We start from the raw sequence: 72,089 nt of genomic DNA on the forward strand, positions 1-72,089 counted from the left end.
TGTTTGCCTTGTGTTTACCTGTTTTAGCTGACGTGGCAGGCATGAGATTACAGCCATACTGGTTTGCAATCATATCACTAAAATGGTTATCTAATACTGCCTACATTTCGCATTAATGCTTTGGGTGTGGAGTTTGATTACTTCACCTGGTAATTTAATTAGGCTGCTGGTGCTGGAGGTCACCCAGAGGAACTGGTTAAAATCATAAGCAGGTTGAGGTAAGTTCACATAATGTGCAGTTTTCTTATTCAAAGTGCATTTAAATAAAGCCATGAAATGAAAGTGATTTGACCTACAATCACGATCGAGTTGTTGTTTTTTCATGAAGATTTTAAATCATTTGGCTGTATTCACACGTTGAATTTTTACTGCATTCTGACGGGAAAAAAATAGTATTATTTGTGCAGTGATTTCGGAAAAACCATGACAAAAACAGAAAAAACAGCCTTAGGAGAGGTGTATAACTAATATACTGTATATTCTGATCCCATAGAGATAGCAGCAGTATACAGATAGAGTTGAAATGGAGGGGTATAATTACTATATATCCTAATCTTAGAGAGATAGCAGCAGTATACAGATAGAGCTGGAGATGAGGTGTATAACTACTATATATTCTGATCCCATAGAGATAGCAGCAGCAGTATACAGATAGAGCTGGGGAAGTGTATAACTACTATATATCCTGATCCCATGGAGATAGTAGCAGTATGCAGATAGAGCTGAAGGGGAGGAGTATAATTACTATGTATCCTGATCACATAGAGATAGCAGCAGCAGTATACAGTGGGGATCAAAAGTTTGGGCACCCCAGGTAAAAATTTGTATTAATGTGCATAAAGAACCCAAGGAAAGATGGAAAGATCTCCAAAAATCACCAAGGCATTAAATTACAGATTAGACCTTCTTATAAAATGTCAACAAAAGTTAGATTTTATTTCCATCATTTACACTTTCAAAATAACAGAAAACCAAAAAATGGCGTCTGCAAAAGTTTGTGCACCCTGCAGAATTTATAGCATGCACTGCCCCCTTTGCAAAGCTGAGACCTGCCAGTGTCTTGGTTTGTTCTCAGTCATCATCTGGGAAGACCAGGTGATGTCAATCTCAAAGGTTTTAAATACCCAGACTCATCTGACCTTGCCCCAACAATCAGCACCATGGGTTCTTCTAAGCAGTTGTCTAGAAATCTGAAACTGAAAATAGTTGACGCTCACAAAGCTGGAGAAGGCTATAAGAAGATAGCAAAACGTTTTCAGATGTCAATGTCCTCTGTTCAGAATGTAATTAAGAAATGTCAGTCATCAGGAACAGTGGAAGTTAAAGCAAGATCTGGAAGACCAAGAAAAATATCAGACAGAACAGCTAGCAGGATTGTGAGAAAAACCCACGTTTGACTGCACAATCCCTCCAGAAAGATCGGGCAGACACTGGAGTTGTGGTTCACTATTCCACTATAAAGAGATACTTGTAAAAATATGGTCTTCATGGAAGAGTTATCAGAAGAAAACCTCTTCTACTTCCTCACCACAAAAATCTGCGTTTGAACTTTGCAAATGAACATATAGACAAGCTTGATGCATTTTGGAAACAATTTCTGTGGAACGATGAGGTTAAAATTGAACTTTTTGGCTGGAATGAGCAAAGGTACATTTGGAGAAGAAGGGGAACAGAATTTAATGAAAAGAACCTCTGTCCAACTGTTAAGCATGGGGGTGGGTCAATCATGCTTTGGGGTTGTATTGCAGCCAGTGGCACAGGGAACATCTCACGAGAAGGAAAAATTAATTCAATAAAATTTCAGTAAATTTTGGATGCTAACTTGATGCCATCTGTGAAAAAGCTGAAGTTAAAAAGAGGATGGCTTCTACAAATGGATAATGATCCTAAACACACCTCGAAATCCACGGGGGATTACATCAAGAGGCGTAAACTGAAGGTTTTTCCATGGCCTTCACAATCTCCTGACCTCAACATAATTGAAAATCTATGGATAGACCTTAAAAGAGCAGTGTGTGACAGACAGCCCAGAAATCTCAAAGAACTGGAAGACTTTTGTAAGGAAGAATGGGCAAAGATACCTCAAACAAGAATTAAAAGACTCTTGGCAGGCTACAAAAAGCGTTTACAAGCTGTGATACTTGCCAAAGGGGGCAGTACAAGATATTAACTCTGCAGGGTACCCAAACTTTTGAAGATGCCATTTTTTTGTTTTCTGTTATTTTGAAAGTGTAAATGATGGAAATAAAATCTAACTTTTGTTGACATATTATAAGAATGTCTAATCTATAATTTGATGCCTTTTGGAGATTTTTCCATCTTTCCTTGGCTTCTTTATGTACATTAATAAAAATTTTTACCTGGGGTGCCCAAACTTTTGATCCCCACTGGACAGATAGAGCTGGAGGGGACATGTATAACTACTATATATCCTGATCCAATAGAGATAGCACCAGCAGTATATAGATAGAGCTCCAGGAGAGGTGTAAAACTATAATATATCCTGATTCCATAGAGATAGAGGCAGTATATAGATAGAGCTCGAGGAGAGGTGTAAAACTGTCAAATATCCTGATCCCATAGAGATAGCAACAGCAGCAGTATACAGATAGAGCTGAGGGAGGTGTATAACTACTTTATATCCTGATGCCAAAGAGATAGCAGCAGTATACAGATAGAGCTGGAGGGGAGGTGTATAACTACTATATGTCTTGATCCCATAGAGATAGCAGCAATATACAGATAGAGCTGATGGGTGGTATATAACTACTATATCCTGATCCCATGGAAATAGCAGCAGTATACTGTCCAGATAGATCTGGGAGGGGCCTGCAAGCTAGCAGAAGTGATCTGATAGGTGATGTCATCCTGTAGTTCACAGGAAGTCAGCTGACCCAGAACAGACAACTTCCTCTGACACATTAAGCACTGGGATTTTCTGTGGGGCAGACTGGCGATCACATGACCCAGGTCAGACTGGCGATCAGTGATAGTAATGAAATACATGAATACAGCTGTGGTAGGACAAAAACAAACACATTTATAGTGCTTCTATAAAGGAGAACCCCTGAACAGTGCAGTGGTCTTACAGGCACAATACCATTCCATTCACACAGAGGACTCAGGCACTCAAGTTCTCCTGATCAGTGGGGGCCTGGTGGTCAGACACCCAGCCATCACACATATATCACCTATCCAGGGCCGGATTAACGTAGGGGCGGATGGAGCGGCAGCTCCAGGCCACATGCGTTAAAATAGGCCCTGTGGCCCGCATAAACGGCCCGCACAGACCGACCGACGCCTGCGACAATCAAGCCTCAAATTTCCCGCCAGCGGAACGAATGTTTGCGGTATGTGAAATTTGTATTGCCCGACGCCCGGGACAAGCAGTTCCGTGTGCTGGGCAGGTAACTTCTTCAGGCATTTAACCCTGCTTCAGGCGTTAAATGCCGGAAGACTTCACTTCCCTCCCCTTACCCCGCTCTCCTCCCCCAGTCTCCGGTTGGCCGGCCCGAGTCTGATGAGGAATGTCGCGCATGTGACGTCCCTCCGCAGACCCGCGCAGGACGTCAGTGACGTGACTCGTCAGGCCGTCGGCGGAGAGGAGAAGCGCAGCGCAGGACAGATAAGTGTGTCTATGTGTGTGTCTTTCTGTGTGTCTGTCTGTGTGTGTATGTAAGGGTGTCTGTATGTCTGTCTGTCTGTGTGTGTATGTGTGTGTGTCTGTCTGTGTGTGCGTTTGTGTGTCTGTGTGTGTGTATTTATGTGGGGGGGGGGGGGGGACAACAATGCTACCTAATGTGGGGAACCTGCTACTACCTAATGTGGGGAACCTGCTACTACCTAATGTGGGGAACCTGCTTCTACCTAATGTGGGGAACCTGCTTCTACCTAATGTGGGGAGCCTGCTACTACCTAATGTGGGGAACCTGATACTACCTAATGTGGGGAGCCTGGTTCTACCTAATGTGGGGAACATGCTACCTACCTAATGTGGGGAACCTGCTACTACCTAATGTGGGGAACCTGCTACTACCTAATGTGGGGAACCTGCTACTACCTAATGTGGGGAACCTGCTTCTACCTAATGTGGGGAACCTGCTACTACCTAATGTGTGGAGCCTGCTACTACCTAATGTGGGGAGCCTGGTTCTACCTAATGTGGGGAACATGCTACCTACCTAATGTGAGGAACCTGCTACTACCTGATGTGGGGAACCTGCTACTACCTGATGTGGGGAACATGCTACTAACTAATGTGTGGAGCCTGCTACTACCTGATGTGGGGAACCTGCTACTACCTGATGTGGGGAACATGCTACTAACTAATGTGAGGAACCTGCTACTACCTGATGTGGGGAACCTGTTACTACCTGATGTGGGGAACATGCTACTAACTAATGTGGGGAACCTGCTACCTACCTAATGTGGGGAAACAGCTACCTTCCTAATGTGGGGAACATGCTACTACCTAATGTGGGGAAACTGCTGCCTACCTAATGTGGGGAACATGCTACCTACCTAATGTGGGTAAACTGCTACCTACCTAATGTGGGGAAACTGCTGCCTGCCTAATGCTCCCCCCCAGAAGTAGCACCCCCATCATCCATAAGCTCATGCTATTACCACACAGGGGTATGGGGGGGGGGGGTGCTGGTAGATGATGGTGGTGCTACTTCTGGTGGGGGGTGTTGCTGGTGGATGATGAGGGGCGCATGATGGGGGCATTATATGTAAGGGGCACTATATGTAAGGGGCACATGACGGGGGCATTATATGTAATGGGGCACATATGACCCAGCCTCACTCAGCTGCTAACTCCAGTGGCCCCCAGATCATTTGAGTTTGAGACCCCTTCTCTATCACCTCCGTGCTGCCAGTGGCAGATCCGGGGGGGGGGGTTGGGGCAGTGGGGCAATTGCCCCCTGAGATTGTTGCTCCTCCTGTACTATAGCATGGTGGAGCGGGAGCTGTCAGCTGTCCCGCTCCACCATTCCCTCACATTTCTCACACGCTGCTGCATTCTTGCAGTGTGAGCCGCGGGGACGCCATCCACGGCAGGCCGGCGCAATGACGTCACATCATCGCACTGGCGCCCGGAGATCACATCCCCGCAGCTCTCACACTGCAAGAGTGGAGCAGCGTGTGAGAAATGTGACAGCTGGAGAGAGGTGCTTGGGCTCCGTATGGCACAGGGGAATTATTAAAACTTGGGGGGGAGGTGTGCATGGACGGAAAAGGGCAAATTATGAGTGAGGGGCACATAACAGGAGGGCATTATATGTGAGGGGCACATGACAGGGGGCATTATATGTGAGGGACACAGGACAGGGGGTTTTATATATTAGGGGCACAGGACATGGGGCATTACATGTGAGGGTCACAGAACAGGGGATATTATATATGAGGGGTACATGACAGGGGGGTATTATATGTGATGGGCACATGTCAGGGGGCATTATATGTGAGGGGCACATGACAAGGCCCCCCTGTCATGTGCCCATATAATGAACCAATAATGCCCCCCTGACATTTGCCCCTTACTTATAATGCCCCCCTGTCCTGTGACCCTCACATATAATGCTCCATGTCCTGTGACCCTCACATATAATGCCCCCTGAGGGGACAGGACATGGGGCATTATATGTGAGAGGAACGGCTGTCTGGGCATGCTGGGAGATGTAGTTTTGCAACATCTGGAGGGCCGCAGTTTGAAGACCGCTGCTGTAAATAAAGACTACATATGGCACTCTGGATATGCAGCAGTTCAGCACCGACTATGTGCAAAACCATAGAGGCTTTTTGAAGCATGAGCAAAGTCCTCTGATAACTTTATGGATGTTTTACGCTCCTTATAATAATGTCTTATCTAAACAAATACCAAACCTGAGTTTACAACATGAGTCACATGTAGACAATGCGCAGAGTTCACATCATTGATCAATTGTTTACATTGTTTTACAAATGTCCTAATGTTTATTGTGCAGCAAAATGGGATTGTGACATATTGTGGATTCCCAATATATATATATATATATATATATATATATATATATATACACACTGCTCAGAAAACTAAAGGGAACATAACACAATGTAACTCCAAGTCACTGACACTAATGTGAGATCCCACTGTCCACTCAGGAAGAACACTGATTGACAATCAATTTCACATGATGTTGTGCAAATGGAACAGACAACAGGTGGAAATGATAGGCAATTAGCCAAGACACCACCAATAAAGGAGTAGTTCTGTAGGTGGTGACCACAGACCGCTTCTCAGTTCCTAGGCTTCCTGGCTGATGTTTTGGTGACTTTTGAATGCTGGCGGTGCCTTCACTCTAGTGGTAGCAGGAGACGGAGTCTACAACCCACACAAGTGGCTCAGGTAGTGCAGCTCATCCAGGATGGCACATCAATGCGAGCTGTGGCAAGAAGGTTTGCTGTGTCTGTCAGCGTAGTGTCCAGAGCATGGAGGCGCTACCAGGAGACAGGCCAGTACATCAGGAGACGTGGAGGAGTCCGTAGGAGGGCAACAACCAAGCAGCAGGACCGCTACCTCCGCCTTTGTGCAAGGAAGAGCAGGAGGAGCACTGCCAGAGCCCTGCAAAATGACTTCCAGCAGGCCACAAATGTGCATGTGTCCACTCAAACGGTCAGAAACAGACTCCATGAGGGTGGTATGAGGGCCCGACATCCACAGGTGGGGGTTGTGCTTACAGCCCAACACCGTGCAGGACGTTTGGCATTTGCCAGAGAACACCAAGATTGGCAAATTCACCACTGGCGCCCTGTGCTCTTCACAGATGAAAGCAGGTTCACAATGAGCACATGTGACAGACGTGACAGAGTCTGGAGACGGCGGTGGGTCAGTAATGGTGTGGGGTGGCATTTCTTTGGGGGGCCGCACAGCCCTCCATTTGCTTGCCAGAGGTAGCCTGACTGCCATTAGGTACTGAGATGAGATCCTCAGACCCCTTGTGAGACCATATGCTGGTGCGGTTGACCCTGGGTTCCTCCTAATACAAGACAATGCTAGACCTCATGTGGCTGGAGTGTGTCAGCAGTTCCTGCAAGAGGAAGGCATTGATGCTATGGACTGGCCGCCCGTTCCCCAGACCTGAATCCGATTGAGCACATCTGGAACATCATGTCTCGCTCCATCCACCACAGACTGTCCAGGAGTTGGCGGATGCTTTAGTCCAGGTCTGGGAGGACATCCCTCAGGAGACCATCCTCCACCTCATCAGGATCATGCCCAGGCATTGTAGGGAGGTCATACGGGCACGTGGAGGCCACACACACTACTGAGCCTCATTGGGACTTGTTATAAGGACATTACATAAAGTTGGATCAGTCTGTAGTGCGGTTTTCCACTTTGATTTAGTATTGTACATTCCATTCAAAAGTAAGACTCAGCAGACCCCATGTTACATCCATTTGCAAATAATAGCAGTCAGAGATGGGGTGGGTGGGCTTATAAAAACCTGTCTAGAAGAAAAGTTGCCGAGTTGCCCATAGCAACCAATCAGAGCTCTTTCATTTTTCAGAGGCCTTTTCAAAAATGAAAGAAGCGATCTGATTGGTTGCTATGGGCAACTGAGCAACTTTCCTCTGGACGGGTTTTGATAAATCTCCCCCAGGGACCCAAAAGTAAAGCTTAAACATGGCTTTAAACGTTTACATTTTTTTGCAAACAAAACACACAGCCTTCATGTTCTGGACACACAAAATACAAAATATATTCCTGCTAAATACATATTAATCTACTCTATATATACAGGTGGCTTACCAGCAGTTAACCAGCTGTCTTCAGCACCTGAGCTGATTTGGCCACAATAAAAACCTGAACTGGTCACAAAAGAAATGAAAGTCCCCACTACCAACCTGCCTTTGATTGCATAAGATCCAGGCCTAAATACAGACTTTACCTAAAGTCCTCTGCCGCTATAATATGCTAAGGATTCATCTATCCTGTATTCCCATATCTCACCCAGCTTTCCCTAAAACCTGTTAGCTACATATGACAGGTATCTTGGGGAAATGTAGTGATTCCTATCACTGCCTCCCGTCTACTATCATGCTGTACCTCTGTGGCCTGTCTAGATATCTAGAGATTGGGGGGGTCTCCGAACTGAGTCTCCAGACGATCATTACTTTTGACATGTCATAGTTTTTTATTAAATGACAGGGACACTTTAAAGTGGGGAAAAAAACAGTAAATCAACATCCAAGCTTGCAACACCATGTCTGTAATCTTAGGCGTGACCAAGCAATAGATCTTGTATGCATAAAAAAGCTTTTTAGGTTTAACTCTTTATGGTGCATCAGGGCCCTTGTCAGAATCTAAGAATTACCATTGGCCTTAAATGACAATATGGTAGAATTCACATTGGTCTGAAGGATACATTAGGTGAATGTAAGGATTAAAGGGGTACTCCTGTGCCCCACCCCTGGTGTCTAAGGGGGCCCCAAAGCACATCTGCGCCATAAGAGACCAGCATTATAATTGGCATATGGGGCCTTGTGCAGATTTTGCATCTGGGCCCAGAAGCTACAAGCTACTCCTCTGTTTAGAAGAGGTCTTCTATACTTTTTGATTGGCCTCTGTTTAGAAGACTTGTGTTACTAACAGTTTTGTGTGCAACAATACCCTATAGCAGGGTGTAAGGTGGTAAGGTTCAAGGTGTGGAAGTTATACAGCACTGGCTGTGGCCGAAGGCCCACTAGGAGTCCAGTAGTCATGAAAGGGCACTTGTTCCTTCATCTCTCTTCTGACTGTAGTTCTCTCCCTCTTGAAGGTGGACAGTGGATTTTAGATGATATCCCTTAAAGGGGTACTCCGGTGCTTAGACATCTTATCCCCTATCCAAAGGATAGGGGATAAGATGCCTGATCGTGGGAGTCCCGCCGCTGGGGACCCCCGTGATCTTGCACGTGGCACCCCGTTTGTAATCAGTTCCCGCAGCGTGTTCGCTCCGGGTCTGATTACCGGCGACTACGGGCGGGCGGCGTGTGACGTCACGCCTCCGCCCCCGTGTAATGTCATGCTCCGCCCCTCAATGCAAGTCTATGGGAGGGGGCGTGTCAGCTATCACGCCCCCTCCCGTAGGCTTGCATTGAGGGGCGGAGCGTGACATCACACGCCGCCCGCCCTGTAGTCGCCGGTAATCAGACCCGGAGCGAACACACTGCGGGGACTGATTACTAACGGGGTGCCACATGCAAGATCACGGGGGTCCCCAGCGGCGGGACTCCCGCGATCAGGCATCTTATCCCCTATCCTTTGGATAGGGGATAAGATGTCTAAGCACCGGAGTACCCCTTTAATACTGATAGCAGCTTGTGGGTGCATACATACTTCACACAATGCCATGAGATTCACAGCAAAACCTAGGCTGACTAGACTTGAAGCTTGGCTTGGATTGTTTCAAGAGCTCCTTTCTGGCCAAGGTCATACTTCGCACTGTTCTCTTCAAGCCCCCTGGGGTGAGAGGGTAGATCTGGGGACTCCTCCCACAGAAATATCCAGTGGCTCCTATGAGAAACCCATGTGGGAAGTATCATGTGACCTGCCTTTTTATGCACTTACATATGTTCTACCAGAGGTGGCAGCACAGAGAATGTAAACCATTCCCTTTATGACAGTGTATGTCAGCAGGGCAGCATGGTGGCTCAATGGTTAGCACTGTTGCCTTACAGTGTCAAGGTCCTAGGTTCATATTCCCCCTAAGGACAACACCTGCATGGAGTTTGTATGTTCTCTCTGTGTTTGTGAGGATTTCCTTTGGGTACTCTGGTTTCCTCCCACACTCCAGAACATATTGATGAGTGAATTTAGATTGTAAGCCCCAATGTGGACTGGAACCAATTTGAACGAACAGTGTACAGTGCTACAGAATCTGTGTACGCTATATAAGGAATTAAGATATGTTATGGCTCAAAGTACCCAAACTGGATTATATAGACTGAGACAAATCTAATGCCAAGTGACAACCTACTATTTCAGTAGCAATTAGATAGGGTACCAGGAAAAAAAAGGAGCAGACTGGATTTACTCACTGGTCCCCACTGATGTCCACCGCCTGGTCCCTGTCTCAACATACAGAAAATGCCTGTTCAACCAGTGACTACGGTAAGTGGCCACTGCAGCCATTGATTGGAGCATTGGGCATTTCTTGTGTGATGGCCGGGACAGGAACCAGGAAAAGGAGATAAAGGAGTAGTCCAGTGGTGAACAACTTATTCCCTATCCTAAGGATAGGGGATAAGTTGCAGATCGTGGGGGGTCCGACCGCTGGGGCGCCCCCGCGATCTCCTGTACGGAGCCCCGACAGCCCGCGGAAAGGGGGCGTGTCGACCTCCGCACGAAGCGGCGGCCGACACGCCCCCTCAATACAACTCTATGGGAGAGCCGAAGCGCTGCCTTCGGCAATCTCCGGCTCTGCCATAGAGATGTATTGAGGGGACGTGTCGGCCGCCGCTTCGTGCGGTGGTCGACACCCGCTATCTGCCCGGAGAGCCGGGGCCTCGTACAGAGAGATCGCAGGGGGCCCCAGCGGTCGGACCCCCCGCGATCTCAAACTTATCCCCTATCCTTAGGATAGGGGATACGTTTTTCACCACTGGACTACCCCTTTAACCAACATTTTGATTATTATTGAGTTGGTTTAAAGTAAAGAGACAGAATATTGGCCATTTGCCAGCTGTGATATTACGAGATGACAACACACTTTGCATTTGGAATATTTCTAACAGATCTATTAAGATGTCTTAGCTGCAATGTATGAGGAAATGCTGGGCAATGGGGAAAACTCTTACTGAGCTGTAAAATCATCCATGAATGAAGAGGTTGTGAAATTATGTTTATTGCCGCAGTGATCGAAACACATGGGGGTTGAGCAAATATTTCCATTTTATAGTGCTTTTAAAATATATTGTATATACTAAGAGTCACAATGTTCTCTTCTTCCGGCAAGACCTCTGCTTCCCCGGGATCCTCGCTCTCCGTCGCGGCCATCACGTCGCTACGCACGCCGCTCCTATTGGATGACGGGACGGCGTGCGCAGCGACGTGATGACGACGATGGAGAGCGCCGACGATGCAGGGGATCCCGAAGAGGACGCGCCGGAGCCCCGAGGACAGGTAAGTGATCGTCAGCGGACCACACGGGGCACCGAAAACGGCTATCCGGTGGCAGCTGAAGCAGTCTGCGCTGCCGGATAGCCATTTATGCGATGGCCCCGGCATACAAAAGCATCGTATGTTGATGCTGCCCTCAACATGCGATGGCCTCTGAGAGGCCATCATATGTTGAAATGATCGTATGTCGGGGCCATCTTAGGTCGGGGGGGTCACTGTACAAGCATTCAGTTCAGAAACTGTAACCAAGGTAAATGGCAGACATGAATAAATTAACAAGATGAGGTATGGAATAAGAATACAGCAGAAACCAGAATATGCAGGGAATGAACATGATCAAGTACTGAATGCTCTAAACAGATCAGGAAAATAGAACACTGTTCACACTGGACACAGACCACTAACATAAACAAATTCTAGTACAGAGGACACAGATCAGTGGTGGTGGGGGGGGGGGGGGGGGTTGAAACTATGCTCATAATGTGGGGAAACTATGCTATCTATTGCGGGGAAACTATGCTACCTAATGCGGGGAAACTATGCTACCTAATGTGGGGAAACTCTGCTACCTAAACCACTCCCAGCATGCACTGACAGCCGATGGGCATGCTGAGAGTTGTAGTTATGCAACAGCTGGAAAGGCTCATTTTGGATACCACACTCTAATGGTGTCCAAACTGTGCCCCTTCAGATCTTGCAAAACTGCAATTCCCAGCATGCCCAGACTATCCAGGCACGCTGGGAGTTGTAGTTCGGCAACATGTGAAGGGCCAGATGTTGCCGAACTACAACTCCCAGCATGCCTGGACTGTCTGAGCATGCTGGGAATTGTAGTTTTGCAACATCTGGAGGAGTGCATTTTGTAGACCACTGCACAGTGGTCTCCCAACTGTTGCAAAACTAAAACTCCCAGCATGCACTGACAGCTGAAGTATATGCTAAGAGTTTTATTTATGCAACAGGTGGAAGTGCACTGTGTAGTGGTCCCCAAACTTTTGCTACTTTGTTTTTAATAGAACAATTTAATTATTCAGGGAAAATCCAACCTGTCCAATCTTGTGTACCCCATTGTCAGACCTCCAGTAAAGGTGGGCTGGCCCCTACAGAAATTAGATATTGTAACCAATTGTTGTTTTGCTCCAGAACAATGAAAAATAAAATAAAAGTAAGCCATTTTACTTATGTTTTTGATTTCCCCTATAATTTTGTGCATATGCAGTGACCCCCAAATTCCAGACAATATATGTTATTACCACTCTATGTCCTACATTCTATAGTTAATGTTTGTGGATCAGTCTACTTTATGTTTTAATTCACACTATGAAGGAAATGTAACCGTCCCACATTCTATACCATTATAAACTAAAGCTCGGGTGTGAATTCATGTGGCCCCAAAGGAACAATGTTTCTTTGATTTCGCAAGTAAGTAAATTATTATTTTTAGCTTTTTTTTTGTCTAGGTACAAATAAGTCTATATGTAAAATAATATTCTTATACACCTTTTCCAGCCCACCGGAGCACCTAAAAGCTGAACTAATTTATGCAGGAAAAGTCATCAACTGCCGAGCCGAGAAGTTCGTGACGAATCGAATTTACTGTAAGTTCGCTCATCTCTATTGAAGACCATGGGCTGCTGCCCTTATAGCCTCCTGTAAAATGTTTTGATACATCTCAATAAACACAAGACGTAAAGGCCCAAAGTTAGCAAAGCAGCTGTAAATTATGGGGGACATTTATCAAAACCTGTGCAGAGGAAGAGTGGTGCAGTTGCCCATAGCAACCAATCAGATTGCTTCTTTCATTTTCCACAGGCCTCTATAGAGGCCTGTGGAAAATGAAAGAAGCAATCTGATTGGTTGCTATGGGCAACTGCACCACTCTTCCTCTGCACAGGTTTTGATAAATCTCCCCCTATGTTCTTCGCTCCCCCCATGTTGCACAGTTTGAATGTGTTCTTTCTTCTAACACAGGCCCTCATTTACTATTGCAAACCCGACATGTTTTGTCGGGTTGTGCGCCAGATTCTGTTGCATCGCACCAGAAATTCTGTCTGCGCCAGATTTTGCGCCAGAATTGAGAAAACCCCGACTAACTCTCCATTTTGCTAAGAAAACCCAAAAAAGGAGCGTGGTCGTCTGTAAATGGGGCGTGGTCTCCAAAAAGGGACGTGTCCCCGACTTTTTCACAAAAACCCAACATATTAATGGCCCAGATTTATCAAACTGTGTGAGAGAAAAAATGGAGTGATTTTCCCACAGCAACCAATCACAGCTCAGCTTTCACTTTACCTCAGCTAGTTACCTGAGCTGTGATTGGTCGCTGTGGGAAAATCACGGAATTTTTTCTCTCACACAGCTTGATAAATCTGGGCCATTTACTAAGGTTTCCACATAAAATGTGGTGGATTTGAGCTGAGGAAAAACCCGACAGATCAGAGCGGGTGTAAAAAAAAGCAAAATGTAGGGAAAGTGGAAAATGTAGGGAAATCTTAGTAAATAGATAGTAAATCCAGATTCTTCATTTGTAAACAGTTTGCTGTGCACCAAGATCTTAAATAGGCACCGTCAGAATCAAAAACATTTCAAGGATACTCCGCCCCTAGACATCTTATCCAAAGGATAGGGGATAAAATGTCTGACCGCGGGGGTCCTATTGTTGGGACCCCCGCGATCTCTGTGCAGCACCTGGCATTCGCTTAGACACAGCCGCGTCCCTTGTGATGTCATGTCACGCCCCCTCAATGCCAGTCTATGGGAGGGGGTGTGGCAGCCGTCACGCCCCCTCCCATTGGCTTGCATTGAGGGGGCATGGTGTTCCGTCATGGGGGGCGTGGCCATGGCATCACGACCCTCCCAGCGCTCCCCCCCCCCCCTTCAAACTTTTGAAACAAAATGTTCCAAATGCTAGGGCAATAGAGTACCCCTTTAACTTTTCTAATATATTTCATTAAAAATTGTAATCTCCTTTTTATAGAAGCCATGGCTTATAAAAAAAAAAAGACCACTAGGGGTCCCCATACCATCCAGAATATTATTCTGTCCGGCTGCAGCAGCATCGTTGTCCTAGCTGAAGCACAGGCGGGGACAAAGTCCAGGAAGTGAGGGCAGGACTATCAGACTGCAGCATGAAAACAGACATGAGGGGGTTACAGAGCAGCCTGCAGTGATTGGATGAAGACACAGCCCAGCAGACTCAGGGAGGAAGTGAATGCATGGTGAGAGAGGGCAGGCTCAGTGCTTGCCAAGGACATGCCCCTTTCCGAGCAGTGGATGTCAGAATAAGTGAGCAGCCGGATGAAGGGATTTGTGAGCAAATACAGAAACTAGACACAAAAAAGACATGTAAAGCATTTGCATGACCTAGTCAAGATCATATAGAAACATAATTTTTTTTCTGTGATATTACAGGTACGCTTTAAAGGGGTTATCCAGGAAAAAACTTTTTTTTTATATATCAACTGGCTCCAGAAAGTTAAACAGATTTGTAAAGTACTTCTATTAAAAAATCTTAATCCTTTCAGTACTTATGAGCTTCTGAAGTTAAGGTTGATCTTTTCTGTCTAAGTGCTCTCTGATGACACGTGTCTCAGGAAACGCCCAGTTTTGAAGCAAATCCCCATAGCAAACCTCTTCTAAACTGGGCGGTTCCCGAGACAGGTGTCATCAGAGAGCACTTAGACAGAAAAGAACAACCTTAACTTCAGAAGCTCATAAGTACTGAAAGGATTACATTTTTTTAATAGAAGTAATTTACAAATCTGTTTAACTTTCTGGAGCCAGTTGATATATCAAAAAAAAAAGTTTTTTCCTGGAATGCCCCTTTAAGCAGTGCTTTTGTAGCCCTTTCCAGCTTTGCACATCTCTAATGACACGTCTTCGGGGGTCTTCTGAAGTTGTTTGCCTAGTCTATAATTGGGCTGTAGATAAGAGAGATCACTGCAAAAATCCAGGTCAGTCCAAGGGGTTCACTTACTTTTGAAAGACTATGGGGGAGATTCATCAAGACCTGTGCAAAGGAAAAGTTGACCAGTTGCCTATAACAACCAATCAGATTGCTGCTTTTTATTTTCCAGAGGCCTTTTCAAAAATGAAAGAAGCAATCTGATTGGTTGCTATAGGCAACTGGTCAACTTTTGCTCTGCACAGGTCTTGAGGAATCTCCCCCTATGAGAGTACCTTTGATGTTTTTGTGGATTCGTCCATTTTTTGTTTACACTGTTAGGAGAATGTAACTTCCCTTCATTCCACTCCCTTACACAACATTGCATCTTACCCACTATATGAGAGTGATTTTATATGGCCCCAGGACACAACGTCACTTCAATGTTGTAACTATGCAAAATATTTTTTCTTATCTTTTCCCTATCGATCGGGTTCACATCTGCATTGGCTTTTCCAGTTTGTGTCTGTTTTGTCAATTTTCCATTTTTTGTGAATGGACAAAAATGTAACATGCACTATTTTTTTTTTGTAAAATAAAAAAAATTAAAAGAATGAAACATCCATTTTAATTTTTACATTAAAGTCTATGGTGACAGACATTAACGAAAGAGTGTCTGGCAGCAGCTTGCATACCTATTTCCATTCCGAACACGTGTGCTCATCCGAGGTGTTTGGGAGATTGGGTAAGATAGCTGTCAGTTCTCTTATGGACATAGTTACCTTTTGTTGTTGCTTCCCCTGTTGTGGCACACCAGTGCAGTGTCCCAGGGTAGATATCTTATGGTTTGATGGTGCATCACATGGGAAATGGCTGTACTGTATGCGCTTTTGTATGCTACTATTCTAGTAGCCTGAGGAAGCAGATTTTCTGCAAAACACGTTTGTCAGGCCCAAGGCCTGATTATTAAAATCCTATATGTGTATTATAAATTATATCTGTGTATAAACTAAGACATGGGTGAGGGGTCATTCAGACTGTGTTTTGTGTATTGCATTTTATTGGAGGTCTGGCTGTCTTGATATCTCCTTTGAAGTCATGCACTCTGGTCCCATCATATAAGCAAACAGATAAGGGGCCAGGAAGAGAGAAGACCCCATGGTGGGACCAGAGGGGAGGGGGGAAAGCAGATATGTTATTTAAAACAATGCTAGACTCAAAGTTGGTTGTTAAAAGCTGGGCCACAAGCTGACAAGACCATCCTAAGAACAGCTGGAACTCACTCGCTTGGAACTGCTATACCATCATGCTGTAAGAACTTCATCTTTTGTTTTCTGAACTTGCCTTGCTAAACTCTTTTATATATTTTTATACCTGTATGTCATTTGTTTCTGTATTTTTATATAGTCAACACTGTGATACCTTTTATCAGATTAAATGTTTCATAAATCAGCTCTGGTCTTTGATCTCTAAATAGATGAGCTCACCTTTCTGAAGGAGGCTCTGGTAAAACACGTTTATCTAAGGGTTAATTTGGTGACTTGCTGGGACTTGTAGTGGATACCCAGAGGTCTGGCGGCTTTAACCCTTGCACCATCACACTCTCTCTAGCGTCGTGGCTGGACCGATAGGGTGTGATCGTGACAACGTTGCATTGTGGGTAATAAAATTCCCTTACCTTATCCTGGTCTCAGTGCCCTTTCATCCCGCCGTGTCTTTGGAGGAGGAAGCTTTGTTCATGTTGTCTGCTGGCGTGGAGTGGCTGCAGAGACCCTTGATTTCTTGACACGCTATCCCTTTGTTGTATTTGGTATCCAGTACAACCATCTATGGTAAGCGCAGTTCCCACTTAGCGTTACTATTTGACCTCGAGGTAATACACTACGGAGCGCATCCTGTTGTTCTAGTTTAACCTTCTAGAATTTGTATAATCAGGTCCTTATATAAACCCAACTTATCCTGACCACATGGTCTCAAGAGGTTATAAAACTACAACTTTGACCCAACTGTAGGCCGACAAAAAATATTTGTGCAATTTAGAGATGTCCTTGTTCAGCATCCTCCTCTTTTGCGAAGACAAAGAGACAGTAATTTTGTTGAATAATATCTGCACAGCATGGTTAGGTATACTTGTTGTAGACCTAGGCATAAGACATGTGGTCTAGTTGTAGGTATGCTTAGCAATACCAGGGGCTAGGAAATGTACCCTTTTCTAGCTGACTGCAACTCTTAGGAAATGCAGAGCCAGGAGATGTTAACATGGCTCTGGCTTGAGCCAGACTAACTTATTGGTTCTCACAGGTTTAAGCCCACCCCTTCTCCCAGGAGGGAAAGATTGAACTAGGGACTTCCCTGCAATGATTGGCTAGGCTAGAAGTAGCATGTGACCAAAGCACTATTTAACTGTGTACATTATATGTAAACATGTTAACCCATTATATGTAAAAATGTTAACACTATGGATGACTTCAAAGTATACAATAATTTCAGTGCAATGCAAAAAATACATTTGCAAAACTCTCCATTCATGATATAAATTCAATGCATTAAAGCCAACCGTTAGACTCTCAGCCACCTGACAGTAGCTTGCACAGATGTTTTATGACTGTCAAGTCAGGCAGGGAATATTGCCCTGAGCTCACCCAGAACCACTTTCCCTGCCCACGTCAATATCCTCTTTAGACAGCAGATCCACAACTGGATGGCGGTCCCTGCACTATATGAGGTACAGGGGCATCACAAGTCAAAGAACAAACAAACGGAACCAAGGTCATATATAATGGCAGTATGTAAAGTAGTAACAAACAGGTATCAGGAAGATATAATGGCAGGTATAAAGAGTACTGAATAACAAATTCAGGACCAAAGTAATATGGCAGATATCCTGGAAGATATATCGGCAAGTTTACCAAAAATGAAGGTGACTGAGCATGTAACTGAAGTCAGGGCACTATACAGATGAGAAATAACAGGTACAGGATCACACAAGACTTAACAGAAGTACAACACACTAGACTAGGTGCAAAGCAAGAAAAGCAATGGATCAGGACCTATCCCGAGGTGAAGTACAAAAAACACAAACAGGTCACAATACAAGTCAGGATACAGGTTCAAGTAATAGACAAGACTTAACAGAAATACAACACACAAGGCAAGGGGCAAAGCAAGAGAAGCAATGGATCAGGACATATGCCGAGGTTGAACACACAACACAAACAGGTCAGAATACAAGTCAGGATACAGGTTCAGTTAACAGATACAAACTAGACAAGACAAAACTACACAAGACAGACAGGACAAGGCTAAAAACTAAGGCTAAAAACTAAATAAACGGATCAGAACTACAAGGCCATGGCAAACTGAAACAGGCAAGACTAAAAAAAATCAAGCAAAGCTAAAATCAAGAGCCAGATGGCTGGAGAGGAATCTAAATACCCCTTCTCATCGGCTGATTTGCTTGGGCCTGTAACTCCTCACTGACCAGAGCACAACATGCAAAGCCTGACCAGGTGTGATAGTTACAAGGAGACTACAATTATGTTTAGTCATTTTTGTGACTTAATATGAAGGTTGTATTTTAATTTTTGCTCTGCAAATGAAGAAATGGAAATCCTGTCTTAGACTTTACTTTTATGTCACTTTCTTTCTGCGATTTTACATTATTTGCCAAGTGTTCCAGATCCAATCTCCCACAGCGTTCATTGTATCACCAATAAGGCAATGACATTAATTATTGACATGAGGTGCAGCATCATGGCACCATTGTCTACCTAAATGTTTTGTTATGCTTCACTACCTCTAGTATCTTAGTTCTGGGGATGTCTTGTTCACCTCAGTGGGATATTCCCAGCTCAAGGTTTTATATTTTTTACTTTGTTTCCTGTTTAAATATTTATTTTACTGATTTGTTTAGCTTTGTGATTCATTCAAGTATACAATAGAGTCAGAATGTTCAGATCCTTATCAGTTCTTACTCTCCATTATATCACTATATAGTGTGATGTCCCAGTACGGGATATAGTCACGTACAGTACTTGGGCCCTGTCAGGTTAAGTCCCTCTGTGCCCTAGGGGCTCTCCTGCAGCATCTCCCCCATAGTGTTATATGTATTATGTATAAAGGACCTTTGAGTTAGTCACATGATACTGTTTTGTCACATGTTCAAGTCACGTTTGTTACCCAGAGAGCACCAGCTAACCAAGGGACCTGCAGCTTGACCTATGGGCTACTTGCTCAGCCCACTTTATAAGAGGGGGAGGTACTACAATCTCTCTCTCTTAGATCCTGAGGTCAAGTTCAGTCCAGATGTCTCAGAGCCAGTGTCCAGCACATCTGGAGGCCTCAAGCCTAACCTACAGCCACATGTCAGTAAGTCAAGGCATCTCTGTCTGCTGTCACTACCTACAGTAAGGTCAAGTCTATCATAGTCAGCGTGGCCTGCACCTATAGTCTGTCAAGTCACTGCAAGTCCCAGCAAGCTGCAAGGTCCCCTGTGTTACTGGTCACCTCTCTGGGATCCTGGCCCAGCTGTAATGACTGTACCATCTGTCTACCTCAGTAAAGCTACCGTTAACCCTAACCTGGTCTTGGACTATTATTACCCTGCCTAACTTAGGGATATCGGAGCTATCTTCGGGTGGTTACTTAGGGAAACCACGCACTGGCGTCACAAACATTTTGGGGTTAATACCATCTGCCCCATACACCTCCCCTTCACACCCTGTGGCTCACCACAATAGTTTATGGCCTCTGGCCTTGTTACCCTAAGAAACCAGAGAGCTTTCCTTTTCACAGTAACGTTAAAAAAAAAAAAAAAGAAAGTTGACAGGTTGCCCAGAGCAACAATATTGCAGTTGCCATTTTGCCATTTAGAAGGCAGCAAAGCAAAAGTGGTACCAGTAAGGTGGAGCAGTCGAAGTCAGCTGAGGGTAGTAGTTCCTTTAGAACAACTGTAGGATAGTGTCACATAAAGCATTATGCTCTAAATACACTGCTCAAAAAAATAAAGGGAACACTAAGATAACACATCCTAGATCTGAATGAATGAACTAATCGTATGAAATACTTTCATCTTCACATAGTTAAATGCGCTGACAACAAAATCACACAAAAATTATCAATGGAAATCAAATGTATCAACCCATGGAGGTCTGGATATGGAGTCACACTCAAAATCACAGTGGAAAACCCCACTACAGGCTGATCCAACTTTATGTAATGTCCTTAATACAAGTCACAATGAGGCTCAGTAGTGTGTGTGGCCTCCACGTGCCCGTATGACCTCCCTACAACGCCTGGGCATGATCCTGATGAGGTGGAGGATGGTCTCCTGAGGGATGTCCTCCCAGACCTGGACTAAAGCATCCGCCAACTCCTGGACAGTCTGTGGTGGATGGAGCGAGATGTCCCAGATGTGCTCAATCGGATTCAGGTCTGGGGAACGGGCGGCCAGTCCATAGTCTCTTGCAGGAACTGCTGACACACACTCCAGCCACATGAGGTCTAGCATTGTCTTGCATTGGGAGGAACCCACGGCCAACCGCACCAGCAAATGGTCTCACATGGGGTCTGAGGATCTCATCTTGGTACCTAATGGCAGTTAGGCTACCTCTGGCAAGCACATGGAGGGCTGTGCGGCCCCCAAAGAAATGCCACCCCATACCATTACTGACCCACCGCCAAACCAGTCATGCTGGAGGATGTTGCAGGCAGCAGAACGTTCTCCACGGCGTCTCCAGACTCTGTCACGTCTGTCACATGTGCTCAGTGTGAACCTGCTTTCATCAGTGAAGAGCACAGGGCGCCAGTGGCGAATTTGCCAATCTTGGTGTTCTCTGGCAAATGCCAAACGTTGTTGGCCTGTAAGCACAACCCCCACCTGTGGATGTCGGGCCCTCATACCACCCTCATGGAGTCTGTTTCTGACCGTTTGAGTGGACACATGCAGATTTTTGGCCTGCTGGAGGTGATTTTGCAGGGCTCTGGCAGTGCTCCTCCTGCTCCTCCTTGCACAAAGGCAGAGGTAGCGGTCCTGCTGCTGGGTTGTTGCCCTCCCACAGCCTTGATGTGCCATCCTGGATGAGCTGCACTACCTGAGCCACTTGTGTGGGTTGTAGACTCCGTCTCATGCTATCACTAGAGTGAAAGCACCGCCAGCTTTCAAAAGTGACCAAAACATCAGCCAGGAAGCATAGGAACTGAGACGTGGTCTGTGGTCAGCACCTGCAGAACCACTCCTTTATTGGGGGTGTCTTGCTAATTGCCTATAATTTCCACCTGTTGTCCGTTCCATGTGAAATTGATTGTCAATCAGTGTTGCTTCCGGAGTGGACAGTGTGATTTCACAGAAGTGTCATTGACTTGCACATAACAAAAAGGTGCAGATTCCAGCTCCCAAAAATATAAAAGTCCAAAATTTATTTTGCATGGTTAAAATAATGAAACCCAAAATAAGATGATTTTAAAAGCATAGCAGAAACGCCTTTTAAAATCACCTTATTTTGGGTTTCATTATTTTAACCATGTGAAATAAATTTTGGACATTTGGATATTTTTGTGAGCTGGAATCTGCACGTTTTTGTTATGGACTTGTTCACACCAAGTATGCGGCTTGGATACCTGTTTCATGCTTCCTAACCCTTAGAAATTCCTCTGATCGAGAGTGTCCACAAGGCGGTGATCTGGTCTATTTAATATTTACTCGTAATTGACTTGGAGTTACATTGTGTTGTTTATGTGTTCCCTTTATTTTTTTGAGCAGTGTAGTAAAAAATCTCACCCTTGGTGTCCTAAACAATAATAGTGATTTACTCATAGACCAACTGAAAGGTGGTCCAACAAAACCCTACTTTCCCATACCACTTAAAATATTTGTACTTTATTTATAGTTTATTAACTCTTAAAAACCAAATAGTTCAGGTCCCCCTCGACAGTTTCGCCACATCTGTGGCTTTATCAAGAGGTCCGGACCTCTTGATAAAGCCACGGACGTGGCGAAACTGTCGAGGGGGACCTGAACTATTTGTTTTTTAATGAGCAGGATAGCCTTTATGCATTAATGTGCACCTCGGGTTTTACCTGGGGATCCACCTCGGGTTTTACCCTTGCTACATCAAAAGAGCATGTTCACGCGTCAGAAAATTTCCAGCAGACATTTGTCACACAGCGGGCGCGAGGACCGGTCAGAAATACGCCATCTCTAGACGGCAATGCATTTCCAACCGGATTTCACAGAAAGAGTTGACCTGCATTGAGGCTGCAATCAGAATTTAGGTGGCAGAAAAAGTTCACATTGCAGGCCAATTTTGGTGTCGAAAAATACATTTCAACAAAAAGTGTTATAGATTGTAAATCTCATTATAATACAGTGGTCCCTTAAGTTACAATATTAATCGGTTCTGGGACGACCATTGTATGTTGAAGCCATTGTATGTTGAGACCATAACTCTATGGAAAACTGGTAATTGGTTCTGAAGCCCCAAAAATGTCATCCAAAAATAGGAAAAAGTGAGGATTAAAGAAAAATAAGTAGATAACTAATACAGATAAAACAAATCCTTACATATAAAAGTATTAAAGATCTGCTGGAGCTGTAATCACTGTCTATGTCAGTGTTTCCCAACCAGGGTGTTTCCAGCTGTTGCAACACTACAACTCCCAGCATGCCCGGACAGCCAAAGGCTGTCCGGGCATGCTGGGAGTTGTAGTTTTGCAACAGCTGGGGGCACCCTTCTTGGGAAACACTGGGACAGGAGCTTCTTCAGGGTCCTATACAGTAAAATGTCCTAAAAAGGTAACATGGAGCCGCCCTCACCTGGTGTCCAAAGGAGCAGATAACCCTGGTACAGGTAAAGTGTACAGAACATGTAATACCTCCCTGTACTGTAGGGTGCGCTACCAGACACCAGTCAGTGCATACACTTCAGTAATACAGGTAAAGAGTACAGAACATGTATTACCTCCCTGTACTGTAGGGGGCGCTACCAGACACCAGTCAGTGCATACACTTCAGTAATACAGGTAAAGAGTACAGAACATGTAATACCTCCCTGTACTGTAGGGGGCACTACCAGACACCAGTCAGTGCATACACTTCAGTAATACAGGGAAAGAGTAGTACAGAACATGTAATACCTCCCTGTACTGTAGGGGGCGCTACCAGACACCAGTCAGTGCATACTCTTCAGTAATACAGGTAAAGAGTACAGAACATGTAATACCTCCCTGTACTGTAGGGGGCGCTACCAGACACAGTCAGTGCATACACTTCAGTAGTACAGGTAAAGAGCACTGAACATGTAATACCTCCCTGTACTGTAGGGGGAGCTACCAGACACCAGTCAGTGCATACTCTTCAGTAATACAGGTAAAGAGTACAGAACATGTAATACCACCCTGTACTGTAGGGGGCGCTACCAGACACCAGTCAGTGCATACACTTCAATAATTCAGGTAAAGAGTAGTACAGAACATGTAATTCCTCCCTGTACTGTAGGGGGCGCTACCAGACACCAGTCAGTGCATACACTTCAGTAATACAGGTAAAGAGTACAGAACATGTAATACCTCCCTGTACTGTAGGGGGCGCTACCAGACACCAGTCAGTGCATACGCTTCAGTAATACAGGTGTTTTTCCAGTGAATGCCCATTCTGATTGGTCGGTTCTTCCGGCCATTAACACGTTTCACAGATCTGGACTGTCTGTACATTGTATGTTGAGTCTGGTTTCAACTTACAATGGTCCAGAAAAGACCATTGTATGTTGAAACTATTGCATGTTGAGGCCATTGTGAGTTGAGGGATCATTGTACACAGATAAAAATCATCAGCAGACTTTTGCCCAAACCATGTAACTAGGTCATTACACTTCGCTGGCGCGCTCTGCTATGCCAAGAATGTCTCCCGGCTCTGCGCTCACCTCACCATAGACACCTGTGCAGACAGGAAGGACAGAGTCTAAATTGTTTTTATTATATATTTTTTTCTTTCTAGAGAAGACAAGAAAGGATTTTATGAGTCACCAATAAAACTCAGCAGACGATTGGTCTGAAGGAGTCGAGAACACCCCCCCCACCCCACCCCCCCCCCTCCTCCGGACGGGTATACAAGTCCCAGGCTCCATCTGTGACCAGACCGTAGTGCAGCATCCTGGCAAAGATGAAGGGGCAAAGCATCCGGCATCCGGTGAGCGTAGAAGCCATTGGAATAATGCAGCATGGCGACAAAAAGGTCAGAACCTGAGAATCATCTGGCAAAGATGTATACAGCAGACCCTAATCCTTGATATTAAAAAAAAAAAAATAATAATAATAATTTATTTATTAATAATAATAATAATAATTATTATTATTATAAAAATATAATTTTTTTAGGGTTTTACTTTATTCATTTGTTTTAATACATTTTTATATTACCGTATTTTTCGCCCTATAGGACGCACCGGCGTATAAGACGCACCCAATTTTAAAGGTGCAAAATCTAGAAAAAAAAGATTCTGCACCCAACAGTGATCTTCAACCTGCGGACCTCCAGATGTTGCAAAACTACAACTCCCAGCATGCCCTGTCCGCTGTCCGGGCATGCTGGGAGTTGTAGTTTTGCAACATCTGGAGGTCCGCAGGTTGAAGACCACTGGTATAGGAGGTAATACTCACGTGTCCCCGCCGCTCCGGACCCGTCACCGCTCGTCACTGCTGCCCTGGATGTCACTCCATCGCTGTCGCCGCGTCCCCGGGGCGTCCCCCGACACTCCGGATGTCTTCTTCCCCGGGATCCACGCTCTCCGTCGCCGTCATCACGTCGCTATGCACGCCGCTCCTATTGGATGACGGGACGGCGTGCGTGATGACGACGAAGGAGAGCGCCGCCATGCAGGGGATCCCGGCACGGAGCAGACACCGAGGAGGCAGGTAAGGTCCCTCCCGGTGTCCTGTAAGCTGTTCGGGACGGCGCGATTTCTCCGCGGCGGTCCCGAACAGCCCGACTGAGCAGCCGGTTTAGTGTCACTTTCCCTTCAGACGCGGCGGTCAGCTTTGATCGCCGCGTCTGAAGGGTTAATACAGGGCATTACTGCGATCGGGGATGCCCTGTATTAGCCGCGGGTCCCGGCCGTTGATGGCCGCAGGGACCGACCCGATAGGGGTGTATTCGCCGTATAAGACGCAAAAGTGCGTCTTATACGGCGAAAAATACGGTATTTATATATTTAATATCATATCGTTATATAGCGCAGTTGATATATATTTTTTTACATGTTAAATATTATTATAATGATAAGAAAACTATTTCGTTTTTAGGTATTTGTTTTATTTATTTGTATTAAATGTTTTATATTACATTGTTATATAGCGCAGTCCTTTGTGATATGTACAGCAGACCCTGATATTTGATATTTTCTAAATTAAAAATATTATAATTATTAGAAAATATTTGGTTTTTAGTTTTTTTTTATTTGTATTTATGTATTTTTGTATTTTATATGATATTGTTACATAGCGCAATCCTTTGTGATACGTACAGCAGACCCTGATATTTAATATTTTCTAAATTTAAATATTCTAATCTAAATATAAAATATTTGGCATTTGTTTTACTTCTGTGTCTTATTTTTATATTATATGTTGTATATGCTAGGAGTGGTAGTTTTGCAACAGCTGGAGGCACCCTGGTTGGGAAACACTGCACTAAGCTTTAGCACTAGCAGTCTGTTTAAAAATAGGAAGGGGGACGATGCTGCAGCATCAACATGAGTTCTACTATACCAGTGGTCTCCAAACTTTGGACCTCCAGATGTTGCAAAACTACAACTCCCACAATGCTGGAAGTTGTAGTTTTGCAACAGCTGGAAGCCAAAGTTTGGAGACCACTGCTGTATAGGCAAATTGCGGAAGACGTTATTTGAAGGTGGAGCTGTGCTGTGCACAATTTTCCCACGTGTTATATTATATGAATCATTGCCTGTTTTCCGCAATAAAATATTGGCTCCTTTAAATGAAATCTGTAAAAAAAATAAAATAAATTTAAGTTTTGGTTTTTGTTTCAAACTCACTTCGTGTTTCCCTTCAATGGCGTCTCTGGCAGATTTTCAGCAGTGGAGATTCTGCTGCCGAAAATCTACTGCTGACAGCCCACGGACAGCCCTCCCCTTTCAAAATCGCAACGGGAAACACGCTGTTAGTTTGAAACAAAATCCGCTCATGTGAACGCACCCTTAAGGTGGAACTCTAGTTATCGAAAAACTCATCCCTTGGCCCCTCCATTTCCCACTGCTTCAAATACTAGATTTAAAGGGGTACTCAGGTGACAACATTTTTTTTTTTAATCAACTGGTGCCAGAAAGTTGTAAATTACTTCTATATAAGAATCTTAATCCTTCCAGTACTTATCAGCTGATGTATACTACAGAGAAAGTTGTGTAGTTCTTTGCTGTCTGACCACAGTGCTCTCTGCTGACACCTCTGTCTGTGTCAGCAACTGTCAAGAGAAAGAGCAAATCCCCATAGCAAACCTCTCCTGCTCTGGACAGTTCCTGGCATGGACAGAGGTGTCAGCAGAGAGCACTGTGGTCAGACTGGAAAGAACTACATAACTTTCTGTGGAGCATACAGCAGCTGATGAGTACTGGAAGGGTTAAGATTTTTAAATAGAAGTAATTTAAAATTTTGTTTAACTTTCTGGCCCCAGTTGATTTAAAAAAAGAATCGTTTTTTTCACCGGAGTACCCCTTTAAGTACCTAGAACTGGTTCTGTAAAGCCGGGTTTACACTAGGGAATTTCCAAGCGGAATTCTGCTTTGAGATTCTACAGAGTTTCTGCGGCAGAACTGTCTGCTGCAGAAATTCCTCCCCCGTAAGAATGATTTCGGTCAATCTTTGGGAAAAATATGCAGAATACATTGCTGTCTATGGGGACGGTAATGTCCGTACGGTCCTAGCAATGACCCCCCAGATTCTCTCGCCTGAATATTTCTAGACGGAGCTTCCATAGTCTGATCTCAGCATTACACTTCTCTCTCTTTTCTTTTTGCTCTTCTAGACCTACATGTTTTTGGTTTTATGGTCCGATCACAACAAGGTCCTGATATTTCGAACATTTGGAGACTTTAAGAAGTTCCAGGTAAGCAGAACATGATAAAGTAATAGTTCTATCACCTTAAAGGGGTACTCCAGGCAAAAACTTTTTATATATATATATATATATATATATATATATATATATATATATATATATATATCAACTGGCTCCGGAAAGTTAAACAGATTTGTAAATAACTTCTATTAAAAAATCTTAATCCTTCCAATAGTTATTAGCTTCTGAAGTTTTCTGTCTAACTGCTCAATGATGATGTCATGTCCCGGGAGCTGTGCATGATGGGAGAATATCTCCATAGGAACTGCACAGCTCCTGGGACATGAGTCATCAGAAAGCAGTTAGACAGAAAACAACAACTCAACTTCAGAAGCTAATAACTATTGGAAGAATTAAGATTTTTTAATAGAAGTAATTTACAAATCTGTTTAACTTTCCGGAGCCAGTTGATATGTAAAAAAAAGTTTTTGCCTGGAATACCCCTTTAAAGGGGTACTCCGGTGCAAAACTTTTTTTTTAAATCAACTGGTGCCAGAAAGTTAAACAGATTTGTAAATTACTTCTATTAAAAAATCTTAATCCTTCCTATACTTATTAGCTGCTGAATACTACAGCGGAAATTCTTTTCTTTTTGAAACACAGAGCTCTCTGCTGACATCATGACCACAGTGCTCTATGCTGACATCTCTGTCCATTTTAGGAACTGTCCAGAGCAGCATATGTTTGCTATGGGGATTTCCTTTTACTCTGGACAGTTCCTAAAATTAACAGAGATGCCAGCAGAGAGCCCTGTGGTCATGATGTCAGCAGAGAGCTCTGTGTTCCAAAAAGAAAAGAATTTCCTCTGTAGTATTCAGCAGCTAATAAGTACAGGAAGTATTAACATTTTTTAATAGAAGTAATTTATAAATCTGTTTAACTTTCTGGCACAAGTTGATTTAAAAAAAATTGTTTTTCACCGGAGTACTCCTTTAAATCTACTTTTTTTTTTTTTTTTATATATCATGGACCTCCAATGATCACCTGTGATCTACAGGGGAACCTTTCAGTTTCCCTGCAGCGCCATCACAGGGGAAACGAAGCATTACACTGTTCAAATTGAAATCAATGGGTTGTCTGAATAATACACAGACATGCAGGGTCCTCCAGAGAGAGAGAGAGAGGTGGGCTCTTTGTAGCCCCTTGCACAATAGTTGAGGGTTCTGAAGTGACCCCAATGAACTCAGAAGCTGCCCATTGCCTTAAAGGGGTACTCCACTGGAAAACTTTTTTTTTTTTTAAATCATCTGGTGCCAGAAAGTTAAACAGATTTTTAAATGACTTCTATATAAAAATCTTAACCCTTCCAGTACTTATCAGCTGCTGTATACTACAGAGGTAGTTGATTTGTTCTTTTCTGTCTAACCACATGGCTCTCTGCTGACACCTCTGTCCATGTCAGGAACTGTCCAGAGTAGGAGCAAATCCCCATAGCAAACCTCTCCTGCTCTGGACAGTTCCTCACATGGACAGAGGTGTCAGCAGAGAGCGCTGTGGTCAGACAGAAAGGAAATTAAAAAAGAAAAGAACTTCCTCTGTAGTATACAGAAGCTAATAAGTACTGGAAGGATTAAGATTTTTAAATAGAAGTAATTTACAAATCTGTTTAACTTTCTGGCACTAGTTGATTTAAAAAAAAAATACTCTTTCTGTATTTGGCTGATATGGTAATTTTCCATAGCAACTAAATGACAGACCCATAGGGTGGCTGCTTTTATAGGATGCTTTGTTCTGGTCTGGCCTACTGATTGCCTAATTCAGTGTTTCCCAATCAGGGTGCCTTCAGCTGTTGCAAAACTACAACTCCCGGCAAGCTGGGAGTTGTAGTTTTGCAACAGCTGGAGGCATCTTGGTTGGGTAACATTGAATTGAACACCATATCTAGGGATTGTCATATTGTCATAATATTAAACTGGCTAAAGACGTAATATAGCTAAATCTCCCTATTCCCCTATACGCATGCATGCTCTGCTCGACTGAGCATGCATCTATTCTCAATTGAGAGAGGAGAGAAAGTGCATGTAGCATGCCCGATCCTGGACAGATGGAAGGCCCCCCATATAAAGCAGATCAGTGTTTCCCAACCAGTGGGCCTCCAGCTGTTGCAAAACTACAACTCCCAGCATTCCCTGCTGGGAGTTGTAGTTTTGCAACAGCTGGAGGCCCACTGGTTGGGAAACACTAGCATAAATGCAAGCTCAATGATAAAATGGTGTCTGAGTGCAGTTTTCACTAGAGGGAGTGTAGAAGATTGCGGCCTACGGTGTTATTATTGAGATCAATGTATCATAGTATACAGTATAAGTCCCCCTAGTGGTAGCCAAAGGCTGGTGGAATATTATAATTTGATTAACTAAGCTGCGCGAGTGGTGTATTTTTTGGGAAAATGTTTAGATTTTGCACAAAAATATCGTACCAAGGGTGAAAAAAAAGGAGTCACATGTGACATTAGGCCGATTTGCAACACCAAATGTTACAGAAAATCTAAGCCACCTTTGGCCTTTGAGATTTTTGTGCTGGTGGCACAAGCAGCCGACGATTCCCCTGAATTTACTGAGAGGCACAACTCTTAGTAAATTCAGCGCAGTGAACATGGGCGGAACTTTGTGCACGCAACTCTTACATTTAAAGGGGTACTCCACTGGAAAACAATTTTTTTTTCAATCAAATGGTGCCAGAAAGTTAAACAGATTTGTAAATTATTTCTATTTTAAATTTTTTTTATTTCTTTAGAAATTCTAAAAGAAAAGAACTTCCTGTGGAGCATACAGCAGCTGATAAGTACTGGAAGGATTAAGATTTTCTAATAGAAGTAATTAACAAATCTGTTTAACTTTCTGGCACCAGTTGATTAAAAAAAATTAAAATGTTTTCCACTGGAGAACCCCTTTAAATCTGGCGCCTCAAAGCCTATGCACGCACCGAGATTTTACATCTACTCTAAATATGAGCCGGTGTAGATATCTGCTGCAATTGACGCCAGCTCCTAGCATAAATCATAGTTAAAGGGGTATTCCAGGAAAAACTTTTTTTTATATATCAACTGGCTCCAGAAAGTTAAACAGATTTGTAAATTACTTCTATTAAAAAATCTTAATCCTTTCAGTACTTATGAGTTTCTGAAGTTAAGGTTGTTCTTTTCTGTCTAAGTCCTCTCTGATGACACGTGTCTTGGGAACCGCCCAGTTTAGAAGCAAATTCCCATAGCAAACCTCTTCTAAACCGGGCGGTTCCCGAGACACGTGTCATCAGAGAGGACTTAGACAGAAAAGAACAACCTTAACTTCAAAAGCTCATAAGTACTGAAAGGATTAAGAATTTTTTAATAGAAGTAATTTACAAATCTGTTTAACTTTCTGGAGCCAGTTGATATATAAAAAAAAGTTTTTTCCTGGATAACCCTTTTAATCTGTTGGGCCCCTAGGACACACCCACTCCTCTTTAAAGATGGCAGAAAAATGTGAAAAAGTTGCAAATTGCGGTGCAAACATAATGTAGCAGGAATTCTGGTGAGTTTCAAAAATGTGCACAAAAAAAAAATTACAACATTATTGAATTCTCCCCGATTGTCTTCTGTGCTTAGAGAGATCTTAAGAAGAATTTCCCATTGGAAGCTGGAATCTTAAATAAGACGGAAAGAACTCTGCCCAAACTGAAAGGTAAGGAGAACAATCGCATGCCGAAATCATCAGATCAGGTCACGTGCGTACATAGCTGCAAACCTTCACTATAGATATTCAATGATAAAAATCTGTCTTCCTGCAGCCACCACTAGAGGGAGCTCAGCTTCTTCTTATTCTTTATGAAAATTAGCTCCTGGGCTCCCTCTAGCTGTGGTTGCTGGCAGCCATAAATGTCCTGGGCTCCCTCTAGCTGTGGTTGCTGGCAGCCATAAATGTCCTGGGCTCCCTCTAGCTGTGGTTGCTGGCAGCCATAAATGTCATATTTTAACACTAGCTCAGTAAAAAAAAAAGGGGGGGGGGAGAGAGAGATTTATTATCCCCAATACATAATACATCCCCTGTTGTTCTTACACTATATGACCTAAAGGCCCAGGCCATCATGTGACACCCCACAAGCCTGCAGCGTGTATCAGAAGCCAGGTGGAAGTTTGTCTCATCCTTATCATGTAGACTTAGCAGGAAATTACAGGTAATAAATATTTCCCTGAAAGTGACACTTACCTACAGGCAAAGGTCCAGATCAGATAATTATAAGTGCTTGAGTGTAATATGCTCCACGTCTTCTGTATGGAGATGGACACTAACATACATCATAGTGCGAACTCAGCCCAAGACTTATTACTTCATGTGGGAGAGGAAAAGCAACAATGATGCTCTTATCCTCATATCCTGACTTCATATTCCAACCTAATATTCCATCCTCATATCCTGTCCTCATATCCTGTCCTCATATCCTGATCTCATATCCTGACCTCATATCACATCCCCATATACCATCCTCATATCCCGTCCTCATATCCCGACCTCATATTCCAACCTCATATCCCGTCCTCAAATCCTGTCCTCATATCCCAACATCATATCCCATCCTTGTATCCCATTCTCATATCCCGTTCTCATATCCTGTCCTCATATCCCGACCTCCTATCCTGTTCACATATCCTGTCCTCATATTTCGACCTCATTTCCCATCCTCATATCCCATTCTCATATCCTGTCCTCGTATCCCATTCTCATATCCAGTCATCATATCCCATCCTTATATCTTGTCCACATATCCCGACCTCATATCTCGACCTCATAACCCATCCTCATATCCCATCCTCATATCCTTATACTTCTCCTTCCTGCTGGATTCACCTCTGACTTTGGCTTTCCAAAAAACTCCCCTGTGTGACCGCATCCTTACACTAATGATAAACCAAGTAATAATTTGAATGACACAATTAGAGAAGAGCGAATTTAAAAAAAAATTGTTTCGGTCTGAATCTATTTGCGGCAAACCGCTATTAAAAACGTCTATTTCTGGCCTACAGAGAGCCTCAATATTGGTGTAATACACTTTGCCTTGCTGTAACACGCATAGGGTGTGTGCTGGGTTAGTGAAATAATACTGTTATTCAGTATGACATGCAGATCACAGGCATCGCTATTAGAATCACTGTCGCAGAGCAGCACAATGACAAAGCCTGGAGGTGGCATCAGTATGAGGAGACCATAAAGTGACTGTATGACACATCGTGGAGGTGGCGGCAGCATGAGGAGACCATACAGTGGCTGAATGACACAGCGTGGAGGTGGCGGCAGCATGAGGAGACCATATAGTGCCTCAGTGACACAGCGTGGAGGTGGCGGCAGCATGAGGAGACCATATACTGGGTGAATGACACAGCATGGAGGTGGCGGCAGCATAAGGAGACCATATAGTGGCTGAATGACACAGCGTGGAGGTGGCAGCAGCATGAGGAGACCCTATAGTGGCTGAATGAGGAGACCACATAGTGGCTGAATGACACAACGTGGAGGTATCGGCAACATGAGGAGACCATATAGTGGCTGAAGGACACAGCCTGGAGTTGGCAGAAGCATGAGGAGACCATATAGTGGCTGAATGACACAGCATGGAGGTGGCGGCAGCATGAGAAGACCATATAGTGCCTGAATGACACAGCGTGGAGGCGGTGGCAGCATGAGGAGACCATATAGTGCCTGAATGACACAGCGTGGAGGTGGTGGCAGCATGACGAGAACTTATAGTGGCCGAATGACAGCCTGGAGTTGGCAGCAGCATATAGCTGCTGAATGACATAGCCTGGAGGTGGCGGAAGCATGAGGAGACCATATGGTGCCTGAATGACACAGCCTGGAGGTGCAGCAGCATGAGGAGACCATATAATGGCTGAATGACCCAGCGTGGAGGTGGTGGCAGCATGAGGAGAACATATAGTGGCTGAATGACACAGCCTGGAGTTTGCGGCAGCATATAGTGGCTGAATGACACAGCCAGGAGTTTGTGGCAGCATGACGAGAACATATAGTGGCTAAATGACACAGCCTGGAGGTGGCAGAAGCATGAGGAGACCATATAGTGGCTTTAATGACACAGCCTGGAGTTGGCGGCAGCATGAGGAGAACATATAGTGGCTGTATGACACAACCTGGCAGTGGCGGAAGCATGAGGAGACCATATAGTGGCTGAATGACGCAGCCTGGAGGTGGCAGCAGCATGAGTAGAACATATGGTAGCAGTATGAGAAAGCTTGGAGCTGGCATCATCATGTGGAGAACATTTGGTGGCAGAATGAGACAGCCTGGAGCTGGCATCAGCATGAGGAGAACATATGGTGGCAGAATAAGACAACCTGGAGGTGGCATCAGCATGAGGAGAACATATGGTGGCAGAATGAGACAGCCTGGAGGTGGAATCAGCACGAGGTAAACATGTGGTGGTAGAATGAGACAGCCTTGAAGTGGCAGCAGCATCAGGAGTCCTGAAAGTGAGCCGGTGACATATTGGGGTGGGGGTGGCAATACCAGTACCCGGTGACAAAGGTGGGTGAAAAAAGGAGAACTTGGCATCAGATGTGTGGCATCAGGCGGATGGCAGAATCAAAATAGTAGCTGAGGCAGGTAGGCAGAAGAAAACGGTCTCTTTTGTAAAAGTGTTAGTGTGCACAAGTAAGCATTGAGGATATGCATTATGTAAAACGTAACTTTGAATAATATGTTTAGGAAAAAATATATGGACCAAATTTTTTATTTATTTTTTTTATCAACCAAAAGGAAAGGTGTGCAAAAAACACCATGTGCCACCTACACCACCAAGTATTGATGTGATGCAAAGATCTCTAAAAGGTGGAGGGAACAACGTATGGTCCATTTTAAGAGATGGGGGTAAAAACATCCCCTGTAGGGCCCTACTCTTGCATTATTAATTCCCTTCTTTGCAACTCTTACTCGCCCTAAAAAGGACAGCCCCACACAGGAATCTCTTCCAATTTCCACCTGCAAACACTGCCATTTCCCAGGGTTTTTAGAAGGAAATAGTGAGAGGTTCCTGTGTGGGGCTGCCCCTTTTAAGACAAGTAACACTTTCCTCAAAAAGGTGGAAGGGAACAACGTATTGTCCATTGTAGCAGGTGGGGGTAAAAACTTCCCCTGTAAGGCCCTACTCTCGTCCTATTAATTCCCTTCTTGGCAAGTGTTACTCGCCCTAAAAAGGGCGGCCCCACACAGGAAACTCTCTCTATTTCCACCTGGAAACCCTGGGAAATGGCAGTGTTTTTAGGGGGAAATAGGGAGAGTTTCCTGTGTGGGGCTGTCCTTTTTAGGGCGAGTAACACTTGCCAAGAAGGGAATTAATAATGCAAGAGTAGGGCCTTGAAGGGGAAGTTTTTACCCCCACCTGTTACAATGGACCATACGTTGTTCCCTTACACCTTTTAGAGGTCTTTGCATCACATCAATACTTGGTGGTGTAGGTGGCACATGGTGTTTTTTGCATACCTTTCCTTTTGTTTGATTTCAAAAAAATGTTGGGTACATATATTTTATTTTTATCCTAAGAATATTATTAAAAGTTATGTTTTACGTAATACATATCCTCAAAACTTACTTGTGGTCTGATGTGGAGGAATGTCTGTAACTGGGGAGCAGCACCTTAAACATGTTTGGCACTATCCATATTTGTGTAATGTTGTTGTGGCACCATGGTCAATCTACTCTCATGCATCAGGCATTGGTGGGTGGAAATCCTGGCTGATCCATGCCTGATTCATCTTTACATAGATCAGTGTCTTCACATTTTTTGTGGACAGACGAGTTCTCCTTGGGGTTACTATGGTCCCCGCCTCCCTCTGATGGCACACTACTGGCCAGGCAGCACAGCTTTTACAGAGAAAACTGTGCACGTTCTGGAACTTCGCTGCCTGACATTCTTAGTGCGTACATGAGGGAGTACAATACGCTCCACTATGCTTCAAACAGTATTTATCTACAACAACAGCAGGTGTGTACTTTTGGCTGGCCTTTCACAGTATCTAGGCCTTTAAGACTTTAACAGGAACAAAATGGTACACTGTCACGATGCCGGCTGGCAGGTAGTGGACCCTCTGTGCCAGAGAGGGATTGGCGTGGACCGTGCTAGTGGACCGGTTCTAAGCCACTACTGGTTTTCACCAGAGCCCGCCGCAAAGCGGGATGGTCTTGCTGCGGCGGTAGTGACCAGGTCGTATCCACTAGCAACGGCTCACCTCTCTGGCTGCTGAAGATAGGCGCGGTACAAGGGAGTAGGCAGAAGCAAGGTCGGACGTAGCAGAAGGTCGGGGCAGGCAGCAAGGATCGTAGTCAGGGGCAACGGCAGAAGGTCTGGAAACACAGGCAAGGAACACACAAGGAACGCTTTCACTGGCACTAAGGCAACAAGATCCGGCAAGGGAGTGCAAGGGAAGTGAGGTAATATAGGGAAGTGCACAGGTGAAAACCCTAATTGGAACCACTGCGCCAATCAGCGGCGCAGTGGCCCTTTAAATCGCAGAGACCCGGCGCGCGCGCGCCCTAGGGAGCGGGGCCGCGCGCGCCGGGACAGAACAGACGGGGAGCGAGTCAGGTAGGGGAGCCGGGGTGCGCATCGCGAGCGGGCGCTACCCGCATCGCGAATCGCATCCCGGCTGGCAGCGGGATCGCAGCGCCCCGGGTCAGAGGACGTGACCGGAGCGCTGCAGCGGAGGGAGTGAAGCGAGCGCTCCGGGGAGGAGCGGGGACCCGGAGCGCTCGGCGTAACAGTACCCCCCCCCTTGGGTCTCCCCCTCTTCTTGGAGCCTGAGAACCTGAGGAGCAGACTTTTGTCAAGGATGTTGTCCTCAGGTTCCCAGGATCTCTCTTCAGGACCACAACCCTCCCAGTCTACTAAAAAAAAAATTTTCCCTCTGACCTTTTTGGCAGCCAAAATTTCCTTGACCGAGAAGACGTCCGAGGAGCCGGAAACAGGAGTGGGAGGAACAGATTTGGGAGAAAAACGGTTGAGGATGAGTGGTTTGAGAAGAGAGACGTGAAAGGCATTAGGGATACGAAGAGAAGGAGGAAGAAGAAGTTTATAAGAGACAGGATTAATTTGACACAAAATTTTGAAAGGACCAAGATAGCGTGGTCCCAACTTGTAGCTAGGGACACGGAAGCGGACATATTTAGCGGAGAGCCATACCTTGTCTCCAGGGGAAAAAACGGGGGGAGCTCTTCTTTTCTTATCCGCGAACCTCTTCATGCGTGAAGAAGCCTGTAAGAGAGAATTTTGGGTCTCTCTCCATATAATGGAAAGGTCACGAGAAATTTCATCCACAGCGGGCAGACCAGAGGGCAAGGGGGTAGGGAGGGGGGGGAAGAGGGTGACGGCCGTACACCACGAAAAATGGGGATTTGGAGGAAGATTCAGAGACCCTGAAGTTATACGAGAATTCGGCCCATGGAAGGAGATCTGCCCAGTCATCCTGGCGGGAGGAAACAAAATGTCGCAAATAATCACCCAGGATCTGGTTAATTCTTTCTACTTGTCCATTGGACTGGGGATGATATGCAGAGGAAAAATTTAATTTAATCTTGAGTTGTTTACAGAGAGCCCTCCAGAATTTAGACACGAATTGGACCCCTCTATCCGAGACAATCTGCGTAGGCAACCCGTGAAGACGAAAAATGTGTACAAAAAATTGTTTAGCCAACTGAGGCGCAGAAGGAAGACCAGGAAGAGGGATGAAATGTGCCATTTTGGAGAATCGATCAACGACCACCCAAATAACGGTGTTGCCACGGGAAGGGGGTAAATCAGTAATAAAATCCATACCAATCAGAGACCAAGGCTGTTCGGGGACAGGCAGAGGATGAAGAAAACCAGCGGGCTTCTGGCGAGGAGTCTTATCCCGGGCACAGATAGTGCAGGCTCGCACAAAGTCCCCAACATCCGTCTCCAGAGTCGGCCACCAATAGAAGCGGGAGATGAGTTGCACAGATTTCTTGATGCCCGCATGACCTGCGAGATGGGAGGAGTGACCCCATTTGAGGATTCCGAGGCGTTGGCGTGGAGAAACAAAGGTCTTTCCTGGAGGAGTCTGCCTGATGGAGGCAGGAGAAGTGGAGATCAGGCAGTCAGGTGGAATGATGTGTTGCGGAGGGAGATCAACTTCTGAGGCATCCGAGGAACGAGAGAGAGCATCGGCCCTAATGTTCTTATCGGCAGGACGAAAGTGAATCTCAAAATTAAATCGGGCAAAGAACAGAGACCACCGGGCCTGGCGAGGATTCAGCCGTTGGGCAGACTGGAGGTAGGAGAGGTTCTTGTGGTCGGTGTAGATAATAACAGGAAATCTTGATCCCTCCAGCAGATGCCTCCATTCCTCAAGTGCTAATTTAATGGCTAGAAGCTCTCGATCCCCGATGGAGTAGTTCCTCTCCGCTGGAGAGAAGGTCCTAGAGAAAAAACCACAAGTGACAGCATGCCCGGAAGAATTTTTTTGTAGAAGAACAGCTCCAGCTCCCACTGAGGAGGCATCAACCTCCAATAGGAAGGGTTTGGAAGGGTCAGGTCTGGAGAGCACGGGAGCCGAAGAAAAGGCAGACTTGAGTCGTTTAAAGGAGTCTTCTGCTTGAGGAGGCCAGGACTTGGGATCAGCATTTTTTTTGGTTAAAGCCACGATAGGAGCCACAATGGTAGAAAAATGTGGAATAAATTGCCTGTAATAATTGGCGAACCCCAAAAAGCGTTGGATAGCACGGAGTCCGGAGGGGCGTGGCCAATCTAAGACGGCAGAGAGTTTGTCTGGATCCATCTGTAGTCCCTGGCCAGAGACCAAATATCCTAGAAAAGGAAGAGATTGGCATTCAAACAGACATTTCTCAATTTTGGCATAGAGTTGGTTGTCACGAAGTCTCTGAAGAACCATACGGACATGCTGGCGGTGTTCTTCTAGATTGGCAGAAAAAATTAGGATATCGTCCAGATATACAACAACACAGGAGTATAACAGATCACGAAAAATTTCATTGACAAAGTCTTGGAAGACGGCAGGGGCATTGCACAGTCCAAAGGGCATGACCAGATACTCAAAGTGTCCATCTCTGGTGTTAAATGCCGTTTTCCACTCGTCCCCCTCTCTGATGCGGATGAGGTTATAGGCGCCTCTTAAGTCCAATTTAGTGAAGATGTGGGCACCTTGGAGGCGATCAAAGAGTTCAGAGATGAGGGGTAAGGGGTAGCGGTTCTTAACCGTGATTTTATTAAGACCGCGGTAGTCAATGCAAGGACGTAGGGAGCCATCTTTTTTGGACACAAAGAAAAATCCGGCTCCGGCAGGAGAGGAGGATTTACGGATAAAGCCCTTTTTTAGATTCTCCTGGACGTATTCGGACATGGCAAGAGTCTCTGGGGCAGAAAGAGGATAAATTCTGCCCCGGGGTGGAGTAGTACCCGGGAGGAGGTCGATAGGGCAATCATAAGGCCTGTGAGGAGGTAGAGTCTCAGCTTGTTTTTTGCAGAAAACATCCGCGAAGTCCATATAGGCCTTAGGGAGACCGGTTACTGGAGGAACCACAGAGTTACGGCAAGGGTTACTGGGAACCGGTTTTAGACAGTTCTTGGAACAAGAGGACCCCCAACTCTTGATCTCCCCAGTGGACCAATCCAGGGTTGGGGAATGAAGTTGAAGCCAGGGAAGTCCAAGGAGAATCTCCGAGGTGCAATTGGGGAGGACCAAAAGTTCAATCCTCTCATGATGAGATCCGATGCTCATAAGAAGGGGCTCCGTGCGGAAACGTATGGTACAGTCCAATCTTTCATTATTTACACAATTGATGTAGAGGGGTCTGGCGAGACTGGTCACCGGGATGTTGAACCTGTTGACGAGAGAGGCCAAAATAAAATTTCCTGCAGATCCAGAGTCCAAGAAGGCCACTGTAGAGAAGGAGAAGGCAGAGGCAGACATCCGCACAGGCACAGTAAGACGTGGAGAAGCAGAGTAGACATCAAGGACTGTCTCACCTTTGTGCGGAGTCAGCGTACGTCTTTCCAGGCGGGGAGGACGGATAGGACAATCCCTCAGGAAGTGTTCGGTACTAGCACAGTACAGGCAGAGGTTCTCCATACGGCGTCGTGTCCTCTCTTGAGGTGTCAGGCGAGACCGGTCGACCTGCATAGCCTCCACGGCGGGAGGCACAGGAACAGATTGCAGGGGACCAGAGGAGAGAGGAGCCGAGGAGACGAAACGCCTCGTGCGAACAGAGTCCATATCTTGGCGGAGTTCCTGACGCCTTTCAGAAAAACGCATGTCAATGCGAGTGGCTAGGTGAATAAGTTCATGTAGATTAGCAGGAATTTCTCGTGCGGCCAGAACATCTTTAATGTTGCTGGATAGGCCCTTTTTGAAGGACGCGCAGAGGGCCTCATTATTCCAGGACAATTCTGAAGCAAGTGTACGGAATTGTACGGCATACTCGCCAACGGAAGAATTACCCTGGACCAGGTTCAACAGGGCAGTCTCAGCAGAAGAGGCTCGGGCAGGTTCCTCAAAGACACTTCGGATTTCCGAGAAGAAGGAGTGTACAGAGGCAGTGACGGGGTCATTGCGGTCCCAGAGCGGTGTGGCCCATGACAGGGCTTTTCCGGACAGAAGACTGACTACGAAAGCCACCTTAGACCTTTCAGTGGGAAACAGGTCCGACATCATCTCCAGATGCAGGGAACATTGGGAAAGAAAGCCACGGCAAAACTTAGAGTCCCCATCAAATTTATCCGGCAAGGATAAGCGTATCCCAGGAGCGGCCACTCGCTGCGGAGGAGGTGCAGGAGCTGGCGGAGGAGATGACTGCTGAAGCTGTGGTAGCAACTGTTGTAGCATAACGGTCAGTTGAGACAGCTGTTGGCCTTGTTGCGCTATCTGTTGTGACTGCTGGGCGACCACCGTGGTGAGGTCAGCGACAACTGGCAGAGGAACTTCAGCGGGATCCATGGCCGGATCTACTGTCACGATGCCGGCTGGCAGGTAGTGGACCCTCTGTGCCAGAGAGGGATTGGCGTGGACCGTGCTAGTGGACCGGTTCTAAGCCACTACTGGTTTTCACCAGAGCCCGCCGCAAAGCGGGATGGTCTTGCTGCGGCGGTAGTGACCAGGTCGTATCCACTAGCAACGGCTCACCTCTCTGGCTGCTGAAGATAGGCGCGGTACAAGGGAGTAGGCAGAAGCAAGGTCGGACGTAGCAGAAGGTCGGGGCAGGCAGCAAGGATCGTAGTCAGGGGCAACGGCAGAAGGTCTGGAAACACAGGCAAGGAACACACAAGGAACGCTTTCACTGGCACTAAGGCAACAAGATCCGGCAAGGGAGTGCAAGGGAAGTGAGGTAATATAGGGAAGTGCACAGGTGAAAACCCTAATTGGAACCACTGCGCCAATCAGCGGCGCAGTGGCCCTTTAAATCGCAGAGACCCGGCGCGCGCGCGCCCTAGGGAGCGGGGCCGCGCGCGCCGGGACAGAACAGACGGGGAGCGAGTCAGGTAGGGGAGCCGGGGTGCGCATCGCGAGCGGGCGCTACCCGCATCGCGAATCGCATCCCGGCTGGCAGCGGGATCGCAGCGCCCCGGGTCAGAGGACGTGACCGGAGCGCTGCAGCGGAGGGAGTGAAGCGAGCGCTCCGGGGAGGAGCGGGGACCCGGAGCGCTCGGCGTAACATACACCACTTAGATGTATGTATGTGGTGTGCACTTATGAGGGGAGGACAATGCACTCCAGTACACGTAAAACAGTATTAGTCTACAATACCAGCAGGTGTGTTTTTTTGCCTGGCCTTTCACAGTATCTAGGCCCTTGAGACTTGAACATGAACAAAATGGTACACCACTTAGATGTATGTATGTGGTGTGCACTTATGAGGGGAGGACAATGCACTCCAGTACACGTAAAACAGTATTTGTCTACAACACCAGCAGGTGTGTACTTTTGGCTGTCCTTTCACAGTACCTAGGCCCTTGAGACTTTAACCCCTTAAGGACCAAGGACGTACCAGTATGTCCTGAGTCCTCTCCCTTTCTATAACGCGGCTCCACGCCGTGGCACCGCGTTATAGCGGGTTGGGCCTGGCACCTAGCAACGGGACTGATCGCGGTGCCGTGCGCTATTAACCCTTTAGACGTGGCGTTCAAAGTTGATCGCTGCGTCTAAAGTGAAACTAAACCACTCCCGGCTAGCTCAGCTGTTCGGGATCGTCGCAATGAAATCGTGGCATCCCGAACAGAAGGGTCCCTTACCTTGCCTCCTGGTGTCTGATCACCGAGTGACTGCTCAGTGCCTGAGATCCAGGCATGAGCAGTCAAGCGGCAGAATCACTGATCAATGGTTTCCTATGAGAAACCATTGATCAATGTAAAAGATCAGTGTTTGCAGTGTTATAGCCCCCTATGGGAGCTATAACATTGCAAAAAAAAAAAAGTGGGAAAAAAAGATCATGAAGATCATTTAACCCCTGCATGTAGTTATGATTTTCTTGCATGTAGTTATGATTTTTTCCTGAAGTGCGACAAAATCAAACATATATAAGTTGGGTATCATTTTAATCATATGGACCTACAGAATAAAGAGAAGGTGTAATTTTTACCGAAAAATGTACTACGTGGAAAAGCCAGGCAAAAGTTTCAAAATTGTGTTCTTTCTTCAATTTTGTTGCACAATGATTTTTTTGCCGTTTTGTAGTCATTACAAAGCAGAATTGGTGGCGCAAAAAATAAGCCATCATATGGACTTTTAGGTGCAAAATTAAAAGAGGAAAAAATGAAAGTGCAAAAACTGAAAAACCCCTGGTCCTTAGGGGGTTAACAGGAACAAAATGGTACACCACTTAGATGTACGCACAGGTTCCACTTACTAGTGGACAATACGCTTTTAGTGCTCTGTTCACCCTAATTGGCTGGCTACTATTAGCATTTCAGTTGTTGTACACACCAGTGCTGCAGCACACAGTCGCTGTGTACTACACCCAAAATTGCACTTTCTCTCTCAATCTCTCTCCCTTCCCTATCAGTGCTTCTAGGCTGGATTTGGGCTTGAGGTGAATCACTGCTGTTCAAAAGCTTTTCTGTCCCTCTCTCTGCAATAAAAAGGCTGAAGTGACTGGCCACAATATGGCTGCTGATTATATAGGGCTGTGACATCACAGGGGTGACTGGCTGCTGATAGGCTGCATGCTGCATGTGTTTCAGGGTCATCCCGCTGACCCTTGTTCCTGCCTTCCCAGGATTCCTTGCCCCATGTCCTCACATCCGCCATTTTAGATGCCCTGGAGCCTGGACCGCACTAAATGGAGTTTAATGAAGCGACGATATTCGCATTCGCGGCCATATTCGCATTAGTTGCAAATCAAATTTTTCCTGAAAATCGTAACGAATTCAGATTCGTCAGATTCGATTCGCTCATCCCTAGACACAATGTTACTGCCAGATACACAATCCGCTCATAGCTTAATATTTCGTAACAGGCCCATTAACTCCCATCATGCCAGGTGACTGTGAGCAGGTACAGCCTGGCGCCTGTGCCATTATGCAGACAGGCGAGGGTTAAGTCATTTATGGCTCTACACCAAATATATAGACTATAAACACTTACTCATTGATACAATTAAAATGATATAATATTTGCAAAGTGAGGCCTAGAAAGCAACCAGAAAGTCTTGCAAAAGAAGAACACACCAGATATGTACTCAATGTAATATCCCATAATATATATTGATATATATGTGTATATATATATATATATATATATATATATATATATATGCACAAGTGTAATTTAGAAAATGTACTATAGTGCACCATGCTGCACTGTAATCATTTTTCATAGATTTGCACTTTTTTTTTTAATTAATTCATTTATTTTTTAATTCTCTATTTGTTTTCAGGATGCAAAATAAAGCTCCTTACTAAATAGTCTTCATTAGAAATGCCCTACCACAGCAAGACTTATGTATTGTACCCATTTAAACATAAGTTCAATTTAGACAAATTGACTACAGTGCACTGTGCTGCACTGTAATCATTTTTCATAAATTTGCACTTACTTTTTATAGATTTATTAATTGTCTATTTGTTTTCAGAATGCAAAATAAAGCTCCTTTCTAAATAGTCTTTATTAGAAATGTCCTACCATTTAGCTGCTGTTTAACTAAAAGAGTGGACAGGTAGAGAGGCTAACCTCGATGGACAATGCACACAGGCTGGAGAAAGTGAGGAGCGCAGATACAAGGCAGTGTGTAGGGCAGAATTATATGGGCTGGGTATAGAGAAAACAGAGCTGATACAGCCAGCTGATGATGATGTGGAAGTGAAAGTAAGCAAAATCATTAATAAAGACCTATAAAGAAAGTGTTTTTTTTTTTTGCAACCAGCACCAGCAGATGGCAGCATGGTTCTATAAACAAAAAAAATGTTGGATTCTTTTCAGATGCTCCCAGAACTGTGACAAAGAGGAACGCCACCAAGAGGTTCTTAGAAAGACTGCGGCTCCTGGAAGCCTATTCGCACTCCTTGCTGCAACTGGACGCTAAAATTTCTCACAGCAACTTTGTGGTTCAGTTTTTCACGCTACAACACCGAGACATGAATCCTTCCTTCCCTGAGGACAGGTGATGTTCTATTCTAATATGCCATCTGTTGCAAAACTACAACTCCCAGCATGCCCGGACCAGTCTTTGGCTGTCTGGGCATGCTGGGAGTTGTAGTTTTGCAACAGCTGGAGGCACACTAGGTGGGAAACATTGGTCTAGTCTCCTAGAAGATCCAATATCTTTGTTTTTTATGTTCTCTTCCAGCCTGGTCATCATGCCGTCCGAGAAAAAAGAGGAAGCGCGAATAGTCTCGCCCGACACCCCCAATATCTCAGCGCCCCTGAGATGCTACAAATACATGTGCACGGCAGACTACGAAACGGTGGATGTGAGGAACAGACCGCTCAGAGTCAAGCAGTATGAATTCCTAGATGTTCTGCTAAAGGACAGCACTGGTACGTGACCCCCTGAGCCATTTTATCCAAATACAGCGCCACCCATGACTTTAGGCTGTGACTGGTATTGCAAGTCAGTCCCATTATATAGAATACAAGACAGGGCCTGTGTATAGGAATGGCGCTGTTACTGAGAAAGAGGCAGACATTTCCCTACAACGCCTGTAGAGTGACACCTAGTGGGCACGGAGGGGAACTGCAAATATGTCATTTTTTTTTCACCGATAAATTCTTTGGCACGGCAGGCTGGTGGCTGGTGGAGAACGAAGAGCGACAGATAGCCTGGTTTCCGGCGCCTTATCTCCAGGATCATGGGAATACGGAAGAGTATGACATTGCCAAAGAGTGCCAGGGAGAAGGTATGATGTTGTTCATACACAGAGCTTCAGTCGCCTTTTAATGTCCTGACAACTTCACAATGTATTCTAATTAGACCAACAATCTGTTGCTGCAAACTCATCAGCGCCACTAGGGGGAGTTTTACTGCATACTGATTTGTTAGTAAGTTTAATGTATAAACAGTATGCAGTGAGCTCCCTCTAGTGGTGACTGCGGGTATCAGAGTGTTATCTTTTAGATAGCCTACATGCAGAGAGGTACTTATATTGATGCATAAAGATATATTTAATTTTATTGAATTTATTATATAAATATAAAAATCGATAAGAACACATCGGGTAGGGTGAAAATAGGGATGAGGCAAGATAAGTGGTATCTGGGTAGCATGGATTTAATTTAACACACATATATACATATATATATATATATATATATATAGTCGCAGAATAATGCAGTGGTGTATTATCTTTGGTTTATATATATATATATATATATATATATATAGAGAGAGAGAGAGAGAGAGAGAGAGAGAGAGAGAGAGAGAGAGAGAGAGAGAGAGAGAGAGAGAGAGAGAGAGAGAGAGAGAGATTATGCAGTGTGTGTGTATATATATATATATATATATTTTTTTTTTTTTTTTTAATGTAAAAAAATATATAAAAATGCATATATATATGAACATCTGTAATAGCATCAACACTTATAATGGATAAGAGGGAACACTTTTTTTAAGGAGCCCTCTAGCCCAGTGTTTCCCAACCAGTGCGCCTCCAGCTGTTGCAAAACTTCAGCTGTCCGGGCATACTGGGTTAGGAAACACTGATTTGGCCATTATACAGTATACACACTGCTTCGTTTTGCTCATTAACTCTTCTCATGTCTGAACAGGTACCTTGTGTGTGGTGGTAAACAGCTATGAAGCTCAGAATTCGGATGAGCTTTCGGTAGGGATCGGCGTTGTTGTGGAAGTCTTGAGAAAATCAGATGATGGTTGGTGGCTCATCAGGTGAGAAAAGTTTTTGGGTCTTTGTGTAAGGTTTGGGATTTTTGGGTCTTATACATTCACTGGCCACTTTATTAGGTTCACCTGTTCAATTGCATGTTAACACAAATAGCTAATCAGCCAATCACACGGCAGCAGTTCAATGCATTTAGGCATGTAGACGTGGTCAAGACAACTTGCTGAAGTTCAAACCGAGCATCAAAAAAGGAATTTAAGTGACTGTGAACGTGTCATGGTTGTTGGTGCCAGACGGGCTGGACTGAGTATTTCACAAACTGCTGATCTACTGGGTTTATCATACACAACCATCTGTAGGGTTTACAGAGAATGGTCCGAAAAAGGGAAAATATCCAGTGAGCCGCATTTGTGTGTGTGTGTGTGTGTATGTGGGGGGGGGGGGGGGGGATGTCTTGTTCATGTCAGAATAGAATGGACAGACTGGTTCCAGATGACAGAAAGGCAACAGTAACTCAAATAACCACTTGTTACAACCAAGGTTTGCAGAATACCATATCTGACTCCACAACACGTCCAACCTTGAAGCAGATGGGCTACAGCAGCAGAAGAACACAACAGTGGCCACTATTGTCAGCTAAGAACAGGGAACTGAGGCTACAATTCACACAGGAATCAATACTGGACAATGGAAGATGGAAGAACGTTGTCTGGTCTGAGGAGTCTCCATTCCAGCGGTGACATCAGATGACAGGGTCAGAATTTGGTGTAAACAACATAAATCATGGATCCCTCCTGCCTTGTATCAGGTTCAGGCTGGTGGGGTGTAATCGTGCGGGGGACATTTTCTGGGCACTTTGGGCCCCTTAGTACCAATTGATCCTGTTATAAACCCCACAGCCGACCTGAGTATTGTTACTGACCATGTCCATCCCTTTATGACCACAGTGGACCCATCAGATACTTCCAGCAGGATAATGCCCCATGTCACATGACATCATCTCATACAGGACAATGAGGTCACATGACATCATCTCATACAGGACAATGAGGTCACATGACATCATCTCATACAGGACAATGAGGTCACATAACATCATCTCATACAGGACAATGAGGTCACATGACATCATCTCATACAGGACAATGAGGTCACATGACATCATCTCATACAGGACAATGAGGTCACATGACATCATCTCATACAGGACAATGAGGTCACATGACATCATCTCATACAGGACAATGAGGTCACATGACAACATCTCATACAGGACAATGAGGTCACATGACATCATCTCATACAGGACAATGAGGTCACATGACATCATCTCATACAGGACAATGAGGTCACATGACATCATCTCATACAGGACAATGAGGTCACATGACATCATCTCATACAGGACAATGAGGTCACATGACATCATCTCATACAGGACAATGAGGTCACATGACATCATCTCATACAGGACAATGAGGTCACATGACATCATCTCATACAGGACAATGAGGTCACATGACATCATCTCATACAGGACAATGAGGTCACATGACATCATCTCATACAGGACAATGAGGTCACATGACATCATCTCATACAGGACAATGAGGTCACATGACTCCAATGGCCTCCACAGTCACCATATCTCATCCAATAGATCACCGCTGGGATGTGGTGGAACTGGAGATTCTAATTATGGATCCGACAAATCTGCAGCAACTGTGTGATGTCATCATGTCCATATGGAGGAACTGTGTGATGTCATCAAGCCCATATGGAGGAACTGTGTGATGTCATCATATCCATATGGAGGAACAGTATGATGTCATCATGTCCATATGGAGGAACTGTGTGAAGTCATCATGTCCATATGGAGGAACTGTGTGATGTCATCATGTCCATATGGAGGAACTGTGTGATGTCATCATGTCCATATGGAGGAACTGTGTGATGTCATCATGTCCATATGGAGGAACTGTGTGATGTCATCATGTCCAAATGGAGGAACTGTGTGATGTCATCATGTCCATATGGAGGAACTGTGTGATGTCATTATGTCTATATGGAGGAACTGTGTGATGTCATTATGTCTATATGGAGGAACTGTGTGATGTCATCATGTCCATATGGAAAGACATCTCTGAGGAATGTTTCCAGCACCTTGTAGAAAGTATGGACCAAGAATGGAAGCAAATAATAATGTGCACCTAATAAAGTGGCCAATGAGTGTGAACTAGTGGTAGACTGTGAGTGTTATAAGCATTTTTTTGCACAGATCCTCTACAAATTTGTGAAGTTTTGCAATAACATTTAATTTATGTCCATATTTTCCACAGATACAACAGAAGAACTGGCTTCATCCCATCGCTCTACCTAAAACCGTACACAAACCCATGTGAGAAGATCCAGCATATCCTCAGCAGAGAACGCTATGTTTCCACTCCCAATCTGCATGAAGACAAGTGGTTCAGAGATACATATTCTATCCTAGCCTTCCAACCAAACAACCAAAGTGATAGAGGACGGTCCCAGTCATTGGGGGCCACATCACTTGGGTCTGAAGGTAGATCTGACCTGGAATCGGATACAGATAGTACTTCTGGATGCAACAATAGACTTAGTTCCTCCAATAGTGGGCACTCTTCATGTAGTACCTCCAATTCGTCACTGTCAATGAGCTCATCATTGAATGGCATGCCCAAAATCCCAGTCAGACCCAAACCGGATGAGATCATACAGAAGTGCAGTACAGTCACCAAGAAAAAAGTGCAAAGGTCACTAGTGGGAATGGAGGCACTAGAAGTCAGCGAGACCCAGCTTTAGGTTATGATGAGGAAGGTTGGAGGACATGGAGGTTGGGAGTGGTTCTTGTTTGTCATACTGACAGTATGCTCCCACTTATCCATTGATACTTATTTTGGCAAATTGTCCTGAGACGTGTCTGACTTGGACACAGAGATATGTAGCGGTAAGGCTATAGTTGTAGTAGAATTTTCTCTACCTAAGATAATAGATGATGTAAATATTACAGTGTAGGAACCATTATTGATAGAGATCAGGGGCTACTGAGTCACTTGTTCTCAGGGATTGTTCTAAGATCTGGAACTACTCATCATATCCTGAGATCGATTAGATTTGCCTTTTGGCCCTTCTCATCATGTTCTGAGATCGATTGACTTTGTCTTTTGAGGTACTTCTTGTTCTTTTAGGCACTTCATATCATGTTATGTGATTGATTAGCTTTGCCTTTTGAGGTACTACTCATCATATCATGAGATCAATTAGCTTTACCTTTTGGGGTACTACTCATGATATTCTGAGATCGATTATACTTGTCTTTTGTGGTACTACTCATCATATCCTGAGATCGATTAGCTTTGCCTTTTAGGCCCTTCTCATCATGTTCTGAGATCGATTAGCTTTGCCTTTTAGGCCCTTCTCATCATGTTCTGAGATCGATTAGCTTTGCCTTTTAGGCCCTTCTCATCATGTTCTGAGATCGATTAGCTTTGCCTTTTAGGCCCTTCTCATCATGTTTTGAGATCGATTAGCTTTGCCTTTTAGGCCCTTCTCATCATGTTCTGAGATCGATTAGCTTTGCCTTTTAGGCCCTTCTCATCATGTTCCGAGATCGATTAGCTTTGCCTTTTAGGCCCTTCTCATCATGTTCCGAGATCGATTAGCTTTGCCTTTTAGGCTTTTCTTATTGTGTTCTGTGATTGATTAACTTTACCTTTTGAAGTACTACTCGATTAGCTTTGTCTTTTGAGACCCTACTCATCATATCATGAGATCGATGAACATTGCTGTTTGAGAAAGACTTTAAGGGCATGCCCTAGAAGAAAATGTAAATTAGAGAATATCATATATGTTTAGAGTGCATGTTTATGTATTCGCTGCCATCTTTGGTATAATCTTTGTAAGATTTTGTATTCAAGTGACATTTCAATAAAGGATGATGGGAATTTTAAGTGTTGGATTTTTTTTTATTACTTCTACCACATACCAGACAGGGAGGCGCTCCTGTGCACAGCATATGGACTCCTTGTTTTCCAACAGCTTCTATGGCAAGGGTTAATTCTCTAATGTATTATGGCCATTAGATCATCCCCTTTAACCCCTTAATGACCAAGGACGTATATTTACGACCTTGGCCGGCTCCCGCAATATAATGCGGGGTCACGCGGTGACCCCGTGTCATATCAGGTCGGTCCCGGCATGTAGCTGAAGCCGGGACCCGGGATAATAGCGCGCAGCAGCGATCGCGGTGCCCTTTAGACGCGGCGTTCAAAGTTGAACTCCGCATCTAAAATGAAAGTAAAAGCTTCCCGGCTGCTCAGTGGGGCTGATTGGGACCACGGTGGTGAAAATGCGGTGCCCCGATAGGCTAGGACGCGAGTGGAGGTCCTCTTACCTTCCTCCAGCATGACAGATTGGCGATTGATTGCTCCAAGCCTGAGATGCAGGCTTGAGCAATCGACCGCCGATAACACTGATCAATGCAAAGCTATGGCTTTGCAGTGATCAGTATAAAAGATCAGTGTGTGCAGTGTTATAGGTCCCCTATGGGAGATATAACACTGCAAAAAAAAAGTGTAAAAAAAAGTTAATAAATGTGATTCAACCCTTTCCCTAATAAAAGTCCAAATCACCCCCCTTTTCCGATAAAAAAAACCATAACATGTAAATAAAAATAAATATAAACATATGTGGTATCGCTGCGTGCATAAATGTCTGAACTATAAAAATATATAATTAATTAAACCGCACGTCAATGGTGTACGCGCAAAAAAATTCCAAAGTCGAAAATAACGTATTTTTGGTAACTTTTTATATCATAAAAAAATGAATAAAAAGCGATCGAAAAGTCCAATCAATACAAACATTGTACCGCTAAAATCTTCAGATCACGGCACAAAAAAATGAGCCCTCATAAAGCCCCATACGTGGTAAAATAAAAAAGTTATAGGGGTCAGAAGATGACAATTTTAAACGTATACATTTTCATGCATGTAGTTATGATTTTTTCCAGAAGTACGACAAATCAAACCTATATAAGTAGGGCATCATTTTAACCGTATGGACCTACAGAATGAAGAGAAGGTGTAATTTTTACCAAAAAATTTACTGCGTAGAAACTGAAGCCCCCAAAAGTTACAAAAAAAGCGTTTTTTCTTCAATTTCGCTGCACAATGATTTTTTTTCCGTTTCACCGTAGATTTTTGGGTAAAATGACTAATGTCACTGCAAAGTAGAATTGGTGGCGCAAAAAATAAGTCATCATATGGATTTTTAGGTGCAAAATTGAAAGGGTTATGATTTTTAAAAGGTGAGGAGGAAAAAACTAAAGTGCAAAAACTGAAAAACCCGTGGTCCTTAAGGGGTTAAAGTTGTGGTAGAACCCTGGCTATCAAAAGCATATTCCAGGTACAGGTGGACAGAGGGGTCTAAAATCGTCCCTCCGTTATGGTGCTGGGTTATGCTCGGAGAGTAAGACATTGAGAGTAAAACAAGGGTTTGCTTCCCATATAACAACATGAACAACTTATTTAAAGGGTACCTCTCATCAAATAAACTTTTGATATATTTTAGATGAATGAATGTCGAATAACTTTCCAATAGCATGTTAATGAAAAATATGCTTCTTTCTATTGTATTTTTACCAATCAGTCCTGTCAGCAAGCATTTCTGACTCATGCTGGAGTCCTAAACACTCAGAGCTGCCAGCATGCTTTGTTCACAGCCAAACAGGCTGTGAACAAAGCAGGCTGGCAGCTCTGAGTGTTCTCCTTTGTGAACAAAGCAGACTGGCAGCTCGTAGTGTTTAGGACTCCAGCATGAGTCTGAAATGCTTGCTGCCAGGACTGGTAGGGAGACCTCTAGTGGCCATTTCTTCAAAGTGGAAAATTAAATAGAAAGAAGCATATTTTTTAATAACATACAACTGTAAACTTATTCTGCATACATTAATCTATAATATATCAAAAGTTTTTTTTGATGTGAGGTACCCTTTAAGTATATAAATGGCCCATACAAAAAATATGGGGGAAAAACTGTTCCAGGTAAAACTCCCACTAAAGGCAAGGGGGCACTCCCTCCATTTGGAGAAACAAAGGTTTAGTCTCCAGGGTTGACAAGCCTTTTTTCCCATAAGAACTGTGAGTTTTATTGCTTTTTTCAGAGGCCTTGTTAAGAATGAAAGAAGCAATTTAATTGGTTGCTATGGGCAACTGGTCAACTTTTCCTCTCCGCAGGTTTTGATAAATGCAATGTTATGTTTCAGCCACAAGATGTCCCTGCAGCACAACTAGGAGGAAATGATGTAAAAGGCTACAGACAGAAACTGAAACTAATGTGAATGGCATGGGGCAACTTGTTCAGCTGAAGACTTAAAGGAGTAGTCCAGTGATGAACAACTTATCCCCTATCCTAAGGATAGGGGATAAGTTGCAGATCGCGGGGGGTCCGACCACTGGGGTCCCCCGCGATCTCCTGTACGGGGCCCCGATGCCTGCAGAAAGGGGGCGTGTCGACCACCGCACGAAGCGGCGGCCGACACGCCCCCACAATACAACTCTATGGCACTACTTTCAATATGGGAACAAGGAAGAAACAAACACATCCAGCATTACATATAAACTACATATACAGTGGTCCCTCAACATAAGATGGTAATCCGTTCCAAATGGACCATCGTTTGTTGAAACCATCGTATGTTGAGGGATCCGTGCAATGTAAAGTATAAGACAGTGGTCTACAACCTGCGGACCTCCAGATGTTGCAAAACTACAACACCCAGCCAACGGCTGAACGGGCATGCTGGGAGTGGTAGTTTTGCAACATCTGGAGGTCCGCAGGTTGAAGACCACTTGTATTGGAGGTTATACTCAGGTGTCCCCGCTGCTCCAGACCGTCACCGCTCGTCACCGCTGCCCTGGATGTCGCCTTCCTTCGCTGTCGCCGCGTCCCCGGGGTGTCCCCGACGCTCCGGCAAGGCCTCTGCTTCCCCGGCATCCTCGCTCTCCGTCGCCGACATCACGTCGCTACGCACGCCGCTCCTATTGGATGATGGGACGGCGTGCGCAGCGACGTGATGACGACGATGGACCTCGGACCCCGCCCAGTGGACCCCGCCCTGCCACCGTTTCTACCCTGGGGGCACCATACTTATATTTGCACCTTTAAACAGACAGCCCCTTGTAAAGGTTAGTACAGACAGGTGAATTATTTTCAGCTTAAATTGGGACAATCGTTTTTACTTCCTCCCAAGGAGCTGAGATTAGGATTAGTAATATACCTGAGCAGAGCAAGTTCATTCCATTGAGAGCTTAGCATCGCTTTAAATATGACTTCAAATATAGCTCTCATAACATCAATGTTCATATGTCATAAGTAAAATGGACAGGAGGCGTCATAGAGTAGGGCTGGGCGGTATGACCAAATATGTGTATCACGGTATTTTTTTTACTTTTGGCGGTTCCACGGTATATAACAATATTTCCTAGACACACACACACACCCTCCCCCCCATATTAATTATCAGCCCACATCCCCATCGGGGTAAATACTCACATATCACCCGCAAGCGCTGCCCTCCTCGTCCTGTTTGTTTTGCGGCCGCCGGCGCTGGCACTCTATACTGTGCGGTATCCCTATGCCCGGGCTGCAAAAGGTAAACAAAATAGACTTTAACGCACCTACATCGGCCTTACGCTGGGGACGGGAACGTCGGACAGCCGTCAGCTTATCACCAGCCGCAGCGATGTTCCGCCCCGGCCGGTGATAGGCTGAGCCCACTGTCATGTAAGGAGCCGGCTTCTTACATGACAGTGGGCTCAGTCTATCACCGGCCGAGGCGGAACATCGCTGCGGCCGGTGATAGGCTGACGGCTGTCCGACGTTCTCGTCCCCAGGAAACAAGTGAGGCCGGTACCGGACCAACGGGAGGTGAGTTCGTTTTTTTATTTTTTATTTTTTATTTTTGCAGCCCGGGCATAGGGATGCAACACTGTATAGAGCAGTGGTCTCCAAACTGTGGACCTCCAGATGCTGCAAAACTACAACTCCTAGCATGCTGGGGGTTGTAGTTTTGCAACATCTGGAGGTCCGCAGGTTGGAGACCACTGGTATAGAGTGTCAGCGCCGGCGGCTGCAACAAACAGGAAGAGGAGGGCAGTGCATGCGGGTGACATGTGAGTAGTACCCTGATGGGGACAGCGCTGGGCTGATAATTAATTGGGGGGGGGGGGTGGAGAACAGTGCTCGCAGGTCACATAGGATTAGTTCCCCGATGTGGGGACAGCGCAGCGCTGGGCTGATTCATTCATTCCCGAGGGGGAGGGGCCCAACCGGTATTGGTATTAAAATTCATATCGTGCAGCACAAAAATTTCGGTATTCGGTATGAACTGGTATACCGCCCAGCCCTCTCATAGAGTAAAAAAAAATCTACTATTTGTGCTTGTTCATGTAGCCGCAACCCTTATTCTTGAACAAGAGGGTCCAGTGTGACCATGAGATTGTCATAAGTGGTACTTATGGACAGAGGCGCCCCCGACAGGTTCTTAAAACCCGGGATGGGCCAACATGATTTGGGATACCCTCTCTGCACAGGTGCCATAGAAGCTGTGGATGGTGCCTTGGAGTATTTACAACCATGTGCAGCTTGTATGGGTCCACCATTGGTTATGGTTATTTTAATTCTCAGTTCATAACATAACAGAAGGTTAACAGGGCATTGTAGAAGTTGTAAGGCCACATTATAATATTGTCACCATTTGGCTGTAAAATAGATTGTGGTGGGATAAGGCTGGGTTTACACCTGCTTTTTATTTTCCTTTGTTCTGCATCGCCATTGGAGAAGAACAATTGGAAAACCAGTGCTGGGAAATCTGTCACAGAAATAACCAGGGCCAAAGAATGGGGTACAAAAGCCATTACTAAAGAGTACCCAACCCTAAAAAGTTACTTTTATTGTATTACACTAAAATAGATATAATGGTGACCCAAATGGAACCATCACACACCAAATGATGCCCAACAGACTACATTGATGGGGCAAGTTGGGTTTCCAGCATGGTGTCCATCATTGTAGTGGAACCTGCTGTGACCAAATACCTGCACCTGCTTTGACCAGATACTTCCAACATTCCAACGATGTCTCATTACCAAGGTGTCACACATGATAAAAGGTAAAAGCAAAGAGCTGTCTCCAGACCTTCACAACCTTATTGTTGTAAACCATAACACTGGTGTTGATTACAGGCTCTAAGCTTCTGAGTGTCGCGGTAAGCACTGCTGGGGCCATAATACAGAGGTGGAAAGACAATATTTTTACCATAAATTTGCCTCAATGAGGCGCTCCTCACAAGATACCGTATATACTCGAGTATTAGCCTTTCCAAATATAAGCCGAGGCCCCTAATTTTACCCCAAAAACCTAGGAAATTTTATTCACTTGACTATAAGCCTAGGGTGGGAATACATCATCCCTCCCATGTCATCATCCAGACCCCCATCAATAACACCCCTGTCATGATCACCCCCGTCATTATCACCCTGTCCGGGCTGGCTGTCCATTTTCACTGGGAGGCCCTGTTCTCCGCTCCGGGACGGCTGTCCATTTTCACTGGGAGGCCCTGTTCTCCGCTCTGGGGCGGCCACGGACTAGTGACATTGCGATGACGACAATGCGCAAGGACGTCCATGCACAGCAGACGTCCGTGACGTCCCTGCGCATGAACGTCCCTGCGCGGTGGCGTCAATGCAGCGTCACTAGTTCGGGGCCGGCCCGGAGCGGAGAACAGGGCCTCCCGGTGAAGATGGACAGCCGTCCCGGAGCGGAGAACAGGGCCTCCCGGTGAAGATGGATAGCCCGGAACGACTAACCCTCCCCACCGGACGGTCCCTGCAGCATAGATGGCCAAAGATGGACTGCCCGGACCACCCCTCCACTGGTATTTTTAAATTTTTTTTTTAGTTCACTCGAGTATGAGCCGAGGGGGGTGTTTTCAGCACAAAAAATCGTGCTGAAAAACTCGGCTTATACTCGAGTATATACGGTATCTGAGAAGTGAGAAGAAGAATCAGAAGAGTTGTCCAAGACACTTGTGAACAGCTTTAAAAAGACCTGGAATTAGCAGGTAATGTTGTCTCAAAGAAATCAGTAAGTAATGCACTCCGCCGCCATGGACTGTATGCACGCTCACCACACAAGACTCTATTGTGAATAAAAGCCATGTTGAAGCTTATAAAAGTGTGCTGCACAACATTTGGAAAAACAAGTGAAATACTGGGAGAATATAGTGCAGCCAGATGAGAGCAAAATAAAACTGTTTGGATGCCATCATATACAGTGGTCCCTCAACATACGATGGTAATCCGTTCCAAATGGACCATCGTTTGTTGAAACCATCGTATGTTGAGGGATCCGTGCAATGTAAAGTATAGGACAGTGGTCTACAACCTGCGGACCTCCAGACATTGCAAAACTACAACACCCAGCATGCCCGGACAGCCAACGGCTGTCCGGGCGTGCTGGGAGTTGGAGTTTTGCAACATCTGGAGGTCCGCAGGTTGAAGACCACTGGCATAGGAAGTTGTACTCACCTGTCCCCGCCGGGACCGTCACCGCTGCCCTGGATGTCGCCTTCCATCCCTGTCGCCGCGTCCCCGAGGTGTCCCTGACGCTCCGGCAAGGCCTCTGCTTCCCCGGCATCCTCGCTCTCCATCGCCGCGATCACGTCACTACGCACGCCGCTCCTATTGGATGACGGGACGGCGTGCGTGACGACGTGATGATGACGATGGAGAGCGCCGACGATGCAGGGGATCCCGAAGAGGACACGCCGGAGCCCCGAGGACAGGTAAGTGATCGTCAGCGGACCACATGGGGCACCGTAAACGGCTATCCGGTGGTAGCTGAAGCAGTCTGCGCTGCCGGATAGCCGTTTATGCGATGGCCCCGACATACAAAAGCATCATATGTTGATGCTGCCACTGAGAGACCATCGTATGCTGAAATGATCGTATGCCGGGGCCATCGTAGATCGGGGGGTCACTGTACACCATGTTTGGAGAAGAAATGGCTCCGCACATCACCCTAGAAACACCAACAGTGAAGATTGGAGGTGGGAACATCATGGTGTGGGGCTGCTTTTTAGCAAATGGTACTGACAAACTTCACATAACTGAAGTAAGGCTAAATATGCAAATTTACAGAGACATTCTTGACAAAAATCTGCTGCCATCTACCAGGATGGTGAAGATGAAGCGTGGGCGGACATTTCAGCAAAACAATGACCCCAAATACTCAGAAGGAAACTCTCAAATGGATTCAAAGAAAAAAATATAGCTGCTAGAATGGAATCACCTGACTGATATCCCATTGAAAATCTATGAAAAGACCTGAAGATCATGATTCATAGACGAGGCCTGCAGAACCTTCAAGAATTGTAGAATGTTTGTATGGAAGAATGGGCCAGAATCCCCCTAGAGCAGTGGTTCTGAACCGGGGTTCGATCAAACCCCAGGGGTTCGGTGAGGCAGTCTCCGGGGTTCAGCGGGGAGGCCCGCCGGGTGTTTTTGTCTCGGAACACCCCTGTGTTCCGAAAGATGTTTTGGAACACAGGGATGCCTCTGTTAAGTCCCTGCGGCCCCGCGTTTACTTTACTTTACTTTCCCTGCGGGAACTAGCGCACGCAGGGACGTTCTGTCCCATGCGTGCGCCTATGGCAACGGAGCACAGAGAAGAGGCAAGAAGGATGCGCCCTGGCAGTTGGTAAGTGTTTACCAGTGGTACGTCAGCTTCGGTGTTCCGACCACCGATCCTCCGGTCCTGCTATGGCCAGACCCGAGGAGCGGTGATCGGAACACTGAAGTGGGGCAGTACACAGGCATACAGCCTCCAGTCATGAAAAAAGACCAGAGTCCATCAAGTTCAACCTATAACCCTAATCAGTCCCTACTGAGTTGATCCAGAGGAAGGCAAAAAACCCTCATACTAGAGGTAAAAATTCCTTCCCGACTCCAAATATAGCATCAGAATAAATCCCTGGATCAACGTTCTGTCCCTATAAATCTAGAATACATAACCTGTAATGTTATTACTCTCCAAAAATGCATCCAGGCCCCTTTTGAATTCTTTTACAGAGTTCACCATGACCCCCTCCTCCGGGAGAGAATTCCAGTCTCGCTGCTCTTACAGTAAAGAACCCCCGTCTGTGCTGGTGTAGAAACCTTCTTCCCTCTAGACATAGAGGATGCCCCCTTGTTATAGATACAGTCCTGGGTATAAATAGATCATGGAGAGATCTCTGTACTGTCCCCTGATATATTTATACATAGTTATTAGGTCTCCCCTAAGCCTTCTTTTTTCTAAACTAACCCCAATTCTGATAATCTTTCTGGGTACTGTAGTCCTCCCATTCCCCGTATTACCCTGGTTGCCCGTCTTTGAACCCTCTCCAGCTCCACTATATCTTTCTTGTACACTGGTGCCCAGTACTGTACACAGTATTCCATGTGTGGTCTGACCAGTACTGTACACAGTATTCTATGTGTGGTCTGACCAGTACTGTACACAGTATTCTATGTGTGGTCTGACCAGTACTGTACACAGTATTCTATGTGTGGTCTGACCAGTACTGTACACAGTATTCTGTGTGGTCTGACTAGTGCTGTACACAGTATTCTATGTGTGGTCTGACCGGTACTGTACATAGTATTCTATGTGTGGTCTGACCAGTACTGTACACAGTATTCTATGTGTGGTCTGACCAGTACTGTACACAGTATTCTATGTGTGGTCTGACCAGTACTGTACACAGTATTCTATGTGTGGTCTGACTAGTACTTGTTACGCCGAGCGCTCCGGGTCCCCGCTCCTCCCCGGAGCGCTCGCTTCACTCCCTCCGCTGCAGCGCTCCGGTCACGTCCTCTGACCCGGGGCGCTGCGATCCTGCTGCCAGCCGGGATGCGATTCGCGATGCGGGTAGCGCCCGCTCGCGATGCGCACCCCGGCTCCCCTACCTGACTCGCTCCCCGTCTGTTCTGTCCCGGCGCGCGCGGCCCCGCTCCCTAGGGCGCGCGCGCGCCGGGTCTCTGCGATTTAAAGGGCCACTGCGCCGCTGATTGGCGCAGTGGTTCCAATTAGGGTTTTCACCTGTGCACTTCCCTATATTACCTCACTTCCCTTGCACTCCCTTGCCGGATCTTGTTGCCTTAGTGCCAGTGAAAGCGTTCCTTGTGTGTTCCTTGCCTGTGTTTCCAGACCTTCTGCCGTTGCCCCTGACTACGATCCTTGCTGCCTGCCCCGACCTTCTGCTACGTCCGACCTTGCTTCTGCCTACTCCCTTGTACCGCGCCTATCTTCAGCAGCCAGAGAGGTGAGCCGTTGCTAGTGGATACGACCTGGTCACTACCGCCGCAGCAAGACCATCCCGCTTTGCGGCGGGCTCTGGTGAAAACCAGTAGTGGCTTAGAACCGGTCCACTAGCACGGTCCACGCCAATCCCTCTCTGGCACAGAGGGTCCACTACCTGCCAGCCGGCATCGTGACAGTAGATCCGGCCATGGATCCCGCTGAAGTTCCTCTGCCAGTAGTCGCTGACCTCACCACGGTGGTCGCCCAGCAGTCACAACAGATAGCGCAACAAGGCCAACAGCTGTCTCAACTGACCGTTATGCTACAACAGTTGCTACCACAGCTTCAGCAGTCATCTCCTCCGCCAGCTCCTGCACCTCCTCCGCAGCGAGTGGCCGCTCCTGGGATACGCTTATCCTTGCCGGATAAATTTGATGGGGACTCTAAGTTTTGCCGTGGCTTTCTTTCCCAATGTTCCCTGCATCTGGAGATGATGTCGGACCTGTTTCCCACTGAAAGGTCTAAGGTGGCTTTCGTAGTCAGTCTTCTGTCCGGAAAAGCCCTGTCATGGGCCACACCGCTCTGGGACCGCAATGACCCCGTCACTGCCTCTGTACACTCCTTCTTCTCGGAAATCCGAAGTGTCTTTGAGGAACCTGCCCGAGCCTCTTCTGCTGAGACTGCCCTGTTGAACCTGGTCCAGGGTAATTCTTCCGTTGGCGAGTATGCCGTACAATTCCGTACACTTGCTTCAGAATTGTCCTGGAATAATGAGGCCCTCTGCGCGACCTTCAAAAAAGGCCTATCCAGCAACATTAAAGATGTTCTGGCCGCACGAGAAATTCCTGCTAATCTATATGAACTTATTCACCTAGCCACTCGCATTGACATGCGTTTTTCTGAAAGGCGTCAGGAACTCCGCCAAGATATGGACTCTGTTCGCACGAGGCGTTTCGTCTCCTCGGCTCCTCTCTCCTCTGGTCCCCTGCAATCTGTTCCTGTGCCTCCCGCCGTGGAGGCTATGCAGGTCGACCGGTCTCGCCTGACACCTCAAGAGAGGACACAACGCCGTATGGAGAACCTCTGCCTGTACTGTGCTAGTACCGAACACTTCCTGAGGGATTGTCCTATCCGTCCTCCCCGCCTGGAAAGACGTACGCTGACTCCGCACAAAGGTGAGACAGTCCTTGATGTCTACTCTGCTTCTCCACGTCTTACTGTGCCTGTGCGGATGTCTGCCTCTGCCTTCTCCTTCTCTACAGTGGCCTTCTTGGACTCTGGATCTGCAGGAAATTTTATTTTGGCCTCTCTCGTCAACAGGTTCAACATCCCAGTGACCAGTCTCGCCAGACCCCTCTACATCAATTGTGTAAATAATGAAAGATTGGACTGTACCATACGTTTCCGCACGGAGCCCCTTCTTATGAGCATCGGATCTCATCATGAGAGGATTGAACTTTTGGTCCTCCCCAATTGCACCTCGGAGATTCTCCTTGGACTTCCCTGGCTTCAACTTCATTCCCCAACCCTGGATTGGTCCACTGGGGAGATCAAGAGTTGGGGGTCCTCTTGTTCCAAGAACTGTCTAAAACCGGTTCCCAGTAACCCTTGCCGTAACTCTGTGGTTCCTCCAGTAACCGGTCTCCCTAAGGCCTATATGGACTTCGCGGATGTTTTCTGCAAAAAACAAGCTGAGACTCTACCTCCTCACAGGCCTTATGATTGCCCTATCGACCTCCTCCCGGGTACTACTCCACCCCGGGGCAGAATTTATCCTCTCTCTGCCCCAGAGACTCTTGCCATGTCCGAATACGTCCAGGAGAATCTAAAAAAGGGCTTTATCCGTAAATCCTCCTCTCCTGCCGGAGCCGGATTTTTCTTTGTGTCCAAAAAAGATGGCTCCCTACGTCCTTGCATTGACTACCGCGGTCTTAATAAAATCACGGTTAAGAACCGCTACCCCTTACCCCTCATCTCTGAACTCTTTGATCGCCTCCAAGGTGCCCACATCTTCACTAAATTGGACTTAAGAGGCGCCTATAACCTCATCCGCATCAGAGAGGGGGACGAGTGGAAAACGGCATTTAACACCAGAGATGGACACTTTGAGTATCTGGTCATGCCCTTTGGACTGTGCAATGCCCCTGCCGTCTTCCAAGACTTTGTCAATGAAATTTTTCGTGATCTGTTATACTCCTGTGTTGTGGTATATCTGGACGATATCCTAATTTTTTCTGCCAATCTAGAAGAACACCGCCAGCATGTCCGTATGGTTCTTCAGAGACTTCGTGACAACCAACTCTATGCCAAAATTGAGAAATGTCTGTTTGAATGCCAATCTCTTCCTTTTCTAGGATATTTGGTCTCTGGCCAGGGACTACAGATGGATCCAGACAAACTCTCTGCCGTCTTAAATTGGCCACGCCCCTCCGGACTCCGTGCTATCCAACGCTTTTTGGGGTTCGCCAATTATTACAGGCAATTTATTCCACATTTTTCTACCATTGTGGCTCCTATCGTGGCTTTAACCAAGAAAAATGCTGATCCCAAGTCCTGGCCTCCTCAAGCAGAAGACTCCTTTAAACGACTCAAGTCTGCCTTTTCTTCGGCTCCCGTGCTCTCCAGACCTGACCCTTCCAAACCCTTCCTATTGGAGGTTGATGCCTCCTCAGTAGGAGCTGGAGCTGTTCTTCTACAAAAAAATCCTTCCGGGCATGCTGTCACTTGTGGTTTTTTCTCTAGGACCTTCTCTCCAGCGGAGAGGAACTACTCCATCGGGGATCGAGAGCTTCTAGCCATTAAATTAGCACTTGAGGAATGGAGGCATCTGCTGGAGGGATCAAGATTTCCTGTTATTATCTACACCGACCACAAGAACCTCTCCTACCTCCAGTCGGCCCAACGGCTGAATCCTCGCCAGGCCCGGTGGTCTCTGTTCTTTGCCCGATTTAATTTTGAGATTCACTTTCGTCCTGCCGATAAGAACATTAGGGCCGATGCTCTCTCTCGTTCCTCGGATGCCTCAGAAGTTGATCTCCCTCCGCAACACATCATTCCACCTGACTGCCTGATCTCCACTTCTCCTGCCTCCATCAGGCAGACTCCTCCAGGAAAGACCTTTGTTTCTCCACGCCAACGCCTCGGAATCCTCAAATGGGGTCACTCCTCCCATCTCGCAGGTCATGCGGGCATCAAGAAATCTGTGCAACTCATCTCCCGCTTCTATTGGTGGCCGACTCTGGAGACGGATGTTGGGGACTTTGTGCGAGCCTGCACTATCTGTGCCCGGGATAAGACTCCTCGCCAGAAGCCCGCTGGTTTTCTTCATCCTCTGCCTGTCCCCGAACAGCCTTGGTCTCTGATTGGTATGGATTTTATTACTGATTTACCCCCTTCCCGTGGCAACACCGTTATTTGGGTGGTCGTTGATCGATTCTCCAAAATGGCACATTTCATCCCTCTTCCTGGTCTTCCTTCTGCGCCCCAGTTGGCTAAACAATTTTTTGTACACATTTTTCGTCTTCACGGGTTGCCTACGCAGATTGTCTCGGATAGAGGGGTCCAATTCGTGTCTAAATTCTGGAGGGCTCTCTGTAAACAACTCAAGATTAAATTAAATTTTTCCTCTGCATATCATCCCCAGTCCAATGGACAAGTAGAAAGAATTAACCAGATCCTGGGTGATTATTTGCGACATTTTGTTTCCTCCCGCCAGGATGACTGGGCAGATCTCCTTCCATGGGCCGAATTTTCGTATAACTTCAGGGTCTCTGAATCTTCCTCCAAATCCCCATTTTTCGTGGTGTACGGCCGTCACCCTCTTCCCCCCCTCCCTACCCCCTTGCCCTCTGGTCTGCCCGCTGTGGATGAAATTTCTCGTGACCTTTCCATTATATGGAGAGAGACCCAAAATTCTCTCTTACAGGCTTCTTCACGCATGAAGAGGTTCGCGGATAAGAAAAGAAGAGCTCCCCCCGTTTTTTCCCCTGGAGACAAGGTATGGCTCTCCGCTAAATATGTCCGCTTCCGTGTCCCTAGCTACAAGTTGGGACCACGCTATCTTGGTCCTTTCAAAATTTTGTGTCAAATTAATCCTGTCTCTTATAAACTTCTTCTTCCTCCTTCTCTTCGTATCCCTAATGCCTTTCACGTCTCTCTTCTCAAACCACTCATCCTCAACCGTTTTTCTCCCAAATCTGTTCCTCCCACTCCTGTTTCCGGCTCCTCGGACGTCTTCTCGGTCAAGGAAATTTTGGCTGCCAAAAAGGTCAGAGGGAAAAATTTTTTTTTAGTAGACTGGGAGGGTTGTGGTCCTGAAGAGAGATCCTGGGAACCTGAGGACAACATCCTTGACAAAAGTCTGCTCCTCAGGTTCTCAGGCTCCAAGAAGAGGGGGAGACCCAAGGGGGGGGGTACTGTTACGCCGAGCGCTCCGGGTCCCCGCTCCTCCCCGGAGCGCTCGCTTCACTCCCTCCGCTGCAGCGCTCCGGTCACGTCCTCTGACCCGGGGCGCTGCGATCCTGCTGCCAGCCGGGATGCGATTCGCGATGCGGGTAGCGCCCGCTCGCGATGCGCACCCCGGCTCCCCTACCTGACTCGCTCCCCGTCTGTTCTGTCCCGGCGCGCGCGGCCCCGCTCCCTAGGGCGCGCGCGCGCCGGGTCTCTGCGATTTAAAGGGCCACTGCGCCGCTGATTGGCGCAGTGGTTCCAATTAGGGTTTTCACCTGTGCACTTCCCTATATTACCTCACTTCCCTTGCACTCCCTTGCCGGATCTTGTTGCCTTAGTGCCAGTGAAAGCGTTCCTTGTGTGTTCCTTGCCTGTGTTTCCAGACCTTCTGCCGTTGCCCCTGACTACGATCCTTGCTGCCTGCCCCGACCTTCTGCTACGTCCGACCTTGCTTCTGCCTACTCCCTTGTACCGCGCCTATCTTCAGCAGCCAGAGAGGTGAGCCGTTGCTAGTGGATACGACCTGGTCACTACCGCCGCAGCAAGACCATCCCGCTTTGCGGCGGGCTCTGGTGAAAACCAGTAGTGGCTTAGAACCGGTCCACTAGCACGGTCCACGCCAATCCCTCTCTGGCACAGAGGGTCCACTACCTGCCAGCCGGCATCGTGACAGTACTGTACACAGTATTCTATGTGTGGTCTGACCAGTACTGTACACAGTATTCTATGTGTGGTCTGACCAGTACTGTACACAGTATTCTATGTGTGGTCTGACCAGTACTGTACACAGTATTCTATGTGTGGTCTGACTAGTACTGTACACAGTATTCTATGTGTGGTCTGACCAGTACAGTACACAGTATTCTATGTGTGGTCTGACCAGTACTGTACACAGTATTCTATGTGTGGTCTGACCAGTACTGTACACAGTATTCTATGTGTGGTCTGACCAGTACTGTACACAGTATTCTATGTGTGGTCTGACCAGGGGCGGATCCAGAGTCGAGTCTCGGGAGGGCCCTATTAGAGTATTTTGTGTTGGCGGACAGAAAATAAGATTACGGAACTTACAATATTATTAAATGTATCATACAGTTCTAACCTTGTTTAAGACTCTTAGGCCGTGCTCATATGTCAGAATAATAATCAAATATACCAATTGCCACAGAATGGGAAAGTGCTAAAGAAATTTTTACCATTTAAAACTACAGCTCCCAGTATGACCTAAGCAGTGGTAAGGGGATGCTGGGAGTTGTTGTTTCACAAATCATAACTGCAGAACTTACAAGTGACTACAGCTCTGATGGGACATAGTGAGGAGAATACACAGTGATATCAGTGACTACAGGTGACGTCTTATCATTGTGTATTCTCCTCACTATAGAGAAGACGTCACCTGTAATCACTGATATCATTGTGTATTCTCCTCACTATAGAGAAGACGTCACCTGTAATCACTGATATCATTGTGTATTCTCCTCACTATAGAGAAGACGTCACCTGTAGTCACTGATATAATTGTGTATTCTCCTCACTATAGAGAAGACGTCACCTGTAATCACTGATATCATTGTGTATTCTCCTCACTATAGAGAAGTCACTGATATCATTGTGTATTCTCCTCACTATAGAGAAGACGTCACCTGTAGTCACTGATATCATTGTGTATTCTCCTCACTATAGAGAAGTCACCTGTAGTCACTGATATCATTGTGTATTCTCCTCACTATAGAGAAGACGTCACCTGTAATCACTGATATCATTGTGTATTCTCCTCACTATAGAGATCAGTGATTACAGGTGACGTCTTCTCTATAGTGAGGAGAATACACAATGATATCAGTGACTATGGGTGACGTCTTCTCTATAGTGAGGAGAATACACAATGATATCAGTGATTACAGGTGACGCCTTCTCTATAGTGAGGAGAATACACAATGATATCAGTGACTACAGGTGACGTCTTCTCTATAGTGAGGAGAATACACAATGATATCAGTGATTACAGGTGACGTCTTCTCTATAGTCTTTCTTTATCTAATTCAGCTGGTACATACCGCCAGGATTTGTTCCAGCTAAATCTTCTCTCTGCAGAACTTGATGCCCAGACGTCTCCTCACTATGTCAGCGCATTCTGATCCTCTATATGATAACAATAATTATTATAATACTGCCAAACACTGTATTCTTTGAATATAATACTGGCACACACCCTCTGAATATAATTCTGACACACTGTACCCCCTGAATATACAACACACTGTACCCTCTGAATATAATACCGCCATACACTGTACCCTCTGAATATAATACTATCACACACTGCACCCTCTGAATATAATACTATCACACACTGTGCCCTCTAAATATAATACTACCACACACTGTACTCTCTGAATATAATACTACCACACACTGCACCCTCTGAATATAATACTACCACACACTGTGCCCTCTAAATTTAATACTACCAAACACTGCACCCTTTGAATATAATACTATCACACACTGCACCCTCTGAATATAATACTATCACACACTGTGCCCTCTAAATATAATACTACCACACACTGTACGCTCTGAATATAAAACTACCACACACTGCACCCTCTGAATATAATACTACCACACACTGTGCCCTCTAAATTTAATACTACCAAACACTGCACTCTCTGAATATAATACTATCACACACTGCACCCTCTAAATATAATACTATCACACACTGCGCCCTCTAAATATAATACTATCACACACTGTACCCACTGAATATAATACTAACACACACTGTGCCCTCTAAATCTAATACTACCACACAGTGCATTCTCTGAATATAACTTGCTGTGCAGTGCACCCCCTGAGTAAAATACCGTAATGTATTGTGGCCCCTAAAAAACGTACCACCCCAGAAATTCCTCATAATATACACTATACTTCTCTGTGCCTTCACATATAGTAATAATGCCCCATCTTGTGCCCCTACATATAATAATTATGACCCGTCCTATTCCCCCCACATAATAATGCCCTCTGTGCTGTGCCCCTCACATATAATGCTCCTGTCATGTGCCCCACACATTTAATGCCCCCTGTGCTGTGCCCTTCCCATATAATGCCCCCATTCTTTGCCCCTAACATATAATGCCTCCATCATGCGTCCCGCACATATAATGCCCCCTGTGCTGTGCCCCTCACATATAAAGCCCCATGTCCAGTCCCCTCAGGGGGCATTATATGTGAGGGCCACAGCACAGGGGACATTATATGTTTGGAGCACATGACAGGAACATTATATGTGAGGGGCACAGCACAGGGGGCATTATATGTGAGGGGCGCATGATGGGGGCATTATATGTGAGGGGCGCATGATGGGGGCATTATATGTGAAGGACACAGCACAGGGGGCATTATATATGAGGGGCGCATGATGGGGGCATTATATGTGAGGGGCAAAGAATGGGGGCATTATATGTGAGGGGCACAGGACAGGGGGGGCATTATATCATATAATGCCCCCCTGTGCTGTGCCCCACACATATAATACCCCCTGTGCTGTGTGCCCCACACATATAATTTATATGTGTGGCACAGCACAGGGGGTATTATGTGAGGGGCACAGCACAGGGGACATTATATGTGAGGGGCACAGGACAGGGGGGCATTATATCATACAATGCCCCCCTGTGCTGTGCCCCACACATATAATGCCCCCTGTGCTGTGTGCCCCACACATATAATTTATATGTGTGGCACAGCACAGTAGGCATTATGTGAGGGGCACAGCACAGGGGGCATTATAAGTGAAGGGCGCAGGACAGGGGGCCCCCCTGTCATGTGCTCTTCACATATAATGCCCCCTGTGCTTTGCCCTGCAGACCCTCATTAAATATTCCCTTTTCTCTGACCCCCCCTCCTCCTAACAGTGGCTTATATCCTGTCCCCCTAATCCCCTGGACCCTGAGCATACCGTTACTTACACTATGCAGGCCGCGGGGACGGGTCCTCCAGGCGCCGGCGCAATGATGTGACGTCATCTGTGAGCCTTTAGTGGATCTCGTCCCCGCAGCTCACACGCTGTGTACTCACAGCGTGTGTGTAAGTTTAGTGAATGGTGGAGCCGGAGTTTACAGCTTCGGCTCCACCATGCTAGGGAGCGGGGGGGCAGCAATCTCGGGGGGGGGGGGGCAATTGCCCCGTTGCCCCCCCCCCCTGGATCCGCCACTGGGTCTGACCAGTACTGTACACAGTATTCTATGTGTGGTCTGACCAGTACTGTACACAGTATTCTATGTGTGGTCTGACTAGTACTGTACACAGTATTCTATGTGTGGTCTGACCAGTACTGTACACAGTATTCTATGTGTGGTCTGACCTGTACTGTACACAGTATTCTATGTGTGGTCTGACCAGTACTGTACACAGTATTCTATGTGTGGTCTGACCAGTACTGTACACAATATTCTATGTGTGGTCTGACCAGTACTGTACACAGTATTCTATGTGTGGTCTGACCAGTACTGTACACGGTATTCTATGTGTGGTCTGACCTGTATTGTACACAGTATTCTATGTGTGGTCTGACTAGTACTGTACACAGTATTCTATGTGTGGTCTGACCAGTACTGTACACAGTATTCTATGTGTGGTCTGACCAGTACTGTATACAGTATTCTATGTGTGGTCTGACCAGTACTGTACACAGTATTCTATGTGTGGTCTGACCAGTACTGTACACAGTATTCCATGTGTGGTCTGACCAGTACTGTACACAGTATTCCATGTGTGGTCTGACCAGTACTGTACACAGTATTCTATGTGTGGTCTGACCAGTACTGTACACAGTATTCTATGTGTGGTCTGACCAGTACTGTACACAGTATTCTATGTGTGGTCTGACCAGTACTGTACACAGTATTCTATGTGTGGTCTGACCAGTACTGTACACAGTATTCTATGTGTGGTCTGACCAGTACTGTACACAATATTCTATGTGTGGTCTGACCAGTACTGTACACAGTATTCTATGTGTGGTCTGACCTGTACTGTACACAGTATTCTATGTGTGGTCTGACCAGTACTGTGCACAGTATTCTATGTGTGGTCTGACCAGGACTGTACACAGTATTCTATGTGTGGTCTGACCAGGACTGTACACAGTATTCTATGTGTGGTCTGACCAGTACTGTACACAGTATTCTATGTGTGGTCTGATCTGTACTGTACACAGTATTCTATGTGTGGTCTGACTAGTACTGTACACAGTATTCTATGTGTGGTCTGACCAGTACTGTACACAGTATCCTATGTGTGGTCTGACTAGTACTGTACACAGTATTCTATGTGTGGTCTGACTAGTACTGTACACAGTATTCTATGTGTGGTCTGACTAGTACTGTACACAGTATTCTATGTGTGGTCTGACCAGTACTGTACACAGTATTCTATGTGTGGTCTGACCAGTACTGTACACAGTATTCTATGTGTGGTCTGACCAGTACTGTACACAGTATTCTATGTGTGGTCTGACCAGTACTGTACACAGTATTCTATGTGTGGTCTGACCAGTACTGTACACACTATTCTATGTGTGGTCTGACCAGTACTGTACACAGTATTCTATGTGTGGTCTGACCAGTACTGTACACAGTATTCTATGTGTGGTCTGACCAGTACTGTACACAGTATTCCATGTGTGGTCTGACCAGTACTGTACACAGTATTCCATGTGTGGTCTGACCAGTACTGTACACAGTATTCTATGTGTGGTCTGACCAGTACTGTACACAGTATTCTATGTGTGGTCTGACCAGTACTGTACACAGTATTCTATGTGTGGTCTGACCAGTACTGTACACAGTATTCTATGTGTGGTCTGACCAGTACTGTACACAGTATTCTATGTGTGGTCTTACCAGGGGCGGATCCAGAGTCGAGTCTCGGGAGGGGCACTATTAGAGTATTTTGTGTTGGCGGACAGAAAATAAGATTACGGAACTTACAATATTATTAAATGTATCATACAGTTCTAACCTTGTTTAAGACTCTTAGGCCGTGCTCATATGTCAGAATAATAATCAAATATACCAATTGCCACAGAATGGAAAAGTGCTAAAGAAATTTTTACCATTTAAAACTACAGCTCCCAGTATGACCTAAGCAGTGGTAAGGGGATGCTGGGAGTTGTTGTTTCACCCATCATTACTGCAGAACTTACAAGTGACTCCAGCTCTGATGGGACATAGTGAGGAGAATACACAGTGATATCAGTGACTACAGGTGACGTCTTATCATTGTGTATTCTCCTCACTATAGAGAAGACGTCACCTGTAATCACTGATATCATTGTGTATTCTCCTCACTATAGAGAAGACGTCACCTGTAATCACTGATATCATTGTGTATTCTCCTCACTATAGAGAAGACGTCACCTGTAGTCACTGATATAATTGTGTATTCTCCTCACTATAGAGAAGACGTCACCTGTAATCACTGATATCATTGTGTATTCTCCTCACTATAGAGAAGTCACTGATATCATTGTGTATTCTCCTCACTATAGAGAAGACGTCACCTGTAGTCACTGATATCATTGTGTATTCTCCTCACTATAGAGAAGTCACCTGTAGTCACTGATATCATTGTGTATTCTCCTCACTATAGAGAAGACGTCACCTGTAATCACTGATATCATTGTGTATTCTCCTCACTATAGAGATCAGTGATTACAGGTGACGTCTTCTCTATAGTGAGGAGAATACACAATGATATCAGTGACTATGGGTGACGTCTTCTCTATAGTGAGGAGAATACACAATGATATCAGTGATTACAGGTGACGCCTTCTCTATAGTGAGGAGAATACACAATGATATCAGTGACTACAGGTGACGTCTTCTCTATAGTGAGGAGAATACACAATGATATCAGTGATTACAGGTGACGTCTTCTCTATAGTCTTTCTTTATCTAATTCAGCTGGTACATACCGCCAGGATTTGTTCCAGCTAAATCTTCTCTCTGCAGAACTTGATGCCCAGACGTCTCCTCACTATGTCAGCGCATTCTGATCCTCTATATGATAACAATAATTATTATAATACTGCCAAACACTGTATTCTTTGAATATAATACTGGCACACACCCTCTGAATATAATTCTGACACATTGTACCCCCTGAATATACAACACACTGTACCCTCTGAATATAATACCGCCATACACTGTACCCTCTGAATATAATACTATCACACACTGCACCCTCTGAATATAATACTATCACACACTGTGCCCTCTAAATATAATACTACCACACACTGTACTCTCTGAATATAATACTACCACACACTGCACCCTCTGAATATAATACTACCACACACTGTGCCCTCTAAATTTAATACTACCAAACACTGCACCCTTTGAATATAATACTATCACACACTGCACCCTCTGAATATAATACTATCACACACTGTGCCCTCTAAATATAATACTACCACACACTGTACGCTCTGAATATAAAACTACCACACACTGCACCCTCTGAATATAATACTACCACACACTGTGCCCTCTAAATTTAATACTACCAAACACTGCACTCTCTGAATATAATACTATCACACACTGCACCCTCTAAATATAATACTATCACACACTGCGCCCTCTAAATATAATACTATCACACACTGTACCCACTGAATATAATACTAACACACACTGTGCCCTCTAAATCTAATACTACCACACAGTGCATTCTCTGAATATAACTTGCTGTGCAGTGCACCCCCTGAGTAAAATACCGTAATGTATTGTGGCCCCTAAAAAACGTACCACCCCAGAAATTCCTCATAATATACACTATACTTCTCTGTGCCTTCACATATAGTAATAATGCCCCATCTTGTGCCCCTACATATAATAATTATGACCCGTCCTATTCCCCCCACATAATAATGCCCTCTGTGCTGTGCCCCTCACATATAATGCTCCTGTCATGTGCCCCACACATTTAATGCCCCCTGTGCTGTGCCCTTCCCATATAATGCCCCCATTCTTTGCCCCTAACATATAATGCCTCCATCATGCGTCCCGCACATATAATGCCCCCTGTGCTGTGCCCCTCACATATAAAGCCCCATGTCCAGTCCCCTCAGGGGGCATTATATGTGAGGGCCACAGCACAGGGGACATTATATGTTTGGAGCACATGACAGGAACATTATATGTGAGGGGCACAGCACAGGGGGCATTATATGTGAGGGGCGCATGATGGGGGCATTATATGTGAGGGGCGCATGATGGGGGCATTATATGTGAAGGACACAGCACAGGGGGCATTATATATGAGGGGCGCATGATGGGGGTATTATATGTGAGGGGCAAAGAATGGGGGCATTATATGTGAGGGGCACAGGACAGGGGGGGCATTATATCATATAATGCCCCCCTGTGCTGTGCCCCACACATATAATACCCCCTGTGCTGTGTGCCCCACACATATAATTTATATGTGTGGCACAGCACAGGGGGTATTATGTGAGGGGCACAGCACAGGGGACATTATATGTGAGGGGCACAGGACAGGGGGGCATTATATCATACAATGCCCCCCTGTGCTGTGCCCCACACATATAATGCCCCCTGTGCTGTGTGCCCCACACATATAATTTATATGTGTGGCACAGCACAGTGGGCATTATGTGAGGGGCACAGCACAGGGGGCATTATAAGTGAAGGGCGCAGGACAGGGGGCCCCCCTGTCATGTGCTCTTCACATATAATGCCCCCTGTGCTTTGCCCTGCAGACCCTCATTAAATATTCCCTTTTCTCTGACCCCC

General features: G+C 45.7%; 1 protein-coding gene across 1 annotated transcript; it reads left to right on the top strand.

Annotated features, from left to right (window-relative positions):
- The first annotated feature begins 24,102 nt into the window (after positions 1 to 24,102).
- LOC130284390 (NADPH oxidase organizer 1-like) lies at positions 24,103 to 49,399 on the top strand. Its single transcript, XM_056534695.1, has 8 exons — positions 24,103 to 24,252; positions 27,058 to 27,138; positions 30,734 to 30,809; positions 43,583 to 43,763; positions 43,950 to 44,140; positions 44,386 to 44,499; positions 45,368 to 45,485; positions 47,778 to 49,399. Exons 1-8 carry the CDS (start codon positions 24,181 to 24,183, stop codon positions 48,262 to 48,264), a joined length of 1,320 nt encoding a protein of 439 aa, XP_056390670.1. The 5' UTR covers positions 24,103 to 24,180; the 3' UTR covers positions 48,265 to 49,399.
- The last annotated feature ends 22,690 nt before the right edge of the window (positions 49,400 to 72,089 follow it).

Source organism: Hyla sarda, chromosome 8, assembly GCF_029499605.1.
Source record: "Hyla sarda isolate aHylSar1 chromosome 8, aHylSar1.hap1, whole genome shotgun sequence".
Classification (NCBI taxonomy): domain Eukaryota; kingdom Metazoa; phylum Chordata; class Amphibia; order Anura; family Hylidae; genus Hyla; species Hyla sarda.

Excerpts from the sequence above, each read along its gene's own strand:
- LOC130284390 (XM_056534695.1), top strand. The coding sequence starts at position 24,181 with ATGAAGGGGCAAAGCATCCGGCATCCGGTGAGCGTAGAAGCCATTGGA. Across the intron at positions 30,810-43,582 it reads AACTCTGCCCAAACTGAAAG|ATGCTCCCAGAACTGTGACA; the intron begins GTAAGGAGAACA and ends GATTCTTTTCAG. Across the intron at positions 44,500-45,367 it reads CAAAGAGTGCCAGGGAGAAG|GTACCTTGTGTGTGGTGGTA; the intron begins GTATGATGTTGT and ends ATGTCTGAACAG.